This window comes from Gossypium arboreum, chromosome 5 (assembly GCF_025698485.1).
Source record: "Gossypium arboreum isolate Shixiya-1 chromosome 5, ASM2569848v2, whole genome shotgun sequence".
Taxonomy (NCBI): Eukaryota; Viridiplantae; Streptophyta; class Magnoliopsida; order Malvales; family Malvaceae; genus Gossypium; species Gossypium arboreum.
The window spans coordinates 40,405,738-40,477,826 of record NC_069074.1 but is presented as its reverse complement, the minus strand read 5'-3'; the positions used below and the strand labels follow the sequence as shown (position 1 = coordinate 40,477,826).

The 72,089-nt window shown below is 32.9% G+C and overlaps 3 protein-coding genes and 1 non-coding gene across 4 annotated transcripts; 2 read left to right on the top strand and 2 right to left on the bottom strand.

The window, feature by feature from the left end:
• Window positions 1-7,661: 7,661 nt before the first annotated feature.
• On the top strand, window positions 7,662-11,067 carry LOC108452674 (inositol transporter 4-like). Its single transcript, XM_017750475.2, has 6 exons — window positions 7,662-8,366; window positions 9,008-9,078; window positions 9,173-9,508; window positions 9,611-9,718; window positions 9,814-10,416; window positions 10,495-11,067. The coding sequence occupies exons 1-6, from the start codon at window positions 8,228-8,230 to the stop codon at window positions 10,843-10,845; spliced, it is 1,608 nt and encodes a 535-aa protein (XP_017605964.1). The 5' UTR covers window positions 7,662-8,227; the 3' UTR covers window positions 10,846-11,067.
• A 26,818-nt stretch (window positions 11,068-37,885) lies between these two features.
• LOC108449917 (uncharacterized) lies at window positions 37,886-39,726 on the top strand. The gene is made up of 2 exons (XM_017747297.2): window positions 37,886-38,679; window positions 39,088-39,726. The coding sequence occupies exons 1-2, from the start codon at window positions 38,294-38,296 to the stop codon at window positions 39,320-39,322; spliced, it is 621 nt and encodes a 206-aa protein (XP_017602786.1). The 5' UTR covers window positions 37,886-38,293; the 3' UTR covers window positions 39,323-39,726.
• Window positions 39,727-40,037: 311 nt separating this feature from the next.
• Window positions 40,038-41,618, bottom strand: LOC108449915 (UDP-glycosyltransferase 76B1-like). The gene is made up of 2 exons (XM_017747296.2): window positions 41,072-41,618; window positions 40,038-40,989 (listed from the first exon to the last, which is right to left on the bottom strand). The coding sequence occupies exons 1-2, from the start codon at window positions 41,556-41,558 to the stop codon at window positions 40,112-40,114; spliced, it is 1,365 nt and encodes a 454-aa protein (XP_017602785.2). The 5' UTR covers window positions 41,559-41,618; the 3' UTR covers window positions 40,038-40,111.
• A 25,903-nt stretch (window positions 41,619-67,521) lies between these two features.
• Window positions 67,522-67,628, bottom strand: LOC128293448 (small nucleolar RNA R71). The gene has a single exon (XR_008283631.1). It is a non-coding gene; the product is annotated as a small nucleolar RNA R71 (small nucleolar RNA).
• Between the last annotated feature and the right edge of the window lie 4,461 nt (window positions 67,629-72,089).

Below are 72,089 nucleotides of genomic sequence, written 5' to 3'. Positions count from 1 at the left end.
CAGTTTAGGAAATAAATTAAGCAGATTTGGAAATAGGGGATATGTGTAAGGTACATGCATGTGCATGTTATCATGACGCAATCCTATTTTAGATTAGATATATGCACACTCACGAGAAATTATAGGGGTATTTGTTTAAATGAAAATTTTGTATTTTAATTAGTTTTTTCTTTTTTTTTAAAGAGAGATAGTGGATACTTTTTGATAATAGTGTTTTGGATACTTTTTGATAATAGTGTTTTTAAGAAAGCAATGATTTTAAAAGAATTGTACATGGAAGAGATAAATTTTCAAAGAGTGATGGTTTTTAAAAGGAGTGGAATCTTTTAATCTATTTGTTAAATGATATAATTATTTTTTAAAGTAAATTTAATAAAAGTATTTTAAAGGTAAATTTATTAGTTTATTTATTAAATAAAATCATGCAATTTAGAAAAAAAAATAGTAAACACTCGTGCTAGATAGTGAAAGACAAACTCTATCAACAGAACAAAGACTTTAGCCTTAACATCAATAAAATATTATGACATGTTGACAATTGGATTTGTTACAACTTAAGCACGACGTATCTGGAGTGTTTACAAACACTTAATACGATAAGAAAATCAGCTCTGGATCGTCTAAAGCAGTAAGTAAAAATTGACAAAAGAATAAGCATTTACCAAACTAGAAAGGACAATAACAAAATCATCCCTAAAATCACTTGTAAAACTAATATTACAAGCATAAGCAAGACTAAAAAACGTATTACAAGAATAGACAAAAATTTCTAAAAAAATGGAAAAAGAAACAAAAAAATATAAAACTTAAGACAGCACAAGTCTAAATCGACACGTGAAATTATTTATTATTCTAAAATACTATCAAAATAAAAATAAATTAAGAAGTTGATAAAGAACTACCCACTTTCCAAGAAAAACTATTAGTGGCCGGTGGAATTTTAGTGAACGACAGGCACCGTCATCTATCCATAACAACTTGTGAAGACAACAAAAATACCCACAAAATAGATTTGCAAACTAAAAGAAGAGAAAACATGTGTAGCGAATGAGAAAAAAAAAATGAAAAGATTAATAGGAGAGGAACAAGGTGAACATTAGCTAACCTAGGGGTTAGTACTACCACTAAGCGAAACAAAAGATAAAAAAAGAAAGAGAAATTTATTTAGTGTTTTTAACTGAATTCAATAAATGAATTGGGATGAAATTCAATTAAAAAAATTGGAGATATTGGTATATACATTTGTGTATATTTTATATACCCATGTCATATGGGAAGTAAATTGTTTTGATATGGAGTACATGGCAATGTGATGTCTAAATTTAAGGGTTTTGGGGCCAGCGGAGCTTGGAAGGATTCCCAGTACTGGTCCATCCTTATTTTAAACCACAAATTAATTTGCATCACAGTCCAACTTCAAACTGTCTTTTTCTTTATATGAAGCCACCGAGTTCAATCTTAAGTTATGCATACCTACACACCATAATAAATATATAGGACTGAGATTTTTATATTATATGGATTAAATCTCAAATTTTATTCACCATATATATTATTTTTTATAAATTAATTAATTTTTAATGTTGCATAGGTAAATTTTAATATAATTCAACTTTTAAGGTTAAAAACATTTTTTTCTCCATGTGGTTCAAAAACCCTAGCTGGAAAATTGAAAAAGCAAGAGGCCTTGTGGCCTCGAAATGCAACGGATTAGAGTTTAAACAAATCTGGGCTTCAAAATAATTTGTGCTTTGAACAACTAAATTGGGCTTAAAAATGAATTTGGGCCTGTTAACATTTATTTGGGTTTTAAAATTAAATCAAATCCCACTTTTAACACCAAATCAATTTGTTCCCAATAGATTTGGGATTTTTACTTTTGACTTTCTTAAAAACAACTTTTTTTGACTTAATTCTTATTTTCTAAAAAACAAACATAAATGCATATGAATCGGAAGAGATTGTTTTTTTATAAAACTCATATAAATTAAAACATAATATTAATAGTTGATAAACCAATGTATTTGATTAAATGTAAGATTATTGCAACATTATCAAAACAATAACAATATACTTATTTTATACTTGTCTACTGTGTTAAAACCGTTGATTTATCTTCTTAGTTTCAATATTATTAAAATATCATTCTCAACATTATGTAATCAAATAACCATTCATCTACTCATCTCCAATTCTATTACTTAAATGATTTTTCATAATTTTCATTGCAATAAATCTTCTTTCTACACTTGTTATAACAACTAACAAAATCAACAGAAGACAACATTTATAAAAAAATATAAATCTAAGAATTTCTGTTAGAAAATACTCTACTTGACTAGTAGACCTTCTTTTATTTTATTTTTCATTCTTGTTAAATAGTTAGAACAAAAAATCTAAGCATTAAACACAAAGGTTTTCACGAAGCCAACATACAATTAATAATTTTCTTTTACAAAAATAAAAATCACTAAGTGCTTTTTGGTATCATGAGAATGCAATATGTTAATTTTCAAGCATAAGATTCATATTAATCATACAAGCAAGCAACAACAATTTTAAATAAAATGTTAAATTTCTAACCAATGTTCATGAAATTGAGATTATAAATACAATCAATCTCGATTTCTTCAATAATTTTTATTAACCTCTAAAAATTATTACCCAATGAAAATGTTAAGAATCTCATAAAAAAATCTCAAACTCATTCAATAAATAAATATATAATTAAAATTTGCATAAAATTTAAATCTATCACAAGAAAAGTCACAATCTTAATTTTCATTAATAAAGCTTGAAAAAAAGTTGCTGCTAAATTAGGCTGATCATATATCTTTTTAAAATTTTAGAGAAGAGAGATTTGAAAGAAAAACGATGAGTGTAAAAGGAAAATAAAAGAAATAGGTTTCGAAATTCATTTTCAAAAATTTTGATGGGTCATTTTTAAAATTTTTTAGAATAATTTTTAAATTTTTTATCGGATGAATTTTAAAAAACTAAAAAAATATAAGTAATTATTTTTCAGTTTTATCTTTATGGGGTCCCACAATCCTTTGAGCGGCTTTGCCCAACCCAAGGCATTACCTTGCATTCATAGAGAGACCAATAATAGAGGTCATCAGTTTTATCCACAAATCTTCTTTCACTCAATCTAGTAGCATAGCATCCATCCTATTTTATATTTTGACTTGCATTCATTTAGTTTAATTCAAATTCTTAAAAAATTCATCACATGAAAATATTAAATCCAACATCGAATAAATCTTGAATCGATTCAAATACCTTAAACTTAGAAATTAACCCTCCTCATGATGTAAGATTTGTATTCCTCTACTTTGAAATTCATCTTTGGATAATTTTACACACACACACACAAAAAAAAAAGAAGGTTCATTTTCTTCCCACAAATTGTTTACTATTTCAAAAATTTAAACCCTATGCTGAGATACTAATCCATGGTATAATTTTACATCCAAAATCTTAATATACCTGACAATAACATGTTTTTGATTAATTATGCATGCTATCATTTGATAATAATATAGATCCTTTTATGTATTGAATCCATGACTTATTATGTTGATTGTTGGAAAAATGAAAGTGTGTGCAATTATTATGTAAATTATAATGATTTATTGTATTTGGCTATGTACATGACATTTTCAACTACATGGCTAACTTGAGATTTTTGCAAATTTTCAATTTTGATTTAAATAAAGAATATATTTTTCCTTTTCTATTAGCATTTGCCTAAGGACTATGCCAGGGGGAAAATTCCATTAAAGTTTCTAAATTTATAAGTTAGTCTAGGATGATAATTTTAAATTTAATTCTTTTAAAATTATAAAATAATATGCATATGTAAAGATAAAATTGTATTTTAATTTGTTTAAAATTTTATAATTTAATTTTGATCTTTTAAAATAAACTTTTGACTTCGTCCCTACATTTTCTCTTATCACATTAAGGTAAATCCTAATCCAATTGAGTTTTCGCTTAGTTGGAATCATTGTTATAATAAGAGAATGGGGATTATAATGCGCTTAAAAATATATTATTCTCCTATTTAAAAGTTTAAAGAGCTATGAGTAATAATAAAAAATAAAATAAAATATTTGTATTAAAGTAATTTAATATTACAGTTGGACGGGTATGATGTAAAGTCAACGACAACTCCAAAATTTTGGATTTACTGTGGACTCAATTTTCCAAAAGAAAAACGTAAATTTTTTCTTAGAAATTTATTAGAGTTGATATTTGAAATAAACTCCTAATTTCTAGGTGTCTAACTTTCGACTACCCTTGACTTGGAGATGTCCATACTACCCAACCTCTTTTATGGTTAAAAGACAACAATTAAAAACCAACAACTCTAATAATTGTCACAAGCATCAGTAGATGCAAATTATGCGCAAACATGTTACGAATGCAAAACCCTAAAGCTACCTTACATGAACTAACTATAACTAGGGAAAAAAATTGAATTAATTGAGTTGACGAATTTTATTTTATTATCCTAATTCGATTTGAATTTTTCTCAAATCGAGTCGAGTAAGATAGAATTCGAATTGAATATATTTGTTCGAGTTAAATTTTAAAAAATAACTTTGGGTCTTTAAAATCACTGTTACTCATCTTAATCAAATTTATTTGCCGTAATCAATTTTGTTATTAACTTTAATCAACTCATAATTTATTTATTAATCTTTTATACATAGGTTAGCTTCTTTGCTTAGTTGCTTCAATTATCTTCCAAGTTCGAGGAAAAGGGCGTATGTGAAGGGAATCACAAGGAAGATACAGATGAGTATGGCAATGGCAACGGCAATAATAGTGGTAATGGGAAACCACGAGTTGGGAAGAAGAAACCCAAGAGGAAAAGGGACAAGTTGAAATGCTTTCTCTGCGACGGTCCACATATATTGAAGAAATGTCCGATGAAATACGCGCTCAGGAAGAAGCCGGTGGGTAAGGCCTTGGGACTTGGTTCGAGCGCAAGGGGTGTCGAAGCCAAGGAGGCCGAAAGCGAGAAGAAGCTAGTTGAGTGCTTCTTATGTCATGGTCCGCATAGGTTGCGGAAGTGTCCGAGGAAGTTTGTTATCGATGGGAATGATCGAGCAGATACGGAGCCCAGGAAGCTTGGTTCGAGCAAGGGAAAAGCCGAAGCCAAGAGGGCAAAGAGGAGCAAGTCTGTCATCGAAGGGAACGATAAAGCAGACAAGGAGCCCAAGAAGCTTGGTTCGAGCAAGGGTAAAGTCGAAGCCAAGAGGGCAAAGAGGAGCAAAAAGAAGCGAGTAAAGTGCTTCTTGTGCCGTGGTCCGCATGAGTTGCGGAACTGTCCAAAGCAAGTCGTAGTCAAAGGAAAGGCAACGTCCGAGCATGGTGAGTCGTCGGAGGGGCTTTCTGATTCTTATCACTATATATTTTGAAATTAAAAACATATTAAATGTAAAAATATGATTTTTTTTAATAAAAGTTGTTATTTTAAAGATAAAAATGTGAAATTGATATGAACATAAAATTTTAACATAAATATTTTATGGCATCATTAATAATTCAATTTTAATATAAAGATTCAATATGATTAAACAATTTAATAATATAAATAGTAAAAAATGTGAAATTTAATTTAATTATATAAATAGTAAGTATAAGTAAAATTATTATTATTTAGGTTTAGATTTTTTTTTAGATGATTTTGATTTTTGATTTGGGGTAAAAGTTGAGAAGTAAAAGTTTATGAGAGAAATAAAAAGTCTTGGGGTAGATAGGGGTAGGATGGGAGGGGAGTAAAAATTTTGGGAAAAATGAGAGGGATTAAAAGTTTTGAAGAAAAATAAAAAGTTTTGACTGTTTTTAAGAAGTAAAATTTTGAGAGAAAGTAAATTGGAAAGTAGAATTTTGGAGGTAAAATATTCAAAAAAAAAATCGGGGGGAAATGGGTTTAGGGTAAATAGAGGAGTAAATGTTTTGGGGAAAGTGAAAAAGAGTAAAAGTTAAATAAAAAGATTTCGAGTAAAAATGTAAAATATTATAGTTTAATATTCAATTTATTCGAATTATTCAAGTTATTCAAATTCGAATTTGAAAACTCAACTCAATTCGAACTCAAAATTAAAAAAAATTGAGTTGACTCGAATAATTCGATTTATTTAACCCGAAATTCAAAATTTTTTTCAAAATTTTCAAGTCAAATCAAATTTTGTTCATTCCTAACTATTACATGTATGGACAACATGTAGAACAACTTTTTGTTCACTTTGCTCCCGTTTTTTTACCTCATTTTTGGAATAATATTTTACTTAAATGCTTTCTGAACAAATTAAGACTAATTTTGGATTCATCTAAAACCAAAAATTGCTCAAAATAGTCTGAATAAAAGGAAAAGAAAAAGTTATTTTTAGTGCATGTGGTGTGGTGTTTACAATATTATTCAACTCTAAATTGAGTACTACTTTTTTTCTAAATAAATTAATAAAATAACAACTTATAACTAATTAATTTGTATAGATAACAATCATAACTACACAATATCGTATCCAACCTTATATGTCAATTTTAGTTAAAAAATTTCTCAGGTGAGACTTTGATACCAATATTACTTCTGAAACTTAAAATTTCCATATCTACAAGATATAAAAAAATTTGAAGAAATTTACACATTAAACAAGTCCTCATACAATTTTTTTTTTCTTTGTAAATGCTCAATTTATTGTATGATAGCTGATGATACAAATGAGGTTTAAGAAACTTTATTTATAATTGATTTGGCCTCACATAAACGATAGAGATCAATATACACTAATGACTAAAATTCTAAGTATAATAAACTCTATACCTTATGAATGTTAGAAAATTTGACATATCTCGAAAGCATAAAATCCCACCTTCTTAAAGAAACAACTTGAAATCATTATATTTTATTAAAGTAATAAAAATCAAGTTGTGAGGGTGAACTCATGTATTGGAATCAAAAGGTTAACCTAATCTACATTTGAACTCTTTTGTTTTTAAAATTATTTTTTATTAATTTTTTAGAGTCAAAGAAAAGTGAACATATGCACTTATAACACTTAAATCTAACCAAGCTAAAAATAGCTTAACTAATAGAAGCTACTTTTAGTTAAGTCCAAATTTATTGAACCATTTTCAAACTATTTTTAATTAATCTAATCCAAACATTACATTTGGGCATTTTAGTCGATAGAACTCCTATATACATCTTTTTGATTTTGCTGAGTATTTTCTGTTACAATCTATTGTTAGATTATTATTTCTCATTTTATAAAGAAAGAGCTTGTCAAATCTTAGGGAATACATTATACAATAAAATATCCTTACAAACAATGCCAAACATACCTTAAACTATTCAACTATTATTCTTGATTCATTAAATTGATTAACACTTACAGCAATGAATTGTAAACCATATTTTTATACCAATATATATATTTAAAAATCAATCATATAATAATAAAAAACTTAAAACCAAAATTATCCACATAATAAAAATATAAAAAATCCAACGAATTAAACAAACCCTAATGTGATAATCTTTAAGTGAGAAACTTACTTAGAAAAGCATCCAATAAAAAATCTTAATAATTAAAATAATAAGGTTATCCCTTAAAAGCATCCTTTTGTGATGAACAGAATAAAAAAGAAGGATTATTCAGTAGCCATAGCGCCAAACTTTTCGCCCCATAGTTGAGCATCGGGCCCGATAGATTTGCATATATCTGCATTTCACTTTGAAAGGAGGATCCAATCAAAGCGAAGTCGTAAAGGAACCATGGAACCAAACACTAGAATTTTCAGGGTTTCGTTTTGCTCCACTACCTAAAGCTGCTATTCGGGAAAATAATTATGCTCCCTAATACTATAATTGTATTTTTTACTAATGCTTTTTCATTGTAGTCCATAATTTTCAGCACCAAAATAAATGCTTCAATCATATGATTAATCTAAGTTTTACTCAAATGAAATGAATATTTAGCTTTAGTATTGCAATACCATATATAAATCACTGAGTTGAAAGAAATATATATTAATAGGAAAAACATTCATCCTCCATATACAATTTATGCTGCTGATATTTTGGCAACTAATAAGAACATCCAACTTTTTTTTTTTGTTGTTGTTGTTTCTCTGCAGGTGCTTCTTTTGAACATATCATCAACTTTCACAGCAGAGGAACTTTCCGGTTTGCAGAAATTGTGAAAAAAAAATGGTGGAAGGTGGTAATATATCAAAACCAGACAAGACAGAGTTCACTGAGTGTTGGAAAACAACATGGAAAACTCCATACATTATGAGGCTTGCATTGTCAGCTGGTATTGGAGGCCTCTTATTTGGTTATGACACAGGTAAGATGAGGTCTTCTTCTATATGATGAATGATAAATGCGTTCGAAGTTTTATGTATTTCAAAAAATTATGCAAGTCACACACATTCTTCACATAAACCTATCAAGATGATGTTTATATATTATTGTTTTACTTTGGATTTTAAAAAGCTAAAATAGGAGGATGAGTATGGGCGCACGAGCCTGAACCCGAAAGCTCAGTTTAGTTCAAACGGATCGATTCTTTTCCCTGCGCGTGATGATAAGTGCGGTTCGGTTTTACTTCTCTCAAAAGCTTGTCTTTCAGATACTCTTCGGTTTCTCAAAAGCTTCTCTTTTAAACGCTCTCTGTTTTTTCAAAAAGCTTTTCTTTCAAATGCTCTTCTTTGGTTTCTCAAATACTTCTTTTTCTAACGTTCTTTGATTTTTCAAACGTTTCTTTCTATGATTTTAGTTGAGTATTTAACTGGATTGTTCTTTTTTGTTTCCTGTTTTTCTATCGGCTAACAAAAAAGTTTGTTTAATCCTAAGAGATACGCTATATGGCAAAATATACACTGTTTAATACACACAAGCTATTCAAGTCGTGTTCTTGGTCGGTTAAATTGATGAATATTTTTCAACAAAATGTCAGTTTAATTTGTAAATGTTGTTGAATTACAGGAGTGATTTCGGGTGCGCTGCTTTATATCCGTGAGGACTTCGAACAAGTCGACCGAAAAACATGGTTACAGGTTACATACTCTTCATTGCTTCACTTACCTGAAAAAACAAAAGGATTGCTGGTTTACTTGCTGATTAACTGTTCTATTATGTGCTGATTATCAGGAGCTCATAGTGAGTATGGCTGTAGCTGGTGTTATCGGTGGCGCAGCAATTGGAGGATGGATAAGCGACAGGTTTGGTCGGAAAAGATCAAATTTGCTTACCGATGTACTATTTTCTGTGGGCGCCTTAGTTATGGCATTTGCTCCAGCACCAGTAATGATTATTCTTGGAAGGATTTTAGTGGGTTTAGGGGTCGGAATGACTTCAATGACCGCACCTCTTTATATTTTCGAAGCTTCTCCTGCTCGTATTCGAGGCACATTGGTTAGTACTAACGGTTTGCTCATTACAGGAGGACAGTTTCTGTCTTACCTTATCAATCTGGCCTTCACTAAGGTAAATGTTACAATCACTAAAATTAGAAAATTATATGTCCTTGTCAATTGAAGTTCAGGTACATTGGAAGGTTTGATGAGCAATATGCAATCTTTGTTCCAGACAAGTTGGACCTGGCGTTGGATGCTCGGGATCGCAGCGGTTCCAGCACTCTTTCAATTGATCTTGATGCTGTCACTTCCCAAGTCCCCCAGATGGCTTTACAGACAAGTTACAACATTGCTTTTATATGCTATCTTAAAACTTATGTTGTATGCATTGTTGGTATGTTTCGATTCACATTATAACATTTTGTTGTTGTTCAGAACAAGGAGGAAGAGGCCAGATCCATCTTAGAGAAAATATTTCCAGCTAACGAAGTTGATGATGAGATGAATGCCTTGAAACTCTCCGTCGAAACGGAAAAAGCCGATGAGCATGCCATTGGTGACAACCTGATACAGAAGCTGAAGAGTGCTTCGAGCAATGTTGTAGTCCGAAGAGGACTCTATGCTGGTATAACGGTTCAAGTGGCTCAGCAGTTCTCAGGAATCAATACAGTTATGTATTACAGCCCAAAAATTGTTCAATTTGCAGGATTTGCTTCAAACGAGACAGCATTGGCACTTTCGTTGATCACCTCCGGTCTTAATGCCATTGGCTCAATCGTCAGTATGGTTTTCGTTGACAGATATGGTAGGAGAAGGTTGATGCTTGTTTCCATGGTTGGTATCATTCTTTGCCTCGTGTCGTTATCGATAATATTCCTCGAAGCCGCCAGTTATGCTCTGAAAGTCAACCAGTTTGACACTAATTCCATACCCAACAGTACATGTCGTAGCTATATATCAACCCCGAAATATTCATCATGGAACTGCATGTATTGCTTGAAAGCCGGTTGCGGATTCTGCTCGAATACAGCAAACGAGGCAATCATAGATTCCATTTTCAGCCATTGACATGATCCATTTTACATCAGTGATTGATTTATTCATTTCATTGCGCAGTACTCGCTTGGAACATGCCTGGAACTCAACACGGAACAAAGAGACTGGTGCCGTGGGACATGGTTCAAAAACGGTTGTCCAAGCGAATTCGGGTTCCTGGCAGTTGTTTTCCTAGGATTTTACATCCTTTCTTACTCACCAGGAATGGGAACTGTTCCATGGATTGTAAACTCGGAGATATATCCATTGAGGTACAGAGGCATTGGTGGGGGTTTGGCGGCTGTTTCTAACTGGATATCCAATCTCATAATTAGTTTGACATTCTTAAGCCTCACCAAAGCTCTTGGTTCGGCTGGCACATTCTTCTTATTTGGTGGGGTTTGCGTGATTGGGTTTAGTTTCATTTATTAGCTTGTGCCTGAAACCAAAGGATTGCCGATTGAGGAGGTGGAGAAGATACTAGAGAGTGGTTATAAGCCGAAGCTCTTGAGGGCCAAGTCTAAGGATAAAACCCAATTTGCCTAAGCCCATCTATTTTGTCCAAAATAATATCTTTTTCGGCCCTTTCTTTATTTCTACATACATAACATAATGGATTGGAATATTACATTTGGTAAGGTGGTTTAAATCTAATTATATATATTTCTGATTTTCCAAATAAAATATATAAAATGACGAAAATGCTCTCAAAATAATTCAATTTATTTTGTAAAGTGAGGTTATTTTTATTATAAAATAAAGAGAGATGGGGAGAATAAATAACAAATAAAATATGAAAACAATAGAGAATGTACTTTATTGATAAAAAAGGGTGATTACAATGCTTCTCAGAGTCTCTACTTATAAGCATAAGAAGTATAAAAAAAGTAGAGATCTAGTTCTAATAACTATTAGAATTTAAAGTACATCAAAACTTTATTTTGGTCATGATGGACATCTACTTAATAAGATATTCATAACACTCCCCTTTGGATGTCCATTAGTAGATAGTGTGTCTCTTTAAAACCTTATTAGGAAAAACTCTGTGAGATAAAAACCTAATGAAGGAAAAAGAGTACACAATCTATAATACGCATAATATGCTGCCTCATTAAAAACATTACCAGGAAAACCCAATGGGACAAAACCTGGGTTAAGGGAAAAAGAGTACAACGCGTATTTACTCTCCCTCATGAAAACATTACATATTTTATCATATTCTACGTATTCAATCTTGAATACTAGTTTTGTAAATGACTATTTGAATATATTTGTTAAGCATTTATATTACCATTCTTTTAAAAGTCATGAGTGGGGGAAATTTGGGGAAATATATTTTGATCTCTTTAGGAGATTCAACAATAATCATAACAAACTTTAATCATGATTCTTATATAAAAACACAAATAGGTATTTTGGATCATTTTATAATCCTCCTTCAACTACTCAAATTTACCACATATGTTCAAATTATTTCAATTCATATAAATGAACAATTTTTCGAGAATTTTAATATGCTTCTAGCATCCTAAATCCTTCAAGGATTTTAATATAAACTTTACTATATAATGATTCATAAAAGGTTGTAACAATAACCATTAGATGCAAGTTAAATTTTTATGAATTGTCAATTTAATAATATATATAAAAGTTATTGATCCACCACAAAAGAATATTATATCTTTTCATAATCAATACTAGTACTTAGCGAAAAACTTTATATTTTTATTCGCTTTTGTAAAACTACTTCATTTGCACCCTTATTGTCTTTATACCTTTAGATATTTGAACTACTAGTCCAAAAATTCCACGAATTTAATTGTAACTAAGTTGCGTCTTTCTATTTTGATCAATTTATTCCATATCTATGTTTCTCAATAGATTTATTCAAGGTCCTCATTTTATTTCATTATTTCAATAATAATATTGCATGCAAAATCATTGTCGGCCACTTTTATTATTCGGTTCCACATTTTCTCTAATTGACATAACTTATCGAGATCTCTTATTTTCATTATTTTGAAATTCAGTTTCAGGTACCTGAATCTCTTCTGAACTTTTACTTATTAGTTATGTCTTGGGTCTCTTCTGGAGCACTCGCCTCCATTATATGACCATCTAGAATAATTTTCATCTTTGGAACCGATCAATCTATTATTTATTCTAACTGATTGTCCTACTGGGACTTTGATTCAAATTAAAATATTAGATGGTATGTAACACTTGGCTATTCTCATTAAGGTTGTAAATACATCTAACAGTTAACTTTTAATGAGTTGTCCTTATTGAACTTCTGGTTCAATTACTCTCTCCCTAACTCATTACAAGTTATTGTTTCTCTTGCCTTAATGTCAGGAAAACTATCGAATCAAAATTGTAATCACAAATAATGTCATAATTGAATCTCCAATGCATTCAAAACATCTAACAATACAAAGAAACTTGTAATTAATATTTATTCCCAACTTTCTTTGAGGATTCACTCATCTTTGTGCGTTGTGGTGGAGCAATTGGAACATATACACACAAATAAAAATTCAAAGATTAGAAATATTTAGCTCTTGATTAAAAACCAATTATAATAGGAGTATTTATAACTTATTGGCTTGATGCTACAACATATAAACCAACATAATCTCATGCTGAAATAGAAAGTTTAGTTCTCATAAGTAATGATTTAACTATTAGTTGGAGGCATTTGATAAACAATTCAGCTAAATCATTTTGTGTGTGAACATGAGCTATAGGATGTTCAACTTTTATCCCAATTGACATGCAATAATCATTGAAAACTTGGGATGTAAACTCACCAACATTAGCAAGATGTATTGTTTTAATTGCATAATCTGAAATTAATCATTTAAACAAGCAATCTCGCAAATGACAAGTTGCGAGTTGATAAAACATGTGGTTATTTTGTAGATGCATCTACCAAAATCATATAATATCAAAACCATCCACATGGTGGATGAATGGGCCCATATTCATTTCAGAAATGCAAGACATTAAATCTCAACTTTAGCTAGTGAGTTTCTAAGAACCAATTTTTATTGAGAACAAGCAACAAATGAGAATTCTTTAAATTAAAGAATCTTCTGGTTCTTTAATGGATATCCATATGAATTTTCAATTAATTTTTGCATCATATACAATCTAGGATAGTCTAACTGGTCACACCAAGTAGTAAAAGCATTTGTATTAGTAAACTTCTTGTTTACTTTAACATGTGTTTTAATTGTACTAAATTGTAATAAACTGATAATTTTATTGTCATTCTTTTTATTTCGTATCTACATTAAATACTATTGTGAAATTTACTACTGGAAATCTCTAAAACACTGGGAATTCTATAATGTCACTAAGTTAATAAATATAATTTCCAAATAATTATATGTAGTATTCGCTTCAGGGAATATGTCAAAATCTTCAAATGCCCAAAAATCTATTAATAACAAACTTTGAGAGTGGATCTTATTTTCCATGTGTATAACAGGTACATAACTAATAACTTTTCATACATAAGTTTTCTCTCTTGCAAATTCTCATTAGTAATATTTTACCACATAATTTTAATTGAGAACTTATTCTAAATACTGTAGAGTTATACTCATAGTTTTTAAAAAATACTTACAACTTTAGATGCATCCAACCATAATAAGTTTTAGATAGAATTATCATATTCTATTACTCATGAGTAGATCTTTCACAATCAAACATTTTGCTTTCAACCCTTTAATGGGAATGATAACAAAATAATATCATTGTGAAAATAAAATAGAATAAAAAATAAAATAAAGAACACACAAATTTTACGTGGAAACCCTTTCGGGAAAAAAATCACGGGCAGAGGAGAAGAAAATTCACAATGTAAAATTCGAATAATTACAAGAGGAATAGACTATGTCTATTTATAGGCTTGTAAAGCCATATTCTAGTAAGACTGAAACACCTTATTCTAATCAATATCAAATAGATAGAATTTAATAAGGTTTAAAAAACCTTATTCTAAAATAAAATAAAAGAAGTGTAATTCTATATGGATTCTTCTTTTATTTTATTTTACCACTATATTTTATTTAAATAAGGATTCGAGTCACTTAATTCTAACAATCTCCACCTTGACACGAATTCTCAATGAACAAGTTCTTCATTGCGAACTCTCAACGAACAAGTTCTCCACCTCTTCCATAAAACCCCTTAAGGGTTTAACTTCAATAATGAACACCAACCAAGTCTAAGTAATGCTCAAACTTGGTTATAGAAAGTGACTTAGTCATCATATCTGCAGGATTTTCATGATTACTAATTCTACTCACAACAATATCACCACGAGCAATAATATCACGAACAAAAATGATATCGAACATCAATGTGTTTTGTTCTCTCGTGAAACATTTGATCTTTTGCAAGGAAGATGGCACTCTGACTGTCACAAAATACTGTGCTGATTTGAAGGGCTTCATTGAGTTCACTAAAGAGCCCCTTCAACCAAATAGCTTCTTTGCAAGCCTCAGTAATCGCTATGTACTCAGCTTCAGTGGTAGACAAAGCGACTGTAGTTTGCAAAGTGGCTTTCCAACTGATTGCACAACCTCCGATTGTAAAGACATAACCTGTGAGTGATCTTCTTCTATCAAGGTCTCTAGTAAAATCAGCATCAACATACCCAATGACTCCATCTCTAGTTCTTCCAAACTGTAAGCAAACATCAGTAGTACCTCGTAAGTATCTTAAAATCCACTGAACTGCTTTCCAATGTTCTTTACCGGGATTCACCATATATCGCTAATCGCACTAATCGCATATGATAAACGGACGTGAACAAACCATAGCATACATGACAGATCCCACTGCAGTAGAGTATGGAACATGTGACATATACTTAATCTCATCATCTGATTGTGGGGACAAAACCGATGAAAGTTTGAAATGGGCTGCTAAAGAAGTACTAACAGGCTTAACACTCTGCATATTGAACCTGCAAAGAACTTTCTCAATGTACCCATTCTGACTTAGGTACAATTTACTTGCTTTTCTATCTCTGAAAATCTCTATACCAAGTATCTTTTTTGCTGATCCCAAATCTTTCATCTCAAATTTTTCACTTAGTTGGGCTTTGACCTTTCTTATCTCTCCTTTATCTTTTGCTGCTATCAACATGCCATCAACATAAAGAAGTAGATACACAAAAGAACCATCACTATTTTTCTTAAAGTAAACGTATCTGTCAAAACTACTTCTTTTGAAATAATGAGAAGTCATAAAGGAATCAAACCTCTTGTAACACTGCCTTGGTGACTGTTTCAAACCGTAAAGGGACTTTTTCAGCAACCAAACATAGTCCTCTTTTTTCTGAGACTGTAAAATCCTCTGGTTGTTGCATTTAATATCTTCTTCAAGTTCTCCATGCAAAAATACAGTTTTTAAATCTAACTGCTCAAGCTCCAAATCATGCATAGCCTCAATACCAAGCAAAGCTCGAATCGAACTATGCTTCACAACTGGGGAGAACACATCTGTGATGTAACGCCCCGTACCCAAGACCGTTGTCGGAGTCGAACACAAGGTGTTAACGGACTTAATTCATTAATTAAACAGCTCATACAATTCATTTTAAAATTTCCAGACAAGCTAGCTAACTGCATCACAGTCGCTTTAAAAATCATATCTCGAGTTACGAAACTCGAAATCCAATTCTGTAAATTTTCCTGAAACTAGACTCATATATCTATCTACTAATTTTTTTCTAGAATTTTTGGTTGGGCCAATTAGTACAGTTTATTAGTTAAAGTCTCCCCTATTTCAGGGTTCGACTACTCTGACCTCTGTGTATTACGAATCAGATATCTCCCTTTGCAGAGCTTCAATGACTATGACGTTTGTCTCTAATAAAACTAGACTCAATAATAAATCTTTAAATATAAAGAATGACTTCTAATTATCTTTGTAAAATTTATGGTGAATTTCCAAAGTCAGAACAGGGGATCCAGAAATCGCTCTGGCCCTATTTCACAAAAATTTAAACATCTCATAAAATATAGCTCATATACCTGTTTCGCTTCTTCCATATGAAAATAGACTCATCAAGCTTCGATTCCATAAATAATTCATTATTTAATTCCATTTTTACTATTTTTAGTGATTTTTCAAATTCACGTCACTACTGCTGTCTGAATCTATTTTATGGTAAATTTTACCTATTTCATGGTTTCCATGGATTAGATAGCAATTTGACATACATAACACCAAATATGATCATGATTAGCCATTCCAATGGCTAATCATTACCAAGCATTTCCATACCACTCAATAACCATATCATAAGACCATATATACAAAATGATTATAATGCTATACATGCCATACTCAAAATATACAAGCCATTATGCCAAGATGGTATACGGATAGTGTGAGCGAGCCTCCCACCGCTCCCGATTTCGAGCTGGCTTGTCAAAACTACAAGAAATGAAAAGGAGGAGTAAGCATAAATGCTTAATAAGTTCACATGCAAATAGCAAGTAACATAACCATATAAGCAAACATAAAACATCATTTGCATAATCATCACCAAGACATTCATATCACATTTTCATTTATCATCTTACCATATTGTTGTTATATCGAAGTTTTCAACCCGAGGGTTAAGTACATACCTGTTCAAAGTATCCATTTCACAACACTTACCAATACGTCCCTTTCATCTTGAGTATTCCTCCATTTGAGTAGAACTTTACCCGTTGAACACATCGGAATATAATTCGGATACATGGAAAGTTTGCACATAAGTGCCACATATGTAGCCAAGCTACCATGTAACCCGCCTATAAGTGAACTCGGACTCAACTCAACGAGCTCGAGCGTTCACATCCATGAGTGAACTCGGACTCAACTCAACGAGTTCGGATGCCTAGTTACATCTCACGAACTCGGACTCAACTTAACGAGTTCGGACATTTGCATCCATAAGTGAACTCGGACTCAACTCAACGAGTTCGGATGCTCGACCATCCTAGTGACATGTCACTTGTATCCTAATCTATTCCTAAGGTTCAAACGGGCTTTTTCCCTCGATTTCACATTTTCCGTCTTCCATGGAATATCGGAACCGATACTCGGTAGCAATTCATATTTATCAATTAGTAAACATAATTTGCATATTACTCAATATTAACCACAAAGCATAATATTTCACGATAAAAAAAATCAGCATATCATATAATTAACATCAATAACTTAAAAATAACAATTATGCTACATTATTTACACATGAACTTACCTCGTATGCGAAAATGGCTACTTTTACCATTTCGTCCACAACTTGGTATTTTCCCCATTTTAGCCCGAATTTTAGTTTTCCTTACTCTATCATTTAAAATATAGTCTAATTAGGACTCACATTATTCAAATTGACCCAAAATCATATTTTTGAAAAATTACAATTTTGCCCCTAAACTTTTGCATATTTACACTTTTGCCCTAAAGCTCGTAAATTAAACTTCAGTATATTTTCTTATGTTTTATAACATGCTGATCATTTTCCCCTTCTATGGAAACATCAAATTCTCACTCTAACATGTACTTATGACTATTAGGTATTTTTACCGATTAAGCCCTTTTGCTCGTTTTCACTTAAAACCGAGTAGCACAAGTTGTCTAACATAATTTAAAACCTCATATTCTATCATAAAACACCAAAATACACAAATTTCACCTATGGGTATTTTTCCAAATATAAACCCTAGGTTAAATTATTGCTAGCATAAGCTAATCGAGCTACCGGGACTCCAAAAACGTAAAGAACTTAAAAAACGGGGCTAGAATGGACTTACAATCGAGATTGGAAGCTTGAAAAACCCTAGCCATGGTTTCTCCTTGCTATATTAGGCCATGGGGTTGAAGATGAGTAAAATTGGCTTTTAATTTTGTATTTTAATTCATTTTACCCCTAAATGACCAAAATGCCCTTACTACTAAACTTTCCAAAATTCCATCCATGTCCAATTTTGTCCATAGACTTAAAATTGGTAAAATTCTATTTAAGACCTCCTAATTAATATTTCAAAACAATTTCATACTAGAAACTTCTAGAATGCAAGTTTTGCAAATTATTCGATTTAGTCCCTAATTTCAATTTAAGCACTTTATGCATAAAATTTCTTCAGGAAATTTTCACACAATCATGCAATCATATCATAGACCTCAAAATAATCATAAAATAATTATTTCTATCTCGGATTTTGTGGTCACGAAACCACTATTTTGACTAGGCCCAAAATCAGGATATTACATGTGAAGTCCACTCCTGGAATTTGACAGTAACCCTTTGCAACAATCCTTATTTTATATCTAGGTTCTTCAACTCCTGGACTCCCTTCTTTCTTTTTAAGCACCCATTTACAACGAACAGTCTTCTTACCTTTAGGAAGTTTCATAAGATCTCATGTTTTGTTTTTGTAAAGTGATTCCATCTCCTCTTGCATAGCAAACATCCATTTTTTTGAGTCTTCACAGCTAACCGCATCAGAATAATTAGATGGCTCTTGGTTTGCATCTATATCTTCAGCCACATTTAAAGTATAAGCAACTAAATCAGTTCTGGCATACTTCTTTGGAGGTTTAATTTCTCTTCTAGTTCTATTTTTGGCGATAGAGTATTGTGGTGAAGAAACAACTCTATTTTCAATTTTTGTACTGGCTTGAGGAGTTGACTTTGTATTAATCTAATGCTCCACCTGCTTTTGATTTTCTTTATTGGAAGAGTTTTTAAAAGATAAGTTATGTAGCATAGCAATTTCATCAAAAACAACATCTCTGCTAATCACAACTTTTCTATTTTCAGGACACCATAACTTATACCCTTTTACACTAGCTTTATAACCAAGAAAAACACATTTAATGGATCTCGGTTCCAATTTTCCATTATCAACATGAGCATACGCATGACACCCAAAAATCTTTAAATCAGAATAATTAACAGTATTACCAGACCATACCTCTTGTAGAGTCTTTTTCTCAATGGCAACGGATGAAGATCGATTGATAAAAAAATATGCAGTAGAGGCTGCTTCTACCCAAAACGACTTTGATAAGTTGGCATTTGACAACATACATCGATCATTCTCTATGATCGTTCTGTTCATTCGTTCTACAACGCTACTTTGCTGTGGAGTATGACGAACTGTTAAGTGTCTCATAATCCCTTCTGACTTGCACAATCTATTAAACTCATCAGAACAGAACTCTAAGCCATTGTCTGTGCGGAGGTATTTTATTTGTTTTCCCGTCTATTTTTCAATCAAAATTTTTCAAGACTTAAATACAAAAAACACATCGCTTTTCTGCTTCAAGAAGAACGCCCAAATTTTTCTGGAAAAATCATCAATAAAGGTTAGCATATAATTAGCTCCACCTCTCGAAGGCACTCTAGATGGCCCCCACAGATCAGAACGAATATACTCCAACATTCCTTTCATGTTATGGATTCTTCTTGTGAATCGAACTCTCTTTTTCTTCCCAAAAACACAGTGCTCACAAAAATTCAGTTTGCAAATTCCTTGCCCATCAAGAAGTCCTCTTTTGCTCAATTCTACCATACTATTCTCACTCATATGCCCTAGGTACATATGCCAAAGTTTAGAATATCATCATCTGACAAAGAAGAGGAAGCGACAGTTGCATCACCACTAACAGTAAAACCCTGCAAAACATATAACTTGGCAATCTTTCTCTGACCTTTCATCACAACAAGGGACCCTTTGGAAATCTTTAAAACCCCACTTTCAGTTGTGTATCTGTACCCTTTTGAATCAAGAGTACTCAACGAAATTAAATTTCTTTTCAATTCTGGAACATGTCGTACGTCTCTAAGTGTTCTGACAACTCCATCAAACATCTTAACTTTAATTGTTCCAACACCTATGATTTTACACGAAACATTATTTCTCATCAAAACAACACCTTCAGACACTGTTTCGTAAGTTGTAAACCAATCCCGATTGGGACTCATGTGGAAGGTGCAACCTGAATCAAGTATCCACTCTTTGCTTATTTTAGAATCATTGACAGAAGCAACTAGAAGTTCACCATCGCTGTAGTCTTCTACAACATCAGCTTCACCGAAATTTTCTTGTTGTTTTACCTTTTGATTCGCAACCTCCCTTTTAATCTTTTTTTGTAGCTTATAGCACTCAGATTTAATGTGCCCTTTCTTCTTGCAAAAGTTACAAGTTTTACCTCTGTTTGAAGACTTTAATCTACCCTTAGATTTACCGCGAGAATTGTGTTCCTGTGTCCTTCCACGATCATCATCAGCATTCCGATCTTGTCTCCCACAAACAATAAGAACCTCTCCTTGAGAGTCAGGTTTAACCACAAGATGCTTCATCTTATCATATGAGGTTAAAGAATCATAAACCTCATCAACTGTGAGAGACTCGCGGCTATATAAAATCTTATCTCTAAAGGTTGAATAAGACGGGGGTAATGAACAAAGTAGAATCAACCCTAGATCTTCCTTATCATACTGAACCTCCATGGCCTCTAAGTTTGAGAGAATTTCTTTAAACACTGTTAAGTGCTCGTGTACAGACGCACCTTCCTCCAAACGATGAGCATAAAGATGCTACTTCATATGCAACTTGCTTGTTAGAGTTTTCGATATACATATTTGTTTTAGCCTCTTCCATAATGCAGTGGTAGTTTTCTCTTTCATCACATCTTGCAAAATTTCGTTAGACAAATGCAGATGTAATTGTGTTAACGTCTTTCAATCCTTACGCTTCTTCTCTTCATCTGTTAATGTCAAAGGCATCTTATCTATCCCTAGAAGGGCATCCTCCAGATCCATCTGCACAAGAACTGCTTGCATCTTAATCTGCCACAACGCAAATCTGGTATTGCGATCCAACAGCGGAATTTCATACTTCAAAGATGCCATTACCGTGATCGAGATGAACAACTCGGAAGCTCTAATACCAATTTGTGAAAATAAAATAAAATAAAAAATAAAATAAAGAACACACAAATTTTACGTGGAAACCCTTTCGGAAAAAAAACCACAGGCAGAGGAGAAGAAAATTCACTATGTCGAATTCGAATAATTACAAGAGGAATAGACTATGTCTATTTATAAGCTTGTAAAGCCATATTCTAGTAAGACTGAAACACCTTATTCTAATCAATATCAAATAGATAGAATTTACTAAGGTTTAAAAACCTTATTCTAAAATAAAATAAAAGAAGTGTAATTCTATATGGATTCTTCTTTTATTTTATTTTACCACTGTATTTTATTTAAATAAGGATTCGAGTCACTTAATTCTAACAATCATAAATATTATAAATTAATAATTCAATCCCTTTTTTATTCATATGAAATATAATCTTTTTCTCATTCACAATCTCAATATGAGATCCATTACAAATAAAATTTAAAAGTAATGCATTTACCATCACAAATTTTGTGATTTTTAGATAGTGATATATTAGCTCTTGTAGAGCTTTCAACTAATTTTGTACTATCAAATATTAGAATAATATTTGTTTGTTTCATACCAAATAAAATAAATATTTTCTATCGTAATGATATAATTCATTACTACATTTTTATATTATTCCTCAACTAATATTAATGAAATAAAATATTTGGGCATACGCCACATATGTTGCCAAAATTTTTCATATCACATTAATAACATAAGTCAATAAATTTTCATGTCACATTGATAACATAAGTTATCTTTACCCTTTGAAAAGTTATCTTGAGAACTCTCATTGTTCTCTTATTTATTACTATATTCTCAATTTTAGTGATCCATGAGTATATCTTTTATTTTTTTATATTTACATTCACTTCGGGGAATGCAACAAATCTAGTAGGACGGACTTATAAACATCCCAATAGATTCTTTATTTCATAATTACCATCGCAAACATGCTTGAGATTTCAAATCAAAATCTATCTATGTATGTTGTCATGATTAGTCTCCAATTATAATAAACAATAAATAAAACATAGTAAAATATACCTGAATATCTTTAACATCATCGTCATCACTAAAAGGTATGAGATAGTTCGAAAATATTCTTAATTTTTTATGGATAACGATATCAAATCTTTCACCATCCTTAAGAACAAAAAGTAAAATAAGTTAATCAAAACAATGATAACATATAATGAAAGAAGAATGAAAAATAATAATAAGATATGAAACATTAAATAAAAGAAACTTCCTATAAAAACTTTGCATCTTGCTATCAAAGAAATTGAAAATCATGGAGGATAAATTTGATCGTCGATAAAAGCAATTATCACTTTGAGCAAGATCGTGCCGATAACGTGTTATAAAATAAAGAGAGATGGGGAGAGTAAAGAACAAATAAAATATGAAAGCAATGTAAAATGTACTTTATTGATCAAAAAGGGGTCATTACAATGATTCATCAGAGTCTCTATTTATAGGCATAAGAATTATAAAAGAAGTAGAGATCTAATTCTAATAACTATTAGAATTTAAAGTACATTAAAACTTTATCTTTATTATGATGGACATCCACTTAATAAAATATTCATAACAATTTTCATTTTTTTTCTATTAAGTTGATATTAGATTAACTCATGATATCAATTTAATCAAAAGCTTATAATAAGTATATAGATACACAAAAATATTTGAAAAAATAATGAATAAAAAAGTTAAATAATTCTTTTCAAAAGAAAGTTAAATAATTGTATATTAAGAAAATATTTGATACATTGTCGGTGAAATTTTTAGTCCTTACAGATAGTATCAAGAGATTGATAAGTACAGTAAAATATTAAAAATAAATATTTTAAAAATTTATATGATAAGTTTTAAAGCCACTTGTAGAATAATATATATATATATTGTTAAGTACCAAATACTAATTATTATATATTATGAAATAAAATCAATAATTAATATTTGCTAAAATATACAGTTAAAATTGAATTTGAAGATAAATAAGGTTTTTAAAGTGAAAAATATTTATAATTTATAATTTATAATTTTAAATATTTAATTTTTTCTTAATTGGATTAATTTCATTGAGTCAAATAACATCAAGTTAGTCAAGATGTTATTGAACTAGAATTTGTCACATCGAGGACGTGGGCAAAATTAAAAATAATTATAATTTTAAAAAATTGAAGAATTTTTTAATTATATATAAAATTTTCATCTTAAAACTAATGATATTTAAAATAGTGAAGTAATTTATTGTAGAAGAAAATATAAAGGGATGTAGGGGGAACTGAATCTAAATACTTTCATTTAAAAATAAATAAATATTTTACCTTTTAAATTTTAATTATAAGAATAAGATAAAGAGGTGCGGAGTGAATTTCCAAGAAAGCCATCATTTATTCATATAAAAAAAAAAAAGGAGGAAAGTAACTGCTGTGATTCATTGTGTTGACTTCGTAAGCATTCAAATGGATATTAGATGTCTTGGCTTTTTCCATTCCTGATATGTCTGCACCTCCTTGTCTGCCGCTGCTTTGTCTCCCTTTCTTTTACAACTTTCACCACAAATCAAATAAAAATATCATTTCCTCATAAGAGGGCCCTATATTAGTATAATATTAATTAGTAAACATTTTTAATTTTTAAAATAAGAATTATGATGAATCAGCACTCAACAATGAGTAGATAAATATATTTTAGATTCAAGTTAATATTGATAAAGATTAAGGAAGAAAGTTGTATGAATTTTGATTCACAGATTCGTGGCATTTAAAGTTATTTCATAAAAAAATTCAATTGGTGTAGATGATGCGAGCAGAGAAGACTATACAACATTAATTTTAATAGTCTAATGACTTAAATGAATTTTTTAAATATTTTAATGGTATTTTTGTAATTTTTAAAATTAATGACAAAAACATAAATTTAATAAGAGTTTAATGAACTCGGGTGTAGTGTACCTTACATTAATTTATACTTTGATCTTAATCTTTTTATATTACTTTTAACTGTCAACATTCAAATTTTAACTAAACTGATTTTTAAGAAAAAGTTGATTAAATTGTTAAATTTTAAATAGCACTAACGTAATAACTTGCATGAGAGTTCACACATACTTTATTGTTGACATGATTTTTAAAATGTATGAATTTCTTTTGAATATTTAATATTTTTATGTATTTATACAAAGTTCACATGAACTACTATGTTAATGGTGTTAAAATTTAAATATTTTAATAGTTGAATTAAATTTCTCCATAAAAATACTATTTGACTAAATTTCTCCATAAATTTTGAAGCTTCAAAGGCAAAGTGATCTAAGAAAATAATTAGGACCAAAGTGATATAAAATGGATAAATGTTATAGGTTAAAGTTATAATTATGCCAAAAATAATTAGAAATTTTATATAGGTAAATTACACTAAACTATTACTAAATTTATGTTTTAGTCACTCAGCTTCAGAAAGTTACAAAATGGTAACTTAACTATTTAAAAGTTTGAATTTTTAAAATCGTTATGACATTCTTGTAACAGTCCGTTTTCAATAAAATCGGAACAATAGTTTTGGACCACAAATCTGAAGTTGGAAAATTTTATTTTTATTATTTTATGTTCTACTGTATGATGAAATGCAATATAAAAATTTCGTTAAGAAATTTTACCTTTACCTACCTAATTTGATGAAAAAGACTAAATTGCATTAAGTGCAAAAGTTGAGTTCTAATAGCTAAAGGTATTAAATAGCTATAGAATTTTAAATTGGAGGTCCTTATATAGTAAATAAACCATTAGAATGCTTAGTGGTTATGTAACGCCCCAATTTTCGGGAATTCTGTGAATGTTGGCATAGGTTTAATTATGTTAGTGGGCCTCTAAAAGGCCCCCAAGCTTAAGATAGAACCTGACAATTTTAGTTAATTTTTGTTCCATAAGAAAAAGGGGGTGAAATTATGAAATAGGACCTATGTGAAAATGTTTGAAAATGCTATAGGCTAAATTGAAGTGGCCAAATAAATAGGAATGCAAAATAGGAGGATTTGCATGACAAACCTCCCATTTTACATGAAGTGGCCAGCCATCATGTTGTTGTAGACAATATGAGCACTTGATATCCATAATTCATGGTACAAATTGATAATGGGTTAGGTAAATGTTCCATGATAATGGATTAGGTGAATATTCCATGATAATGGGTTAGGTAAATGTTCCATGATAATTGTTTAGGTAAATGTTCCATGATGGGCATTTCATGTCTTTTGTATTAAAGAATTAAATGGATGAAATATGAAATTTTATTAAAAAAAAGGGGTGAAAAGAACAAAGTTTTGTCCATCTTTGTTTATCATAGCCTAAAGTTAGAGAAGAGAAAGGAGAGGAGAAAGCTCTTGAATGTTCGGTCACTTGGGGAAGAAAATTGAAGGTAAGTTCATGGTAGTTTGCTTCTATCTTGATGTTCATGAGTTCTTCTTGATTCTACCTTAACTCTGGAAGCATATTTTGGTTTTTAGTTGTGTTGTGAGCATTTAGTCATGAATTAAAATGAAGGAAATGGTTGTTGTTTCATGTTCTTTTGATGAAAAATGGAAGATAGGTGAAGTTGAGCCAAACAAATGAGCATGCATGTGCCTTAGATGCTAAGGGGAAAAATCGGCTAACATGTTGTGCTTTAAAATGATGAAATGGAGATTATACTTAAATAAAATCATAGATATGTGATGATTGATTAGTGATATACATGTTTAAATAACAAGCATGCAAGTTAGATGTGAAAGAGTGATTTGGTAATAAATCTGCTTGGGACAACAGCAGTAACGTAACTTTGGAAAATCACCATAAATTGTGGGAGATGATTTACAAGCTGTATAAATTATGTAATTAAAGCTTAATGAGTCTAGTTTCAAATGAAATAAACGAGAACATATTTTGAATTCTGTACAATGAGAAATTTGATTCGTAATGAAGAGTGGTCAAATTAGTTAAACAATGAAACATGGGAAACTTTAAGAAAAATCTGGTATTGATTGGCCAAACCAAAAATTCTGAAAATTTTATGGATAGAAGATATATGAGTCTATTTTCAGGGAAAATTAACGACACTTGATTTGGAGTTTCGTAGCTCCAGTTATAAATGATTTAGTGACTGTTGCTCAGGAAGACAGCTTGCAGTGAAATTATGATTATGTGGTAAACATTGACAAAAATTTGTTAATGAGTTGCTTATTGATTTCTTATAAGCTTACTATGATCTGTAGGTGTGGTTGGCCGAATATTGTAAGGGGTTAATATGTAGTTCGTATTTGAATAGTTAGATTAACGTGTTAGTAATCCAATTGTAGGTAGTTCGTGTGTGGATCTCGTCAGCATATCGTCGCAAACAGGTGTGTAACTAACACCCTTTTTCTTAGTCTGGATCGGCAAAAGTCGAAAAGCCGAAATGCCGAAAACCGGTATTTTGTAGATTTGCGAGTGTGCGAATGCTCGTGAGGTAAATCGATTAATGTTTTTGGTAAGCTACAATGTTTGGATTGCAAAGTGCATGATTTCGTGCCTCGATATTTTTGGGCTTAATGGGCCAAAATTGGAATGATAGCCAACGGCCCAATTCGGTAGGAACTCTCGATGCGTGATTCGTTAGTACGTGAAAGGTAGGAATATGCATGAAAACCCTAGAATAGATAAATTACTGAAATACCTTTAAAAGTGGAAAATTTACGCTTTACCCTAGGAGATAAATTACCAAATACCCCTAGGTTAAATTGACCTAAATGCATGTTTGATCGTTGTTATTTATTGCATGCCATGTTGTTGTTATCGATGCATGGACTGGGATATTGACGGAGGAAGTACTGAAAGTGGCTTGTCCACGATCTTGGAGGCTTTGCCTCAATTTATCGTTAATCGAGCAAAGGTCAGAATCGTGGAATGTTGAAATGGGTGGGTTGAGCTATTCCCTACATGGAGTGTATGGCTGGTACGGTGGAGTGTAGTGGTTGGTGGGTTGAGTAGTCTCCCAAATGGGCTTGCATATGTTTATTGATGTTGCATGTATTTTGAAATGGGCCTATGGGCCATACTGTTATCTGAATAAAGGGCTAAGGCCCGTTTATTGTCTGAAAAGGGCTCGCCCAAGATCATCTGTTACTGAATGGGCTTAGGCCCAATGGGCTTGAGTGACTTGGGCTTTGAATGGGTTTTCCTTACACATGAGTTTCCCAAACTCACCCTTCTTTAACCTTGCGGTGAGCCTTGATGTGGGTGACTTGGAGTGGAGGGATTGAGTGGCCATGGTGAATACTTTTGGGTTTGAAAAAGAGACTGGTTTTCTTAAGTTATTTTTAATTACTATTTAATTTTTGGGTTGTAAAAAGGCCATTTTAACTTTATTTTCTTCTTTGATTTTCTGGGATTATATTATTTTAAATAACTTTAAATTGATGGATACTAATTCAAATGGGCTAGACTTAGGGCGTGATTTTTTTTAAATAACACGACGTCACGAATATTCGATTTACCAAAGATAATCACTCAAAGAAATTTCAACTTGTTATAACCAAGTGTGGCAATGGATGTGGGCATGTCTAGGATTGAATCCAATCAGAGAGCTTGGTACTTAAGCAGCCTTCATGGCTCACCTCCTCTGTTATGGATACCTACCTGGTGCCCAGCTTCTATTCACTTGGTTAGTTTGACAAAAGTCAGCTTTTAAAACACTGAAAAGGGAACACGGGTTTTTTACTTCAATGTGGCACGTCGGATTCGGGCTTAATGTCTAGGCCGGGTTTAGGGTGCTACAGGTTAAGTATAAATAGTCATCATTGGAAATTTCATGAAATATTAAGCTTAATTTTGAAAATTATCAATTAAAGTGATATTAAATAAAATAAAAAAAATTTATTATCATCATCTACCACCAAATAATAATAAAAAAAGAAGAAGAGAGAAAACCTAGCCATGGAAGCTTGAGATATTAGCAAGCTTGTTTTGCTTAATTATGTATGTATTCTTGTCACGTTTTTTTATAATTTTTATGTTTCTGATATCATAGTAGCTTAATCTAACTAGCTCAGGGATTAATTTAAAAAATCGATAAAGTATTAGGGTTTTGCCATTGATGAGTATGCTTAAATTTTGAAGCTTTATGATAAAAAAAAATGAAAAGTTGTTGTTAGATAAACAACTTTTGTAAAGAAAATTTTGATTAAATTATCAATTAGGGATTAAATTGAAAAAGATAACAAATTTATGATAAAATTGTGAAATTGTGAATTATGTGGCTACTATTAATATGTATAAAAATTGACTAGGCTTGAGTAAGGATTAAATTGCATGAAAGTCATTTTCCAAGCCTAGGAACTAAATTGTAATAAATTAAAAGTATAGGGGCAAAATAGTAATTTTACTAAAAAATGTGTTGGACTAAATTGAATATGAATTATATTGAATCGTATAGATCCGGTTAGACCTAGTACGGAGTTAGATTGAGGCAAAGGAAAAATATCAGATTAGTCACCTTCGTATCTACATAAACTCATCGAGGTAAGTTCGTGTAATTAAATTGTACATTAATATGTGTTAAATTGAATTATTGTTTGTGAATTGTACAGTTGCCATGAATAAATACCAATTGTTTATTAAACGATTACCGAGTCCCACCTGAACCTTATGAAATTCGTAGGATACAAATGACAAGTCATTAGGGTTACCGATTTGGTTGGGGTCTTGCATGTGTTGTAGTCACACCACAGCTTGTATGAGCTTCCCGTTATTTAGCTCTCATGAGCTTCCCATTATTCAGCTTAGAGGAGCTTCCTGTTTACAGCTCGTATGAGCATACATGAATATAAATTGATGGATTATAGTTCAGTACACCTCGTGTGTACTACCCGTGTATTCAACGATATTTTAAATGGTTCAACGGGCACAGTTCTGTTATGAAATCATATGAGTTTGATATGAACTATTACTGATATATACATGAAATATGAGTATTTGATGAATTTAACCATGTGTGCTGGATTTTATATGTGGTTTTCATGGCTAATATGTTGGTGATCATGTGTTTAGACTTTTGGCCAAATTGATTGAGATATGCTATGTTTACTTACCTATTTTGTGGAAATATGGTATGTTAAATTATGCATTATACGAATTTCCTAAGCTTAAGTTCTTACTTTGTGTTATTTTCCATATTTTATAGTAATTCGGAAGCTTATTTGGGTTGGAAGCTAGTCGGAGCTATTTCACACTATCCATTGGCTCTTTTGGCACTTTTAGTAAATTAATTTCGGTTGTAATGACATGTATAGGATATTTTGGCCAATGTTGGTATATAAATGTTTTGTTGAGACAAGCCATTTGAATGGCTTGTGTTTGATGTATTTTGATGTGTTTATAGATGTGGCCTTAACATATTTAATGTGTGTTTGATATGGTTGAATGATGGAAAATTTATAGGAATATTGGTGATTGGTTTGAAATGGTATATTTGGTATAATTATGCATATATTCATTTGGTTATCTAGGTAAATACAGATATTTGGTTGACATGTTTTTAATTTGTCATTTGAGATGCCTAAGAGCATATTGGTTGTATATTGTGATAATACATGTTTAAGACTTGCTTTTAGCTTGATTTGAATGCCTTGTTATGGCTTGTTGATATGCAATTTTTTTTGTTTAGGTTGGTACCAAATTGGGTGAGAAATGAGGCTTAAAAATAACCTATTTTTGTCCACATGGACAGAGACAAGGGTGTGTGTCTCAGCCGTGTGTGACACGGGCGTGTGTCCCTTGTATCTTTAAAACTGCGCAAGTCAGTATGCTCAACACGGCCTAGCACACGGGTGTGTGATTTGGCCTTGTGACCCAAGTCAGAGAGTTTCACGGGCACGGACACGGCTGTGAGTCCCTATTTTGAATGCCCACACGGCCAGGCCACACGACCGTGTGTCCCTTGCAACTTTGAAAAATTTCAATGTTTTCTGATTTTTTTTGAGTATTCGATTTAGTCCCGACTTGTTTCTAATGCGTATTTTGGGCCTTGAAGGCTTATATAAGGGACAATATGTTTGTTTTCGGTTGGTTTATGATATGAATATTATATAATATAAAATGTTTGAAACTTCTTTCTATTTGTTCTGTAAACTTCGGTAATGCTCCGTAACCTTATTTCGACAACGGATTCTGGTTAGGGGTGTTACAATTCTCTATTCACATTGTTTACACCAATTGAAAGCTTTGTTTCCTCTTCTCTTCTATAGTTCAATTTCTTTTTTCATGAAACATCTTTGAACGTTATAAATTTGCTAATCAAAATTTAAATAGCTTTCTTCTCCAATCTCTGATACTGACTGTTAGATCGACTTGAATCTAATATATATTCTTCTACTTATCGATAGGTACTGATCTACCTTACTGATCGTCGAATCATTTTTTGGAACTTGTTAGCTAATTTTTTTTAAAAAAAAACTTAACAACTTAATGATTTAAATAAAATTTCTAAATAATTAAATGATTTTAACAAAAAATTTCGAATGGATCAATTATCTTTTTATAACGTATTAAAATTGAATGATAAAAATATTAGTGTGACGTCTACCTCTTACCAAAGTCTTGGACTGTCATGTCTAAATCCATGGCGCAATAACAGTCAAAGAAAAGATAAAATATTTTCTCTCTTATGAAAAGCGGTGACTTATATAATTTATTTTAAATATATTATTTACTATTCAATTTCCATATCATTACCCCACATCTTTCACTCATCCATCTAATCCCCAATATTTTTTTAAAATTAATAAAAATATGGGGAATCAATAAAATATCGGTTCAAACAGTAATATTGAATCGATTGTAAAGGCAAAATTAGGAAATTTATATAGTGGTATATCTTTTAAAAATTAAGATATTTATAAAAATTATGTAAATTTATACATAATATTAATACTTAATAAATTAATGAATATGAATAAACTCAACTTGATACTTTTGATTTTTTTTGTTTTGAATTGGTTTGTATCTCATTTTGGCTATACGCTTTTCTTTTTTTTATTGTTCTCCTCAACTTTACTGGTAGGTTTTATTTTAAATTTCTTTTTCATTCATGTTAAATATTAAAATAAATAAATTTAAACCTTAAATACACGAAGATTTTCATGAAGCTAACATACAAATAGTAATCTTCTTTTAAAAAAGTAAAAATCAATTAAATGTTTTTTGGTGTCGTGGAAATCAATCAATAAAGTTTGAAAAGAAAAGAAAAACCAAATTAGGGAGACATTTGAAGAGAGAGTGAAAGAGATTAAAAAAAATTTGAGAAAAAAGTGTTAAGTATTGAAAGAAAATAAAAGTGTAACACCCTTAACCCATATCAGTCACCGAAACAGAGTTATGGAGTATTACCGAAACATTCAGAACAATTTACAAAAAATTCACATTAATTACTATTCATTTACCGAAATTATTCATTATGTCCCTTAAATGGATTCTCAAGGCCCAAATCGAGTATTAGAATCGAGTCGAGACTTAATCGGAAACTCTAAGAAGTGTTCGCAAAATTTTCTAAAATTTTCCTAGGTGCAGGGCTCACACGCCTGTATGGTCTAGGGACACGCCTGTGTGACCGTAAGACACGCTCATGTTGCAGGTCGTGTTCGACCCCATGTAACTCTCTGACTTGTGCCACACAGCCAGCCACAAGCTCATGTGAGTAGGCCGTGTGATCAATTTAATTTTCAAAAAATTAGGTGTAGGGTTCACATAGCCAAGACACACGCCCGTGTTCTAGGCCGTGTAGCACACACGGCTGAGACATAGGCCCGTGTCTCTGCTCATGTGCTCAATTCTAAGCATTCTGTTTCTCGAATTTAAGATGCAAGAGACACACGGCCTAACTACACGTCCATGTATTGAGCCGTATGTCACACATGATCTAGACACACGGCTGTATGTTTGCCTATGTGGACAAAATAAGATCATTTCTAGCTTCATTTTTCACCCAAAATTTTACCAATATCCTGCACCAAAACTTACATCCAAATACCAACCAATCCAACCATTATATTCAAGCAAATTTTAACATCTAAATATGGTATAACATAACATACACATATGTTTATAATCTTACCTTGGTTTAACCTAGGCATTAACATCATTTGACCACATACACTTAACATAGCATGTTTTTATCATAATAACCTACTTTATAATACCAAAATAAACCATTACTAGCCATTCCAATGGCTAGGTTACAAACATCATTCTCAAGCCACTAATGGCCAAGTATCCTATACATGCCATTATATCAAAATGATTTTTACTATATATACCCAAAATAAGCTAGTGGATAGTGTGATGATGCTCCAACTGATCTCCAACTGTCACGAGCTTCCGAGCACTATAAAACAGGGAAAATAAATCTAAATAAGCATTACATGCTTAGTAAGTTCGTATAACAGGAATTAAAACTTACCAATTTACATTAAATAACATTAAGCAATCAATAACATGCTTTTTCATCAATTAGGCGAATTTACCTATACACATACACTCAATCAAACAAGTTAGTTACATAAATGTTCACATAAGCATCAAGTAAGCATAGATAAGCTCATCATACAATATTCTTTCAAGACATCATTCATTTCGTCTCATAATTCTCATATCATGTAAAGTATTTTATCTTTTGAATCATTGAAATTTCGATGGATATTCAAACAGTACACTTAAGGTGTACAATTTAACAACCTGCACATTCATATTCAGGAGTGCCCATTAAGGGCACTTAATCTTTCGACCCTCATAACATATAACAGGATTACCAGTCCAGGCTAAATCCTTTTTGTAATTTATGCTCAGAAGAGCTTAATTAGGAGTACCAGTCCAGACTAAATCGTAATTGTAACATATGCTCGAGAAGGGTTATATCAAGATTACCAGTTCAGGTTAAATCCCGTTAGCAACAATGCAGGACCTCACTCAGTAAAGAAATTTCGTTTATCCATCGAAATCCAATATTAAAACTGAATTTAACCTTTTTCAAACAATCTCAAGCATGTAACCATTTCTTATGTTATAACATTCAAATTAACTCACATAAATATAAAACACATTCCATACAACACAACATTCAATTTATCATATTTACAAGCTCAATTAAGTTACACAAACTTACGTCGACACTTGTTCGCGTATATAAATCTACTAATCTGAAAATTTCTCTTTTCCTCGATCTAGCTTCGAATTTGTGTTATCCGGATCTATATAAATGAATTTATTCATCAATTAATAACATTTCACATTCAAGTGGACTCAATTTACATACTAGAAAAAATTACCATTTTGCCCCCAACTTTTTCATAAATTCCAATTTTGTCCCTAGGCTCGGGAAATGAAATTTATACAATTTACTCTCTATTCCAAGCCTAACCAATATTTCGCTATAAAATTTACAGCACATAAATTTTATAAAATTCAGAATTTTTCTTCAATTTTCACAACTTTACATTTTAGTCCCTAAATCATGTTTTCATCAAAAATCATTTTGTAAAAGTTGTTTATCTATCAACAACCTTTTATTTTCTATCAATAATTTCAAATTTTCAGCATATTCATCCATGACATAATTTCCATACTTTGATAACTTTTCAAATTGATCTCCCAAATAGATAGATTAAGCTATCCCAGTTTCAAAAATATCAAAATTACTAAAAACGAGACAAGAAAACTTACCCAATTAAGCCAAGAAAGTTTCTTCTCTCTCTCCTAGGGTTTCCATGTATTTTGGGGATGAAGATGGCATAAAATAAAATGATATTTCTTTTATCATCTTTTAATTAATTAAATTAATTCAATTTCTAATTTAGTTCTTACCCTTTTTCTAAATTTCCATGGATGAGTCACCAACAAATATCTACATACTTTTATTTAATGGTCTAATTACCATATAAGGACCTTAATATTAGAATTCCATAGCTATTTAATCCTTCTAGCTATTAGAAGTCAACTTTTTCATTTTATGCGATTTGGTCCTTCCCGTAATTAAACACATAATCAATAAAATTTTCTTATCAGAATTTTCACAGGAAATTTCTAACATAATACGGACCATGTAATAAAATTAAAATAAATTTTTTTCAGCTCAATTTGTAGTTCAAATTAATATTCGATTTCAATTGAAAATTGAATACATACAAAAAGAGTTAATTTTTTTTTTGGTTTTAGTGGGTAAAGAGAGATTCATTTATTTTTATATAATTATTTTTTAAAAAAATTAGTGGATTATTTCAAAATTTTGTAGAATCAATCGTTTTAGCAGGATATTTTCAATTTTTTTGTGAGGTCAATTATATAAATTAATATATACTATATGTGTGTATATAAGTAAAAATTTTCTTTTCTTTTTCTTTGCGAGGTCAATTGACTGCACAATTCTTTCAGTGACTCCGTTATTGACCAGTTGGGTTGAGAACAGATGTGGATCAATTGGACTGAGAGCCAATATGGATTGGTTGGATTGAGAACCGATATGGACCAGTTGAATTGACTAAAAAATATGTTTAACTAGTTCAACCAAGTTTTTATTTTTAATATATATTTTTTAAAATTTAATTATTTTTAAATCGAACTGGTCAAATTGTCGAACTCGTAGTTTGACCAGTACAATCATCAATCTGATTCTAAATTCTTTTATTATAAGGTCATGACTAATTTAATCAATTTCAAAATAAATATATAAATTTAATTATTATATTATTCAATATTGAGCAAATATAGATAATTTAAGACGATGTTAACTATTTTCATTAAAAAATTATGGCATAATGACTTTTTCGATTCTCCAACATTACAAAAAAAGATCATTTTAGTTCTCTATTTAATTTTTCACCTCTTTCAATCATTGAATTTGTATTGTTTGTTAACTTTGCTGATGTGGATTGTCATGTGTATGCCACGTTAGTAATTATTTAATTTTTTAAAATTAAATAATATTATTTTTATTATTTTTTAATAAATTTAATCATTTTTAATTTAAAAAAATTAAAAAATTTTATCCATTTTTGGATGATTGGACAAACAACACAAGTTTAAGGGCTAAAAAGGTTGGGTCTTAGCAATTTAGTCTTTTTTAAAATATACAAATCAGTTTAGTTCTTACTAGATTTTATCACACCCACGATGTAGATAAAAATGTAGGTAACATTTTTTAAAAAAATGATATAATAAAAAATAATTTCAATTGAAAAGGTGAAGTTAAAATATTAAAATCATAATAATAATATTTTGAGTTTGAATGCGAGCATCTATTTTTAAATTAGAATGGAAAGACAAAATTTTCTTGAAAATTATACTTATGGCTTATTAAAATAAGATTTATGATAAATTCTTGATAATTAAGAGTTAAAATAGTTTAGTATTAAGCATATTCATATTGTTAAGTGTTTTTTAAATTATTTGAAAATTTTTAATAATATATTATTTTTTTTACGTTGTGTTGTATCTTATGCTTTTTTCTTAGTTTTAGATATGAAAATTGAAAAGTTCATGTTAAAATATAATATGTAACAATAATTTTAGCAATATGAATTTTAGTAATTACTAATAAAAATTAAATTTATATTAAAATAATTAAATAGTAACATAATTTATATTTGAAAAAATTTAAATATAATATTTTCAAAAATTGTTATGATTATATAAGTTTACAAATTAATTATAGAAGGGTAAACTTAAGTAATTAAACTATTATTTAACCTAAATATTTTAGAATATTTTGATTTATTTATTGATAAACATTTTAATGCGAAATTATTTTTTGTGTAATTATATAATATATGGAAAAGAAATGAAACCAATTACATGTAATTGATTTATATATTTCAATATTATTTTAAAGAGTAACGCACTAATATTTGTATATCAACATTTACTAATTATATAATTATATATAACATATAATAAAAACAACATTATAAATACGATCCATTCAGGGTAGATTAAAATATTATATTATTACGAGGTTTTTTAAAAATATTTTTAACTTAATGCATTATGATTTTTAAATCTTTATCAAAGATTCACTTGATTTTTATATGATTATTTTATTAAAAAATTCATGGATGTGCAATAATTATATATATAAGCATATATTTATACTATTATTTAAATTATTGATTGAGTTTGTATTACTTAATTAATCGGTATTAACTCGGTTAAGTAAATTATTATTAAAGGGTACAATTTTTTATTTTAAAACAAACAATAAAAGTTATACATATGATGAAATTTGAACTCATGCCAATTGCATTAGAAAAACTTTAAATTAAGCACTTAACCAAAGTTTTATTTCAAAATTTTTTGTACATTTTAATTTTATTATGCAAATTTTATTACATCCATTAATTGTATATATTGATAAAATTATTGATTGAGTTGATGTTATAAGTTAACTCGACACCAACTAAAGATTGATAACAACACTAGGATAATCAATTGTAATGCATTTAGTATTCTTAATCTTATGTATATACGTGTTTAAATTTCGTTTTGCTCACAATTTTATCTATTTTTATTTTACTATCAAACATATTTTATGTGTTATTATTAATTAATTTCAAACCGTACATTTTATTATTTATTAAATGTTTTAAGAGTGTAGTTCCCACATGCATGCACGTGTGAAATAATTTTAATATATATAAAGGGTGTGATTGAAAAAAAACCCAAAGTAAAATTACTATAGTAAAAAATGAGTAGGGTTTGAAACTTTTAAATTTTAATAAAGTTTAATACTACTTTTGGCTCATAAACTCAGCAACTAAATTTATTTTGGCATCTGAATTTGACAATGTGATCAATTTTGGGCACTAAACTTGAATTTTGTCAATATTTGATGATCTGACCAATGTTCTTGAAACATGATTGGGCTGTTTGAACTAAGAACTTACCTATATACTAGTTCAAATAAAGGGGTTGAACCATTTGAACTGAAAATTGCTTGAAACGAATAAAAATAAAAAACCGAGGCAAAAACTAATAGTTGAACATGTTGAATTGGCTTAATAATTTTTTTTTATAAATTTTTAATTATTATCGGCTTCGTAGTTGGACCAATCAAACTGATTGAATTAGAAATCAATGGCCTGATCGATTTAACGACTTATTCAGTTATTAGAATATTATATCCGACACTCCAAGATTGTAACCTGTTATTATCTTAAAATTTATATAAATTTAATAATTTTCAAGTGATGATATGATACAATTTCATAATGTCATGTCATCAAATTTTTATATTCTTCAAATTTAATGATAAAATAAATCTAGTTACTAAATTTAAATATTATTGAAATGAATAAAGAAAATAAAAATATTTAAATAAATATAATTGTAAAATTAGCAAAAAATTATTTTATCCTATGTAAAACTACCTCTTATAATAACGACCACCTAAAATACTTTTTCATTTTAATTTAACAGCTTATTTTTGGTGAGATCTTTCTTTGTATTGGGTTGGGCGGGGGGGGGGGGCTGCGAGCTTCTTTCTCTGTGTCGGTAATGTTTCTTTATCTCTCTCTGTTACAAGTCCTGTGCTGAACTGACAAGCAAGACAGGAAGAGGGACAACCGGGACAAGGAGAAATCAACAACCCCACTTAAAAAACTGCAACCATGGATGATGGACCTTCTCTTTCAACTTCTCTACCAAAAGTCGCTTAAATTGTTTTACACCTGGTGTTCTCTTCTACTTGTCCGTTCATTCACTTCAGGTGTGACTTTGAGACAGCTAACTCTGTTATTAACACATTGTTAAAAAAACTCTAAGGTGGGCATTCAGACATTGAAAATCTTTATCTGTAAGAACATTACATGAAGATTCATCATCAAGGTCTTAAACATGGAAGGTTTACCAAAACAATTCCAAGGAGTTGTTATTGACATTGATGGAGAAAAAGAAGAGCAAGCAAACCAAACAGATAACAGAGAACAAGAAGGAAGGTGTTCATCTTCTTGTTCATCAACAGATGAAGAATCTGGGACAACTGAGATCATCAAAGAGAGGGAATCTTCCATGTCTCATGAACTGGATCTGGAGTCTGGGGTGACTGAGACCAAGCTACATTTGGCAAAAATGGAGACAGATTGCAGGATTTGCCATCTCAGCTTGGATCCAAATAATCAAGAATCTGGTGTGCCTATAGAGTTGGGTTGTTCTTGTAAGGATGATTTGGCTGCTGCACATAAACACTGTGCTGAGGCATGGTTCAAGATTAAGGGTAACAGGTAACTAATTTCAGTCCCTTGGGCATTTTGTTTCTTGGATCATTACCCCCACTTTGTTCTTGCAATAGAAGTTTATAGAACATATTTGTTGAAATCTTAGTGATTTGGGGACTGAAATGCCCTGGAAATGCAATGCTTATCTAAACTGTGTACTATTACTATGTAAGATTGTGGAATTGGTCAGCATTCCATGCTGTTCTTTTTATGGCAGAAATGCTGTGATGGTACTTATTTTGGGTGTTGATCTTAGTAATTTAGATGCTTTAGTACACTGACTGTTTTTGTTCTGAAACTAAAGGGTTTTAATATTTACTATATTCTGCATTATACATTGCCAAAATGAAATTTCTGAATCAAGTATGCTTTACCATCCTATTTATGCTTTCTGTTTGTTTCTACTGTTACCAGGACTTGTGAGATTTGCGGATCGATTGCTCGGAATGTTGCTGCCGCAAACGAGACGGATACGGTGGAGCTGTGGAATAAGGCAAATGATTCCACAGCAACAGCGGCTCCAGTCGCAATTCATGCTGCGGAAACTCGAAACTTTTGGCAGGGCCATCGGTTTCTAAATTTCCTGCTAGCCTGTTTGGTCTTTGCCTTTGTAATCTCCTGGCTCTTTCACTTCAATGTACCCTCTTGAAAATATGCTGCAACAAAGCTCGTGGTGATATTTTCCAGTCATGAACCGGACTCAACTAGTGTCCACCTTCCTAGCACCCCTTGCAGTTACAATCTCCGTGCCAACGCAAACTCTCTGGTAGCAACAGATATATGTAGTATGGTGTCTATATTAGTACCATTAAGTTTTGTTATTGTTACAATTGATTCACACAAGAAGAAAAGTTTATCAAACACTTGTAATTCTCATCTGAATTGCAGCTTCTATACTACACTGCATTCTTCTTATGCCCTTATGATTGGTTCCTCTTGACCTCTTCTTGAATGTGGTAAGCAATTTAAGTTGATAGTTTGAGTTTACCGCTTCTATTATTTGGACTCTTTATTTATTTATTTATTTTTTAAAATAAAGTAGTTTGTTTTATATATTTGGATATGGATAGACATCCTTTAAATATGAAATATGCCCCTTTGTCTTTATATACTCATAATTTGACATTTCAAAGATGATCAAAGGATTCATCACATTCATCTACATCTACATCTACATCTACATCTACATCTACAGCTACATCTGCAGTAATGAATTTGGAAGCGCTAACCCTAGTAGATTTGTTACGTTACGTCATTCTCTTTGTTGCTTACCTTTTTCATTTTCCCCCCTAAAACCGACTTATGAGTACCCGTACAATAATTAATTTCATTGAAGTAGACATATTGGACAAAGTAGATAAACCTTTAGTCCATATAACTCTAAAAAATATAAGGGTTTAAATGTTTTATTAAAATATTACATAAGAGACTTAATGGACTACATAGAAAGTATGTAACTAACCAAATTGTCCAAAGATTTGTAAGATGAACCTCCAGGTTTTAGACAAAGATTGATCTTGTCTTTGATTAACTTGATCCTCTCTCTCATTTCCTGTCCCTCAGGTTCCACCATTAATCTCCTGATTGCCCTCTCAATCTCCCCTCTCTCTATCTTGAATTCCAAATGAACCCCAACCCTCCATACATGGCTTACAAATCTTGAGTCTGTCTTCTGGTCACCAAAAGATGGCTGACAGATCATGGGGACCCCTTCACATAAGCTCTCCAGTGTTGAATTCCACCCACAGTGTGTCCAAAATGCTCCCGTTGAAGGGTGAGCTAGAACTTCCTGTTGGGGAGCCCATTTAACTATGTGGGCTCTTTCCCCTACCATTTCTAAGTACCCATTTGGTAAAATTTCAAGCCATTCGGAGCCCTGGACCAACCCCGGTCGAACCACCCACAAAAAGGGCTGCATGCTGTTGGCCAGTCCCCAAGCTACCTCCAAGAAGTCAGCCTCTTCTATAGCCGCTACGCTTCCGAAGCTAACATAAATCACTGAGTTGGGTTGTTGTTTGTCTAGCCATGATATGCAGGTCCTGTCTTGAGGCAGTAAACTACTGGATGAAGCTGGAAAATACTTGTGGAAAGGACCTATGAGAAAAACTGGGATGGGAAATAACAACGAAAGTTTTGATAGAAATTCTTGCTCAAGATCTTCACATGAGTTCAATATAATCCCTGAAGAAGCCTTGGTTTCTTGAACTAGTATCTCAATGAATTGAAGAAAGCTTTCCCTATCACTTGCTTCCAGCATTGCTATGTCTTTGAATCTGAATTGTGGAAGCTCTGGGACTTCCATTTCTGCCACAGAATCTGACAACCAATAAGATGCAGCATTTCAGTAAACCTTTTTATTGCAGAAATGGAGAGTAAACAACAAATGATCTATGCGTACCTTGCAACGGAAGGTAACCCTTTTCGAACAGCAATGACATGGAGGACAAAACAATAAATGACGAGACATTACTGGTCCTTAACACAATCCTAGGAAGCTTAAGGTCATCAGCGACAGCTTGTGTGGAGTACCACAAAGCATCAGTAACCAAGCACGCAGTGGGATCTTCATCTTCCAAACTGGTGGAGATCAACTTAGCCAAGCAAACGCGAAATGGGGTTTGGCAATTGGAGTTGAGGAACTTAACGAAGGCCACAATACGATTAGGATCTGAAGAAATGACATGGTTTTCAGATAATCCATCGGGAATGGGGTAGAATCTGAAAAGAGGGTAGTTTAAAGGGTTAGGAGAATTGAAGCGAGTGTGGATTATGGAAATGGAAAAACCTCTTTCATGGAGGATGTTTGCAAGCTGAAGCATGGGATTTATATGGCCTTGAAACGGCAAAGGAAACAGTATCACTGATCCACGACCCTTCAGTTTCATCTCAAACTATTTCTCTTGATTCCAATCTCTATAATATGTTATACACACACACTATATATATATTGACACATATTGTTTGATGACATATATGATGATGACTATATTGATTTTCCAATAAATGAATTATTTTAATCTGTCTTATCTGTCAAGGACAAATATATGAAGCTAACTAGGAAGCCAAAAGGAATCAAACTTGTTCGTAACGGTTAGTTTGATTTGGTATTAATAAGTAAATTATTATTCAATATACTTATTTTATTAAAAGTTAAATTTAATTTTGTTGTCTCTATTAAAGATGAGAGTAAATTAATTTATACATGTTACGTCAAAGAATAAATTGGTTCTTCTATCTATTTATATTGTTAAAAATTATCGTGGTTGATGGAATAACCAGACAGTGACATGTGACGCACTATATGTGCCTCATATTGAGGTATAAAAATCAATTTTTAATAGTAGAATTAGATGAAATTTTTAAAAGAAAGTTCAATGCTCATTGATCTAACGTACAAGGACTACTTTGCATATTTTTTTAGTGGCTTTTTTTTTAGCTATATAATACAAATTTTTTAATAATGGTATTATATAGAAACTTTTCAGTATTTAATTTTTTTATTTGTATTATATAGGTAAAAAAACCTTTTTTTTAGTAGGGGGCAAAATGCAATCTGACTCTTAGTATAGAAACTTTCATGGTACTTTTACCGTTAATTGTATCATGTTCCATTTCTTTATTTAAAGATAGATAAAGAAAAAATATAATTTAAAGCCATGTTCAGCTTTTAAAAAATTTGACTTTTGTGTGTATCAAATAATTATCTTATAATACATGTTAATATGGAAGTGGTTCCGTATAAATTTTTTTTTGCTCGAAACCAAGTTTTCATGTCGGTAATAGTAATTAATTTCCTCATTGTGGATGCTTAAAAAGAAGTACACAGTTAATCATGAAATGCGTTCTATATAGATTTTGAGTTTATTAGTATTTTTCAAAAGTTTTTATATAGTTATAGCATATTCCAAGTATTTTAATAAGAATGTATTATAAAAATATTTTGTATACAAGTGAATAATTATATTACAATAAAAGGAAGGAGAAAGAGTTTACAAAAGAGAGATGGATTTCTAAATTTTATGCCAATCAATTTGAAACTCACGTTAATTTGTACTACAAAATATGTAAATATGATTTCATTATATAATATAAATGTTAAAATAAAATTTGAATTTTTAAATGTTAAATCAGAAAATAAACATAAAAAAAAGGTTTTAAAGGGTAAACAACTAATGAGAAGTTGAATGCACATATGTGACAGTGAAAAATAATTTAAAGAAGTGAAAGTTAGAAAATGAAATGAAAAGTTGTATCAATTAATAGAAGATCATAATCATACAATTAATGTGTGTGTGGAGGTAGGGCAGAATGATAGGTATGATTCCATCTAAAAAGGTACCATATTAATTAGGATCCCAACTAATTGGATTCAATTGAAAAGCAACTATAGTGACCCTTTAACTTAAATATTATACAAAATAATTTGATAAATTTAATACCAACTTATTATTATTGGCCACTATTTATAATTTTCAAAAAAAAAATTCTATCACCTTAAAATAAAGATTTAGATATAAAAAATTCAAAAATATATTATTTTGATAAATCACAATATTTTACTTTAAAAACATGAAATTCTTAACCAATAATTAATACAGGAAAAGAAATGAAAAGAAAAAGCCTTAAAACATTCGAGGACAACAGTCGAGGATCCTTCAAATCGCTGGGGTTTTTAAAGTTAGGTAGGTGTCTACATCTATCCGACTCACTCTCTTTACTTTTTATTTTTTCTACTTTTTGCGAGCGTGAGTGAATCAATATATACACACGTGGTTAAATTGTATTCAATTATTTTTATATTTCTACCATTTATAAAGTAATAAATAAAAATTAGTTTATTGGCATAATATTTATTTATCTTAAGAATATTCTGGTTCGCATTATAGATGTATAAAAAAGTGTTATACATTTATGCCAGTAAAATTTTGTTATTAGTCTTTGTATTTTAATTTGATTTATTTTATTTCTTGTATTTTTGACTTTTAAAATTTTAATTTAAATTCAAATAATAGTTATTAAATTTATTATGTCAAAGACTGCTAGTGATCTTGTATCATGTGTAAGTTGTGAATTTAGTTTCTTCTCTCCAATTTGATCGTTTCCAGTCCATATACTTTTTAAAATTTAAAATTTCAATCCTGACTCAAATGGTAGTCATTAAGACCCTTACTAAAATGGTGTGGCATTTTTGTTCATATTATGTACAAATAATAATCTGATATGGTATTATACATGTGATAATATGTTAGTCGCATAATATTTTGAAAACAACAAAATTTAACTTAATGAATTTAATGATTCCGATCGAGAGGCCAGGACTGAAATTTTAAAATTTAAAAAACACAAGAACTAACAATGGCCAAATTAAAATCTATAGACTAAACCCACAGTTTACGCATTGTACATACACTAATTTAACATTCATGGATGATTAATAGAAGCTTAGTTTAACATAGGACATGAATTTTAGTTTAACTAGACTCATTCATAGGACATGAATTTTAGTCCAACTAGACTCATTAAAGGAGGAGGTTTGGGCTTTCAGTTTATGTCCTTTTTCAATCAGTTCCTCTAGATAAAACAAGAATTGAGACTAGTCTTGCAAATAGTCTCTCTTTGTTATAGACTTTTATCCGACAAATACTTTCCTCGTTGTAATAACTAGGAGTGTATAAAGAAAGTCTTTGATTCTTATATATGGAAAAGGGCTACACCAATTGTTCAAGAAGGCACTGAATGGCTAAATGAGAATGGATTGAATGTTAAATTTTCGAGGACTTATGGACAAATAAAAGAATTATAAAAGATTGCCACATTAGCATTGTGACGCGAATCACCACGTCAACATCACAATTATAACACCTCATACCCGACTCAATTATCAAGTCTAAATTATAAAGTGTCACATCCATTATCGAAATAACTATAATCAAATCACAACTCAATTTATATCACCATCATCTCAATATAAGTTAAACAAGTATGTAAAATGATTACCTTTTTGCTCTAAAGATTTGGGCGATTTGTGTTCTTGTTTTCCACCTTCGTGTTTTGTGGCTCGATTTGGTGGTGGCTTTGCGTGTGTCCGTCTGAATTTTTTATTAAGGAATACTTAGACGGTGGTGGTCTTTATTTTGCATTGAAAATCGAGTCTTGTTGCAGTGATGCATTATGAAGGAAATGATCGTGTCGGTGGCATTCTGATCCGTTGGCCGTGAAAGGTGTCACGCCATGGCTGTTCTTGGGAGATGCAACATCCAGGCGGTGAAATTTGTCTTTCTTGCATGATTCCTTATGTTTTCTTTAATTACATTAGTGTATGTTTTATGTTTTATAGTTTTTATAGTTAAGACGGTTGTAAAGCAGTTTTTTAGTAATTTTATTGGCTGATTTTTTCGTTCTTGCTTTTATTTTGACTTTATTACACTTTTGTCTTCTTTTTGCTTTAAGTTCTTGTGGTGGTTTCCGGTTTTATTTTCTTTTTGCTAATCGAGCTTGCTGCAACTTTAATCGCTATTTTTCTTCGACTGTTTGGTTTTCGTTGTGAGCGAGTGTTTTGTTGAAATTGAGTTTTATCTCGATCTTGGCTACCTTCTCATTGGGGAGCCTGCTAGGTTGAGGAACTGTGAACGGTGGCAGACTTCAAAGAAGGGGTGCTCTCTGTGACGCTGTTCTTGGAAAGGGACCGACCTCGTGATCCAAGAGGTGGTGGCGTTCTTCATTGGCTTTTCCAGGTGGGCACTTCAGGAGTTCCTCCAACGTGTTCTAGCGTCTTTTCTTGAATCGGTGATTCGACGGCCCTAGACTTTAGTGGTTTCTGTTATCTCTTGATCTTCTTCTTTTTTTCTTTTCTTTTCTTTTGTTTTGTTTTTTACTCTTCTTTATCTTAGATTCTTTCCATGTATTCCTTTAACTTTTTTCATTGCGTTTTTGTAACTTGATGGGACTGTCTTAAGGGACTGTTTTAATGTTTTGTTGTGGTTTTTCTTTCTTTCTCTGTAGGAGTTTTTTCTTTTTAGGTTTTTTATTCATACTGGTTAGTGTTTTTCTTTCTCTGCTTAGGTCTCATCTTGATAGCTGCCTTTGAGTTCTTGATATTGCACTGTTGGTTTTCAATTGACTTCTGCCTTATTGATAATTTGTGAATAAAACTACTTTGTCTTTGTTTTGGCTTCTTATTTTTTGTTGGTTTAATCACTCGTCCTTATTGCTCCTGCATTTTTCATCTTTTACGTTTGTTTTCGTTGGATTTGTGGTGGATTAATTCATCTTGTTATATTGCATTTGAGTTTGGTTACTGTTTTGTTCGTTCTACTTTGTTATAAGTTGTCTGTAGAGTTGTTGACGTTTGGTGGTGAAGGGGCGGTGTTTCTTTGTTTCGCTGTTTCATCATTTTCGTGGGTTCCGATTCCAGCAGCTCTTTTTTGGGTGAGTTTAGATGGGCAGTGCGTTTACCTGTGGTTAGCGGTTAGTGTAAAAACAACGGTAGCGGTGTGATTAGATATTGTAGCGATACTATAGCGTGAGACAAAAAGTAAGCTAAACGCATCGTACCGTACTGCACCGCCGCCCCAAACCCACCCTTGTTCAGCTTGGTTGGGTTTTGTGGTGGAGTTTTCACGATGGAAGAAGATTTGAATGCCTTACTAGCTAAGCTGTCTTTCTCTGAAGCTGAGTCCAAACGGATGGTCTGTAACAGTAGGGCAAATCCGAATATGCAGGGTTTTGAAGCATGGGCTGTAGGTAAATTGATCACTAAGGAGAAATTCAATAGGGAAGCAATGTATCGGGTTCTGAAATCCTTATGGTTCACGAAGGAACCGGTGAGTTTTGTGACTATGGCTGAAGGATTATTTTTGGTCAAATTTGGAACTGTGGAACATAGGACGAGAATCTTCAATTTAGCCCCGTGGTTGTTTGATTAGAGTCTGCTTGCTATGGTGCCATTTATAAAGCGGCAGATTTTGGGACAGTATAACTTTAATATCATTCCTTTTTGGATCCGGGTTTATAACATCCCCTTTGAGCAAACGGATAGGCAAGTGGCTATTGATATTGGTAGCGAGGTAGGGGAGGTTATGGCGATCGATTGGCGAGATAGAGAGGGTTGTTGGATTGGATATATAAGGATCCGGATAAAGATTGACGTTTCTAAACCCCTACGACGCGTTGTGTATTTGGTTGGGGGGATGGAATCGAGGTCATGTGTGCTATTAAGTATGAGAGGCTACCGACTTTTTGTTATTGCTGTGGATGTATTAGTCATAATACCCAAAAATGTTCACAACAAGAAATGATCCCAAGGGGTGAGTGGTTCAAACTATCAATATGGCAATTGGATGAGGGTTAATTGGATTATTGATGGAGAACACAATCCTGATTCTTCCATCTCTCAACCATGGTTCATAGAAACTTTGACAGAATTATTGGCCTGAATGATTCTATGGGTAGATTGGGATGAATAGGAAGGAACTAGAAATCTCTTGTTTTTAGCTACTATTTCAGCTTGTTTACAACTTCATAGTTTTCTTCCACCTTTCATTTTAGTTATCGGGATTTTAATTGGCCGAAGCTCTCTGACCTTTATGTACAATGTCTGTATGTGGGAGTTACTAGTGTGGAGATAGCCTAAGTAGTTTGGTCTTTTAAACCTACTAAAGCCTTTGGACTGGATGGGTTACTACTTTCTTTTTTTATTTCTTTCAACGTTGTTTGCAAGAAGTGAAAACAAAGTTGGTTAATCTTGTCTCGGACGTCTTTTAGCAGTCTACTCTTCTTGAGTCATTGAGTGACACCCTTATCTTCTTTATCCCCAAGACTCGATAAGTAGCTGCTATCACTCAGTATAGACCAATCAATCTTTGCAATACTTCGTATAAGACTATCACGAAGATCCTTGTTATGAGGCTTCACACTATTTTCAGTAAGTTAATCTCCCCATTCTAATGAAGCTTCCTCATGAGATGTCAAACTCTGAATAATGCTGTAATCATCCAAGAAATCCTACATTCTCTTATGTGTATGAAGAGAAGGAAAGATACGATGATTATTAAATTAGATCTAGAAAAAGCATATGAAAAAAATTGAATAAAGCTTTGTTCGGAAAGTCCTCTCCTTTTTCAAGTACTTTTGAATGGATCCAAATTACCCACCTTCAAACCATTGAGAGGCGTTAGGAAAGGTGACCTCCTCTCCCCTTATATTTTTATCCTTTACATAGAATTTCTTAGTTTGATGATTATGAAAGAGGTAGATCAATGTGAGCGGCTCCCCATCTATGCCTCAAGGAGCAGTCCCCTCTTCTCCCATCTACTTTTTGTGAATGATGTTAATCTTTTCACGTTGGAAATTAGAAAATTGTTGTTTCCATAAAACATATCCTACAAATCTTTATGTTGGAATCATGGCAAATGATCAATTTCAGCAAATCTCAAGTACTTTTCTCTCCCAAATGCCCAGTTTTTACCAAGGTTGAAATTGCTAACACTTTGAAATTACCTTGGAAAGTATCTTGGTTTTCCCATACACTCTAAGCGAGTTTCGAAGAGTGGTTACGACTTTATTATTGATAAAATGAGGCATAAATTGAATTCTTGGAAAGCGAACTTCCTTTCTCTCAGCTTGTTAGGCGACTCATTCTCATCCAGTCCACAATGGTCACCATTCCTAATTATTACATGCAATGTTGTATGCTCCCATTTAGTATCCATTATCAGTTGGATTGCATCAACCAAAATTTGTTATGGGGCGACACCAACCAGTCCAATCATGGCCACCTTGTTAAGTGGGAGAGGGTAGCCTGTCCTAAAGTATAGGCGGTATGGGAATCCCTTATGCCAAACCTAAAAACCAAGCTCTCTTGGTTAAGCTTGGTTGGTGTTTAATTTAGGTAAAGGATACGCTTTGGGCTAAAACCTGTTAAATATGACTCCTATTTTCAGTCAAATTTGAGAAATAATCTTTCAGTTAAACTCTGTTTACTTGTTTCAATCAAACACTGATTAGTTTAGATTATTTTATTATTATTTGACCTATGAATTTAGCCTATAGATAGGCTCTTTTACAACCTTAGAAAAATACTCTCATTAGAGATTAGAACCCATAACACATTTAGATAATTTTGTGTTTACATTTTGTGGGTTCTTTGTTTTCGGGTTTTCGGGGTTTAGTTTTTATCTCCATCTTTTGTACTCTTCGTTCTTTTGCCATTATAGTAAAATTATCTTTACCTGTGGTTTTTTATCTTCTTTGGAGGGGTTTTTCCACGTTGAATTTGTGTGTTCATTTTTTCAATTTATCCCGTTATTTTACTTGTTCGCTGCTTAATCGGGTCGAAATCCTAACAAGTGGTATTAGAGCTAGTTCAATATTCATAGATCATCCTGTTAAGAGATGGCAGCAACAAGATTTGAAATTGAGAAGTTCAATGGTAAGACAAATTTCAATCTGTGGCAAGTTCGAATGATGGCAATTCTAGTTCAATCTGGTTTGAAAAAGGTTGTTACTAGGAAAAAGCTTGAGAATCTAAATAAAACAGAATGGGAAGAGCTTGATGATAAGGCTTTATCTGCAATCCAGTTGTGCCTCGCGAATACCATATTGCAGGAGGTATTGATGGAGAAGACCTCATCCGCCTTGTGGAAATGGTTAGAAACTCTTTATGAGACTAAGTCTCTGGCTAATCGTTTAGTGTTGAAACAACGTCTATTTACGTTTCGCATAAACGAAGGTGAGCCTCTTAGAGATCACATCAGTTAATTTATTACTTTTTTAAATGATTTAAAGAATGTTGAGGTTCATATTGACGATGAAGATCAGGCTATGCTATTATTGTGCTCTTTACCCCCTTCATACAAGACTTTCAGGGAGACCTTAATTTATGGCAGAGACAAACTCTCGTTCGAAGATGTGAAGGGTCATTTGTTGAGTAGAGACAAACTCGACAATGAGTTTCATTTGGATAGCAAGATAGATAGACAAGCTTCCGTTTTGGTAGCATCAAAGAAACGAGATAAAAGGTGTCGCTATTGTAAAAAGTTAGGTCACGTCAAAGCATATTATTATAAACTGCGAAATAAAAAAGCTGCTGAGAGTAACGAGGAAGATGTAGCTGGTGCTAATTTGGCTGATGAAAATGGTGATGATTTCTTGTTAGTGTCAACAAGCGATAACACCAAGCTCACGTCCGAGTGGATCCTAGATTCAGGATGTTCTTTCCACATGTGTTCCAATAGAGAATGGTTCTACATATACAGTTCGATTGAAGGTGGAGTTGTGCGCATAGGAAACGATTCATCTAGTAAGGTAATTGGTATTGGTACTGTTTCGTTGAAGAGAGGTTCTCTTTTAGATGCAGGTTTTGAAAAGTTAGGGCACTGTGTTCGTTATCAGACCCGGGTTAATTTTGATTTGGCAGTGTACAAGTCGAAGGCTAGAAGTCTTCCAGTTTCTAAGCACAAATTCGACTTAGTTAATTCCCTGCATAGTTCAAGATAGGCTCGTGGCGGGCTTTGGCAAAGATGGAGTTGTGAAAATATGAGTCAAGGTGGAGATTTGTTAAATATGACTCCTATTTTTAGTCAAATTTGAGAAATAATCTTTCAGTTAAACTCTGTTTACTTGTTTCAATCAAACACTGATTAGTTTAGATTATTTTATTATTATTTGACCTGTGAATTTAGCCTATAAATAGACTCTTTTACATTCTTAGAAAAATACTCTCATTAGAGATTAGAACTCATAACAAATTTAGATAATTTTGTGTTTATGTTTTGTGGGTTCTTTGTTTTTGGGTTTTCGGGGTTTAGTTTTTATCTCCATCTTTTGTACTCTTCGTTCTTTTTCCATTATAGTAAAATTATCTTTGCCCGTAGTTTTTTATCCTTTTTGGAGGGGTTTTTCCACGTTAAATTTGTGTGTTCAATTTCTCAATTTATTCCGCTATTTTACTTGTTCACTGCTTAATCGGGTCGAAATCCTAACAAAACCTTTATTGCAAAATATCTTTATGACCTTAGACACCCTCACAGGCTGAAGAACGTCTCTCCAATTTGGTCCTCCCTAAGAAAAATCAAGTTGATTCTGGAGTGAAGGCTACAATGGGTTATCAATGATGAAAGGTTCGTCAATTTTTAAAATGATAATTGGTTGGGGAGAGGCTTCATTAGGAAAGTTTTGCAAGAACCCTTAATGCCCTTGGAAGAATCTTGGACTTTCTCACATGTTAGAGAACAATGGTCAAACTCTGGCTCGATTCCAATCTCCTATTGCTACCCACTGAAGTGATGGACTTAAGAATGAGTACACATTTCTATCGTAGCTTACTAGGTGCAGATTTCATATGTTGAGGTCCACCGAACTCAAGGTCTTTCTCTTTGGTGAGTGCTTATTCTTTTCTTATTGGCTGGAATGAATCTCCTCAAGTATCAATTGATAGGTTGTGGAAATCGGTGTGAAAATCTAAACTACCTCCCAAGCTTAAGTTCTTCCTTTGGAAATGTGACTTACAAGCCTACCCTACTAGACAATTCATGGCACGTTACTTTATGGACATATCAGATCTCTGACCTCTCTGTTTTATTGATCTGAAATCAATTCAACATCTACTTGGGGACTGCCCCGTAACTAAGCAACTATGGACATCTATCTTTGATCACTTCCAGTACGCACCTCTGACCTTTAGTACTTGAGAAAACTAGATTGATGTACATATTTCCTCCAAAGTCTGGGTGAAGAACTTGCCATTCCCTTGGATAGTTGTCTTCACCTTCACTCTATGGGAGATCTAGTTGTGCCGTAATCGTGAGGATTTTGCCAGCGGAGACCATTATAGAGTTTTATGCATAGTGTCCTATCAAGTGCTGAGAATTTGTAGCATATTTTCCTCCTGTTAAAAGAATTGCTCTTCCTGAATTTATCCAGGTTTCTTGGAAACCTCCTAAACTTGGGTGGTATAAACTTGATACATATGGTTCATCTTTGGGTAGTCCAGGTAAAGCAGGAGTAGGTGCCCTTTTACGTGATCATCTCGGTAATTGGGTTATAGGGGCTTTCAAACATATTCTTAGAACGACTAGTGTCGAAGTAGAACTTTGGGCTCTTTGCGACAGACTTCTCTTAGTTCAACAATCAGTCATTGTGCACATTGAAATTGAAGTAGATGCTAAATTTGCCTTTGCTAATAACTTGTTTTTGTTTCCCTTAATTGATGAATGTAGGATGCTACTCTATTTTATTATGAGTTCTAGCTCTTTGATGCATGCTTTTTGAGAAGAGAACAAATGTACGGATACCTTAGCACGTATAGGAAATAATTTTTAGCCTCCTTCCTCGGATGTTAGTTCTTTTAATGATTTCTTTTGTGTGTTTTCTACACCACCTGTTTGTTTAAATCAGTTGCTACTAGATAATGCCCACTGCCAAGTTATGTATCCCCAACTAGCTGCTTAAAAGTTTGTTCCCTTTTAATAATAATAATTATGAATATGATATTTATCGGTTGTCGCAAGCACCCGATGAGCTTTCACACATCACATGTCCTTACGTGACCATAATGTATTAAATGTCACGTATAAAACTTTATTAATTTCCTAAAAATATTTATTGCGTAAAGTTCAAATTTAACACGTCTCGCTTTTGAGTTTTATCACACATCTAATTCAATCATAAATTCTATGTCAAATTCATTCTACTTTTTAATCTTATATTTTAATTTTTATATATTAAATTCTTATTTCTTTTATTTAAAAATTTGATCCCTCTGTCAGTTTTGTTTTTAGAATTTGTGATATGGCTGTTATAAATTTGGTAAAATAATTTGCGAAGGATCTGTTGATACTTCACATAGGTACCATTTAGTTGGATAGAAAATAGTTTTTTTTATTGGAAATTTAATTTGGTATGTGAAATTTTATTTATTTTCTTGTAATTTAATTTTTATTTGAAATTATTTTTCATTAACATGGCAATGTGGGTACCATGATAAAAGGTGAATAAATTAGGCTTCATTATTTTCGATTTCTTAGAAAATGGAAAACATTAAAGAAAATGTGTTTGGTTGGAATTTTTAAAAATGATTTTTAAAAATGATCCTTGCCAAGAATCTGTAAGTACAATTCAATCTCGATAATTAATCCCAAATTATCGTAGTATTTACATCCTATGCTAATCTTTCATTTAAATTAATGAATGTTTTACGAAACTTACAGAAATTCTTGATAATCTTGATAAATCTTGAAAACAAACGTTAACCCGTGTAAAAATGTCATTTGAAGGACTTGATTTAGGTACCTCAGATCAAATTTGAACCTGAGGAACATCATTCAGGCCACCAGTAAAAGGTGTGTGTTCTTTTACAAGTGAAACGGGGCAAAACTGTGCCTAGAATAAGGCCACACAGTCTGCCACATGGATGTGTGGACCACATGACCCTATACACGGCCATGTACCTCTGAAACCCTAGGATAGTTTGAATCTTACATGGTTAAGAACCCTCTACAAGACCATGCCTCCCTTGTAGCTTGATTTTGCAATTTCCACATGACCATAATCTATTACATGACCTAGCTACATGGTCGTGTAACCCCTCCACACGGTCTATAGCATCCCACACGGTCTGGCCACATGACCATGTCTTCTCTATTTTTTGAATTTTATAGTTTTTATCCAGAATTTTAAGATTTGTTCAGTTTAGTTCCTGAATGGTTTTCAAATTTTTTTTTGAGTTTAAGCTATTCAATTACATCCCTAATAACACAAATAATGTTAGAGTGCATGGTCAAATTGGCCGAATTAATGTTATATATATTTTCATGAATTGTGAATGATATATATTGTATATGTAGTTGTGATTGGACGTACAACCTACCTTATGTTACCGTTAAACTGAACACATGATAAGCTTTCCTTTGGCTACTGTATCGAACTGTTATAAGCATAATATTTGTAACTGTATCACACTGTTAAATAACCTATTAAATGCTATTGTATTTATTTGTTCTAAGCATGCCATATTGCATTGCATGGGGTGGGACGTCATGAACGGAGGAAGTATTGGCAATTTATCTGTATTATTTTACTGTGTTCCCATAGCCATAGGCAGATTCCATCTGCGACAGTCTTGCTGTATACCTACAACCATAGGTAGATTCCATCTATGACTTTTTTCCTGTGCATCCACAATCAATGACAAATTTTACCTGCATTATTTTGTTGTGTATCGATAGCCATAGGTAGATTCCATCTACGGGGTTTTGTTATCTGTCCACAACCATTGGCAGTTAATCTACAAACCATTGGTGGTTAAACTACAATCTAATATGTTGGTGGTTGGAGTTCAAGGGAACTCCCATTGTGGTGTGTAACAATAAGGTAGGATCTTTTCTATTAAATCCGAAACTGTTTGACATCCACAAAAACATATGCATACGAAGTTGAAATATCTGGCATGGAAAAAATATATATGTGTATGTATTTTTAAATGATATAAAAACATATATATTCTGATAATGGCATTGTAAATTGTTTCTGTGTGACATATTTTCGTATGCTTAATCATTTGCAATGATTATCTTGTGATTGAACTCACACTGAGCGTCATAGCTCACTCTTCTGTTTATTTCTATCCTTATAGATAACCCACCAGGTTAGGATGCAGATGCAACATTCAAAGGGTCTCGGCTCGGATTTTAGTTAATGAAATATTTTAAAATTATTATTTGATCTTTTAATTATTTAGAGACTGTATTATTTTATTTTGAGCTGTGGCGTGGGACTTAGGATTTTTTTTCTTTTAACGTGCATAAATTTAGTTTGATTTTAAGATATCAAAATATGAATATTAATCAGCCATGCATGAACTACGATTTTTATTAAAAATACAACCAATTATCACTTTTCCGCTGCTAAATTATAATTAAGAATTTTGAGTAGTAAATAAACTAAGTAATTAACTAAGTTTTCTTCCAAAAATAAACGGATGTTTTAAAATGACTATTTTCAAATCTTCGATAGCTAACCGGGCTATTTTGGTGGCTAATGTAGTCTTTTGAATTTTGGTTTAATGTCCAGGTCGAGTTGAGAATGTTACATTTGGTGATATCACAGCCTAGGTTTTCTAAACTTGGATCGTGAAAATTTGTATATGTTTACATGTATGCATTTAAGGGGTTTTTGGAAAAATCCATGCCACATGTTTTTGAAAAATTAAATTTCTACAAGAAATTAAAATCGAGAACTCCAATGGTAGTCCTACTTTAGCTACCGTTACTTTAGAATAGATTGTAAATTTTGGAATGTGAACACTTAGGGAAAATCCTTGATGCTTGAATTTTTTTTTTGAATACAGTAGATATACTTTAGATTTTAAAACTCCAAAAGAAACACTATGAACACTCAAGGTAGATGTGGTAGGGGTAGGCCGTGTAGCGCTGTACTTGTAGAGACACCCACTGTTTAGGGAGAGAACCTAATCCTTGAGGAGAATTATATGAAGAACTCCATCGCCAATGTTGGCGGAGGCTATGAGAATGGTGATGATGCTGTGATACAGACAATATTGAGAGTGTTACAAAGGGTTGCTAGAGCCTAAAATAGGGCTGCACCTGTAGAGTCGCCCACTGTCCAGGGAGGGGATCAAATCCCTGAGGAAAATTATATGGAGAACTTCACTGCCAATGATAGTAGAGGCTATGAGAACAATGATGACACTGTAACATATGCAATGTTGAGAATGTTACAAAGGGTTGCTAGAGCCCAAACTGGATCAAGGAGTTGTGGATCCGTTGCGAAGAGATTCCAATTGAATAGGGCTGAAATGTTTAAAGGTGTTGCTGGAATGACTCCCATTGTGGCTGAATATTGGATGGAGTCGATGGAAAGGATTTTGGAGGATTTAGACTTGGAGTTGATGGAAAGGATTCTGGAGGATTTAAAATTACTCTAAAACAAAAGATGATGGGCATTGTGTCTTTGCTTAGAGATGAGGCCTATCTTTTGTGGCAGTCTGTTGTAAGGGGTACACAAACTGAGCGCATAAACTTGGAATACTTTTAAGAGGCCTTTCGAAAGAAATATGTGGGCACTAGATGTATAAAGGCTCGTAGACTCAATTTGAAGTAAGAGGATAAGGCCGTGGCAGAATATAAGGTTAAATTCCTGAGGCCCATCCACTATGCTCAAGGTATAGTCACCACGGATTAGGATAAATGCGTAAGGTCTGAAAATAGGCTGCATTTCGATCTCAAAATTCAAGTTTCTCTACACCGAGATCGGGTGTTTGAGACCTAGTGGAGAAAGCCAAAATAGTGGAAGAAATTAAACATGTGGAATGCGATATAAAAGGAGAAGAGTAAATTCCCGGTTAAGAGAGATTCTGATTTTACTGGTTCAAATACTTGTCCTATAAAACGAGTTAGAGAGGGTAGACGCAACAAAGGGGCACAATAATTGACTCTAAGGATGAGGTCTACCAATATGAACATTGTGAGGAGCACCACTCGGGCAAGTGTTGGAAGAAAATGGGTGCTTTTTTGAAATGTTGGTCAATGAAGCATTTGCTGAAAGATTGTCCTTGTCCTAATAAAAAGGTACAAGCTCCGGCCCAAAATTAGACCCAGATTCAGAGAGCGAGTCAATTACCTCCGAGGGGCTAAGGGTAGAATAGGATTGTAAATACCATAGCTATTGGTGCGAATTGGATCGAGACTAGACAACTTGCCCTTTTTTATGTCATTAGGGGGTCGTGAATAGAAGGATGCATTTGATGTTATCACAGGTATTTTTACCATCCATTAAGTACCATATTCAGCCCCAATAGACACAAGATCCACCCATTCATATGTTCCATGTAATATCCTTGATAAATTGGATGTTAGGGTAGAGGAAACCACTATTGATGTTATTGTAGTAAGTCTCTTAGGACAATCAGTTAAAATCTATAGGAGATGTCCATTAGAGGTTTAAAGGGTAGTGTTTCCAACGAATCTTATAGAGTTACTTTTTGGGGAGTTTAATTTAATTCTAGGTATAGATTGGTTAGTAGAACACCAAGTTAACCTAGACTGTGTCTTTAAAAGAGTAACTTTGAAAATGACTGAGGGTAGAGAAATTGTTATGGTTGGGGAGCAACGAGATTATTTATCCAATGTAATTTTTGCTATAGTTGTCGAAAAGTTATTTCTGAAAGGGTGCAAAGCTTATTTAGCTTATGTAATTGATAAGAATGCTAACAAATCTGCCTTAGATGGCATTCGAACCGTTAGGGAATTTCCAGATGTATTTCTCAAGGAGTTGTCAGGGTTTCCTCCAGATCGAGAGGTAGAATTTGGAATCGAATTATTACCAAGAAGGACTTCAATGTCCAATGCTCCCTACCATATGGTATCAAAAGAGCTACAAGTTTTAAAAATCCAACTTCAGAAGCTTTTAGATCACGAGTTTACTAGACCCAATGTTTCTCTGTGGAGAGCTCCGGTCCTTTTTGTCAAGATGAAAGATGGCTCCCTCAGGCTTTGCATTGATTATCGCTAGTTCAATAAACTAACTGCAAAAGCAAATATCATCTGCCTAGGATCAACGATCTGTTCGACCAATTTAGAGGTGCAACTATGTTTTCCAAAATAGATTTAAGATCGGGGTATTATCAACTTAAGGTAAAGGAGATGGATGTGCCCAAAATTGCATTTAGAACCCGATATGACCACTTGAATTCCTTGCAGTGCCTTTCGATTTAACCAGCGCTCCTACCACCTTCATGGACCTAATGAATCGAGTGTTCCAACTTTTTATCAGTTCATCATTGTGTTTATTCACAATATCTTAGTCTACTCCAAATCGAACCTAAACATGATGAAAACCTTAGGAAGTTTCTACAAATCCTCCGAGAAAAGAAGTTGTATGCCAAACTGAGTAAATATGAATTCTGGATTAAGAAGGTTATGTTTTTAGGACATGTGGTATTAGTAGAGGTTATTCAGGTATATCCAACAAAGATAAAGGCTATCCTAGAATGGAAACAACCCAAAAATGTTTTCAAAATCCGAAGTTTCCTTGGTTTAACCGGGTATTATCATAGATTTGTTAAAGGATTTTCCTTAATAGCCATACTCTGTAAATGAAAAAATATATAGGATTTTTCCTATGTCATTTATCACCTTTTACTTAAATTGTTGTTAAAACTAAGTAATTGTTTAATAAATTAATGAAATATGTGAAAATATGAAATTAGGACATAGAAATTATTAAAATGTGATTTTATGCTTTATTATATAGTTTTCATGCAATAAATGACTTATTTTATATTAATTTGAATATATTATATTTTTAAGACATAAAGTGGGCCATGTATGATTAAATTAAATAATAAAATATAAAATTATATTTAATAATTAATTTTAAAATATTTCATTAATAATTTGGGTTTTAAATTAATTAATTAAATTGAATAAATTTAATTCTTTAGTCCTCTAACTTGTTGATTTATTCTAGACAGGTCTGATAGCTTTGTTGGATTACAAAATCGTCCAAATTGGGGACCAAGTCAACCCAAAATTTGGCTGCATATCGCTGTCCATAAACCACTTTTTGGTTTAATTGCACAAGGTCCTTGAAAAGTTGAAGAAATTAGAGATTTACTTGAAGATTTGCACTTGACCAAGTGTCAGTCCTGAGTTGTTGTGGCACTCAAATTGACCAAAAATCAAGCAAAAATTAGCTCAACTTCCTCAATTTATGGCCGGCCACCCATGGAAGATGCTTCAAAAGATGAAAAATCCTATTTTTAGTAAACTATCCCCCTTTCCTCACCTATATATAAGACCTTATTCTCACATTTCTACTCATCCCTCATCCCTCATCATTCATCATTCTCTCCTCTCTAAGTTCTCTCAGCATTCTTCTTTTCTCCCTACGCCTATCATTATCTTTTCATAAAGATTTTAGCATTTGAGCCTCTTAAAGAACCCTTGGTTAGCGACCTTGGAGAGCCATCAGCAAAGGAGCGAAGCAAAGGAACGAAAGAGCCTCATCAGTCAGAGTCTTGGGTGACAGCCACTTTGAATTGGGTTTAATCTTTCTTTTCTTTAATTTAATTTAAAGATGTTTTCTATGTGTTCTTTGTTCTTGTTTACAACAATGTTAGCTTAATTTTATTTAAGCTAGGATGATTGCTTTGATTAAATAATATTTATTAGATTCATGCTTATAATGTTTGTGCCTCAATCGATCATGTTTTCAATTAAAATCAAGTCTGTATTTCATTCATACGTGATTGGAATGCACCTAAATTAGCTAAGAAATCCTAACCAGATGACGGCTAGTGGATGATAATTGAAATGTGCATGCTCAATTTAGATCCTAACTCGATTAAATTGTAGGTTACATAACAACCCTAACTAGGTTACCTCGCACGAATACTAAGAAACCCTTAGTCAATAAGGATCCGTAAAATGCGTATTTACTAAGTAAAAGATTCTGAAAGGACCTAATGTGGTTTCCAAACTCATGAAAGATTGAGTTGCCATGAAATGTTTTTCCGAATATTATTAAGCACGTTGATAATAAATTGAGTTTAATTAAAGTAATTGTCCTAGTTTATTTATGTTATAATTGTTGCAAATTGTGTTTAATTTTGCTAAAATCTATTTCATTCATGTAGTTTGCATATTTAGGTTAATTTGCATTAGGGATCATTGCATTTTGTCTAATATATTTTAATCATCACTTCTCAACTAAATTGTGTTTTTTATTTACCAAATTGTTAATATAATTTTACAAATTAAGTGACTTAGCACAAAAACAATCCCTGTGGAGATGATAACTCGATACTTACTTATTACTTGATAACGATTATGTACACTTGCACAAACCCCAGCGTTACACACCCCTAACCAAGTTGTTGAGGAAGGATATCCCATTTAGGTCGATGGATGATGCTTTGTAAAGCTAACAGTTGTGCTAACCCAAGCTTCTGTGTTGATTCGACCCTAATCTTGGAAAGAGTATGTGGTGTATAGTGATGCATCTTACATTGACCTTGGATGTGTGTTGATGCAAGGCGTTAAAGTAGTTGCCTATGTGTCGAGGAAATTTAAGTAGCATGAGTGCAACTACCCGACTCATGACTTAGACTTGGCTGTAGTTTTGACATTGAAAATTTGGAGGCACTACTTGTATGGAAAGAAGTGCTACATTTATACCAGTCATAAGAGTCTTAAGCATCTTCTCACCTAAAAGGAATTGAACCTAAGACAATGAATGTGGATGAAAATGTTAAAAGATTATGATTGTGTAGTTGAATACCACCCCAGAAAAGCCAAAGTAGTAGCAGACGATCTAAGTATAAAACATATAACCAATTTAAGATTAATGTTTGTTAGGCTAAGTCTAGTTGATGATGGAGGCTTGTTAGCTGAACTGTAAATGAAACCCATTTTAGCCAATGAGATCAAAGCTAAACAACCTAAGATGTATCCTTGTTTTTGTTGATCAAGAAGGTGGAAGAGGGCAAAATTGAGGATTGTGGGTTTAATGATGAAGGTCTTTTGTGCTTCTATGGAAGGTATTATGTCCCAAAAATCCAACTTCTCGGAGCCAGAACTCATATTTGCTAAACTTAGCGAACAAATATTTTTTGCGTAAAGTTTGCAAAACAAATCTTAAATGCTAGGCATGCTTTGTCTCATCTCGGTAATAGATCAGAATGTCATCAATGAACACAACAAAAAAATCTAGGTGTAACAGCCCGTTTTTAGGTCAAATTGGAACAGTAGTTTTGGGACCACAAATCTAAAGTCAAAATATTTATTTTATTATTTTAATAAGGTTTATAGCATGATAGATTAATTATGTGAAAGTTTCGTATAGAAATTTTACTGTTTAAATGCTTAATTCGGTAAAAAGGACTAAATCGCATAAAGCGTAAAATATGAGTTCTATAAGTTAAAGGAACCAAATAGCTATAGAAATGAATTAAATAAGCTTGCATGGTAATTATACCATTATTAGAATGGATGGACATATTTAGATATTGTTTAAATGATTTTTATATGTTTTATTTAAGGTTAGTTTTGTAAATTAGTAAATTATGTTATATTAAATAAAAAAAATAAAAATTATGGTTCTATTTATCATCTTGACCGAAATTAAAGAGGAGAAATCAGCCATATTTAGGTTTTACATTCGGCCAAGCCTAAATCCTTGATTAATGTACGGGTTTGACTCGGTTTTTAATTATTTCTACGTTTTTAAGCTTGTTGCAGCTTAATCTAGCTAGCCTGTGCTTTCGTCTTTGAAACTGTTATAGATTTTAAATGATACCATTGTTGAATGCTTGAGTATTTAAATGTTTAATGATAGATATACAAGTTTTACAAAGTGATTTTTGACAAAAATGCGAAATAGGGATTAAATTGTGAAATTGTAAAATTATGTGGTTAAAAGTATGAAATAATGAAAGATATGGGCTGGTAAGAGCCCCTATGAAATTCGGCTAGGCATGGGTTGCTACTAAATTGCATGAATTTGCAATTTTATGTGATAAGGACTAAATTGTAAAAATTGAAAAGTATAGGGGCAAATGTGTAAATTTTCCAAAATATGAATTATGGATTAAATTGAATAGATATGCTGAATGTATTGAATTTGATAATATATAGATCAAGAGAAGTCGAGATCGAGTTTAGATCGGGGAAAAGGAAAGATTGACGAATAACCGATCGTTTTTAACCGAGCAAATCGAGGTAAGTTCGTATAATTAGAATCAAAATTTTATATACTTGTAATTATTGAAATGAATATGTATAATGGAAATAACTGAAGTATAAATGCCTTATTGATATAATGTATTTGTTATTGAGCCTCGTTTGAACTGTATAGATTCATCAGATACAAGTGACATGTTACTGGGTTTACCGTTTTGGTTGAGCTCCTGCATTTGTTGCGGACTTACCACAGCTCGTATGAGCTTACCGATATATCAGCTCGAAAGAGCTTACTGTTCAGCTTAATAGAGCTTACCGTTTCAACTCGTATGAGCTTACTGTTCAACTGAAAAAAGCTTACCATTTCAGCTCGTTAGAGCTAACTGTTCATCAGCTCAGGAGGAGCTTACCGATCATGGCTTGAAAGAGCATATATGATAATGAATTGACGGATTACTGATGATGTTCACTCGAGTATCCTTTGAAGTTCTAATAAGTTCAACGGGCCTAAATAATGTTATACGGATGAGTTACAGTTTATAAATGTTATTAATGTTATACATGATATATGAAATTGTAATGAAGATAAGCATTGTGTTAATGAATGATTTCATGTATGTTTACAATGACTAACATTTGATGAATACTTGTGATTAGGTGTTGGTTAATTGAATTGGTTGCATATTTGTATTGTTTTGATTATATATAAATGGGAAGTTTAATTCTGTATTATACGGACTTACTAAGCTTGAAAGCTTACTCCGTTTTTTTTTATGTTTTATAGAGGTTCGTTAGCTCGCTTGTTTTCAGACAAGTCGGAGTTGCACATCACACTATCCAAATTTCGATTGGTACTTTTGAACTTGTGAATTTGTAAAAATGGCCTGTATAGGCTAGTTTGAAAAATATTAGTTATGCTACTTGATAATAGGATTTTGTTATGTATCGTGTATAAATTAAGCCATGTGATTTGGCTTATTTTGGTATTTTGTTTTGATTGAATTAAGTGCTCCATTATGGTAAGTTTTGGTAAGGTAATATTTGAATGAAAATATGCAAGTGAAGTGTTGATATGTTGATGTTAAATGAATGGATTATTTATGTTGTTAAATAGGTATTTGAATATTAAAATTGGTAGGTTTGATATGACTTATATTATGTATTGAAATGGTTATTTTGGTTGCCAATTGGGTTGCATAAATGAGGTCAATTATGCTTGTAAATGTTTGTGTTTTTAGGGTGGCAAAATGTCTTTGCAAATGGCCTATTTTTGTCCATACGGGCATGTGTCTTAGCCGTGTGTGACACACGGTGATGTTACACGATCGTGCGTCCCCTGGGGTACCCTACGAAATAAGTCAGTATACCCTACAAGTTTGACACGGCTTAGGACACGAGTGTATCTATTGGCCGTGTGTGTCACACGGGCTCACACACGGGCGTGTGTCTGATTGTGTGACATAAGTCAGTAACCCCTTAAATGGCACATGGCCTAGGATACAGGCAAGTGTGGCCATTTCGAAGGGCACACGAGCATGTGGTTGGTCTGTGACCCAAGTCAATATTCTCTCTAGTTTTCACACGGCCTGACACACGAGCATGTCCTCGGCCCTGTGACACAAGTCAGTATGTATGACCTGCTTTCACACGGTCTAAGATACGGACGTGTCTACTAGCCGTGTGAGGCACACGGCCTGTTCACATGGGTGTGTGACACTTGAAATGTTGACATTTTTCTAAGTATTTGAAAATTTTAATATGTTACAATTTAGTCCCGAATGTATGATTAAAGCTTGTTATGCCTGTTTTAAGTACATAGTGAATGTGAAGGAATGATATTGACTGAGAATAGACGTTATCGGATAAATAATTGTTCTGAACTGAGTTACGAGTCTGGTAATGGCTCTTAACTTATTCCGGCGACGGTTACGGGTTAGGGGTGTTACACTAAGTACGGTCTGAATATTCTATTCATCAAGTCCATAAACACAATAGGTGTATTGGTCAAACCAAATGGCATAATAAGAAATTCATAATGTCCGTACCCAGTTCTGAAAGTTGTTTTAGCACATCTGCGTCTTTAACCTGTAGCTGATAATATCCAGAATGGAGGTCGATCTTTGAAAACACTATCACACCTTTTAACTGATCAAACAAATCATCGATTTGTAGCAAGGGATATTTGTTCTTGATTGTAACTTTATTGAGCTGTTGGTAGTCAATACTCAATTGCATATACCCATCCTTTTTCTTGACAAACAACATAGAAGCACCCCAAGGAGAAAAGCTAGGCTGAGCAAAGCCCTTATCTGTCAACTCTTGCAACTGTGCTTTCAACTCTTTCAATTTTGTAGGTGTCATCTTATACAGAGCTATTGATGTTGGAGACGTTCCCGGCACTAGTTCAGTAGCAAACTCAACCTTTCTAATCAGTGGTAACCCTAGTAATTCTTCTGGGAATACATATGTGAACTCACATACAATCAAAACTGATGCTAACTTCAATTCTGAAACCCTAGAATCAAATATATAAGTGAGATATGTTCACAACCCTTTCTAACATGTTTCTGTGCCGTCATAGCTGAGATTACATTAGAGATACCATCTAATCTATCTGAACCGATACAGATCCTTTCACCATTCTGACATTTTAACACATGCTTTCATCTACAGTTCACAACAGAATCATGCAGATTTACCATTCTATACCTCAAATCACGTCAAACTCATCAGAAAGTAACAACATCAAATCATCTGGAAAATTGCAACCCTGAATCATCAAAGGGCAGTTTTTATAGACTTTTTCAACTAATACATACTAACCTAGAGGTTTCATTATTTTAACCACAAGTTATGTAGACTCTAAAGGTATTTTCTTATTTGACACTAAAGTTGTGTATACATATGAGTGCGTTGACCTCGGGTAAATCAAAGCATGTACATTAGTGTCAAAGAAACAAAATGTACTAGTGATCACATCAGATTCTAAAGCTTCCTCTTGAGCACGAATCGTATAAGCTCTAGCTGGTGCCCATGCCTCAGATCTAACAGTAGAATCTTTTGTTCCACTTCGAATTTTACCTGCATTCCTAGTGTTTCGGGGGTGGTCTCCCTCTCGTAGTTGTATTACTCGAACAAGTATTCTGAGCCTTTTCTTTATTAGACCTTTCTGGGAAATCTCTGAGGAAATGATCATATGAACCACATTTGAAACGCGACCCATCTTTCAGCCTGCATTCTCCAAAGTGTCATCTACTTCATTGTTGACATTTAAGTTTGTTGTTCTTGACACTACCAACGCTTGCTACAAGCGTAGCATGAGGTTTCGAGCTCGAATGCTGCTTTCCTCTATCTCTCCTAGAATAACTTTTTGAAACTAATAAATGATTGTGGAATTTTTTTAATTTCTTTTATGGAGACGAGAATGATTTTCCCATAGGTCATTTCCCATATCACGAGCCTTTGAATCTACTTTTCTTTTAGCCTTGCTAAGTTCATCGGCCTTGTGTGCTCTATCGACTAAAACCAAAAATTCTTTCAACTCAAGAATCTAGACTAACAGCTTAATATCTTCATTTAAACCATCTTCAAGCTGTGTGCACATGACAACCTCTGATGGTATGCATTCCCGAACATATTTGCTGAGTCACACAAACTCCTGTTCCTACTCAGCCACAGTCATACGATCCTATTTGAATTTTAGAAACTATTTGTGTTTCTTGTCAATAAACCTCTGTTTTACATATTTCTTTCTAAACTCTGTCTGGAATAATTCCAAATCCACATGGTCTTTAGACACTATTACAATCGATATATTCCACCATTGATATGTCGAGTCTTTTAGTAACGATACAACACACTTCAGACATTCAACCGGTGTAGAAGATAATTCATCGAAAACTCTAATTATATTTTCCAACCAGAATTTGACCTTATCTGGATCGTCTTCGATTGTACCATGAAACTTTTCAGCCCCATATTTTCAAAATTTATCAACTGGAGACTTGTTTGCATGAATTTGTTCCAAACCCTGAAGAACTACGGGGACTGATAAACCATAATTTATACATATTTTTTCCCCATGTTTAACGCATTTTATGGATGATTTTCCATTAGAATTGGTGAATTCGATTCTCCTAATGCTTTAATTTCATGTTTAACACTTAGGAGAGCATAGGAGAGCGAAAGGAACGAGAAACGGGCCAAAAATGTAGAAAATGGGCCAAAGTACGAAATCAACATGGCCTGGACCTCCTCACACGGGCAGACCACACGGCCGTGTCAATCTGGTAGAATTGGAGCACGACTCAACGGGCATAGCATATGCCCGTGACATTCTAACAGGCTCAAACACGGCCTGAAGTAATCGCACACGGGCGTGTCACACGGGCATGTCCCTACCGAGCCCAAGTTAAGTCCAATTCAGAAAAGGCCACTTTTGAGGGCTTCTAGGCATTCCAAAGCCTATAAATACACCCTAGAAGAGGAGAAAAAGGAAGACAAAGAATAGGGGGTAAGAAATTACCCCAAGGAAGCCGAGTGATCCATCTCAGAAGCCGGATTCATCATCAAGACTGAAGATTTCTCCTCAATTTCCCTTGAGGAGTTTTGGGTTTTCTTTATGTTTTGTATTCTTTATTCTTCTGAGATATTTTCTTATTTAGCTATGAACTAAATCCCCTAAATACCTAAGGGGAATGAAACCTAAGATGAATCTTGTTATTATTTTCTAAATCGTATGATAAATATTTAACTTGTTCTTAATTATGTATTCTTAATTCTTGTTTTGATATCCCAGGATACTGATTCAAGACATGCTTTTATTCAGAGGAGGAATAGACCCTGTTTAAGACTACTTTTGTCATAATTAAGCGGAGTTGTTTGCGCGCCTAGAAATAGGGTGACAGGATTTTGCCAGATTAGGGTGAAACCTAATAAGGGGATTCATAGATTGAGTTAATGCAACCCTAGAGTGTTAAGTAGAGAAAAGTCTCGGTTATTCAATCTAGGGATTAGACGTTATTAGTCTTGAATAGAGATAATAACATAACTTAGGGATCTCTACGGAACAAGTTGAATGAATAAATCATCTGATTCGGAGCCAGAATAACAAGTAAAGTCTAGGTGGATTTTTCCTTAGGTATTGTCTCAAGTCAATCGATTTTCCCAAAAGCAATTCCCCAATTCTTTTCTCTATGCGTTCTTAGTTTAGATAATTAGTTAATTAAAACAAACCTTTTTATTCTTAGGCTACATAATAAAAAGACAGTCATTACTAGTACTTTTAGTTCATTTGGGTTCGACAATCCGGTCTTGCTAAAACTATACTACTGTTCGATAGGTACACTTGCCTACATCGCGATAATAGTTAGTCTAGGTTTGATCTTCATTATAAATATTTATTACTTGTTACGAAACCTCGCGATCAAGTTTTTGGCGTCGTTGTTGGGGAACTAAGATATTAGGAACGCTCAATTTTTATTACTTTAGCCATTTGTTTTTCTTGCAATTTAATTTAATTTAATTATTATTATTTATTAATTTACTTATTCTTTCTCTTGGCAGGTTTTTATAGTTTATGACTAGAAGAAACCCGTCAGGACCATTACTTTTTGACGAAGAAATCGATCGTACAGTTCGTAGAAACCAAAGAGAAATAAAGCGCAGCTTAAGATACACAGAGAACGAGCAAGAAGACGATACTCAAACCCCAACTGAAGAGATGGCTGAAAACCAAGGCAATCAGCTACCTCCTGCAATTGCGGCTAATCAAAATCCTGCTCCACGTACTATGTATGACTATGCTAAACCTTCTCTAACAGGAACTGAATCTAGCATAGTTAGACCGACTGTAGCTGCAAATTCTTTTGAACTGAAACCTAACACAATTCAAATGATACAGCAGTTTGTTCAGTTTGATGGTTTGCAGGATGAAGATCCCAACGCTCACTTAGCAAACTTTCTGGAATTTTACGATACATTTAAAATCAATGGCGTTTCTGATGATGTCATTCATCTTCGGTTATTTCATTTTTCATTGAGGAACAAAGCTAAACAGTGGTTGAACTCATTACCACGAGGGTCAATTACTACTTGGGAACAAATTACCGAAATTTTTTTACTAAAATACTTTTCGCCAGCTAAAACGGCTAAATTACGTAATGATATCTCTTCTTTTATGCAGATGGATTTAGAAACACTTTACGATGCATGGGAGAGATACAAGGACTTACTGAAAAGGTGCCTTCACCATGGGTTATCGCTTTGGCTTCATGTACAAACATTCCAAAATGGTCTGAATCCCTTGACTCGGCAAATGGTTGACGCAGTTGCTGGAGGAACCATCAACAACAAAACACCTGAAGAGGCTTATGAATTCATTGAAGAAATGTCACTAAATAATTATCAGTGGCAAGTCATGAGGACTAAGCCAACAAAAACAGTTGGCATTTATAACGCCGACTCAGTTACTATGCTGTCAAATCAGGTAGAACTTTTCAATAAAAAGATTGATGGTTTACTTGGTTCTACGTAGGTACATCCAGTAATGAGGTGTGACTCAAGTGGAGGAGGTGTGCATACAGAGTATCAATTCTTCAATCCCACAACCGAAGAGGAATAAGTCAACTATATGGGTAACAATAACTTTAGATCTCAAAATAACCCATACAGTAATACTTATAATGCAGGTTGGAGGAACCACCCAAATTTCTCCTAGGGAGGTCAAGGGAATCAAAAGCCACAAAATCCTCAGGGTTTTCAACAGCCATTTACCAACAAGAGAAGAAACTGAACCTTGAGGAGATGCTCTCAAAATTCATATCAATGTCAGAAATCTGTTTCCAAAATACCGAGACAATACTTAAAAATCAACAAGCATCGATCCAAGGACTCGAAACTCAGATAGGCCAGCTATCCAAACTAATCTCCGAACGACCACAAGGTAGCTTACCAAGTAATATTGAACCTAACCTAAGGGAACACCTCAATGCAATTAGTACTCAAGATAAGGAAAGATTCATTGTGCCTGAGCCAGAATTGATGCAAGAAACTGTGGTGAGTAAAGGTGAAAGTGAGATGCCAAATACAATGAAATTTTTAAAAGAGCTTTTAGTAAATAAGCGGAAGTTGGACGAAGCGTCGCATGTGGAGCTAAATGCAGTCTGCTCAGCTATTCTACAGAATAAGCTACCCTACAAATTGAAAGATCCAGGGAGTTTTACAATTCCTTGTTTAATTGGTAGTTTAGATATAAGTCATGCATTAGCTGATTTAGGGGCTAGTATTAACGTCATGCCTTACAAAATGTTTAAGCAACTAGGTCTTGGGAAACCTAAACAAAATAGGATGAGCATTCAATTGGCAGATAAAACTATAAGATTCCCTAGGGGTATTATTGAAGATGTACTCGTGAAAGTAGATAAATTCATATTTCCCGTTGATTTCGTTGTTCTAGACATAGAGGAGGATAATAACACCCCTTTGATTTTAGGAAGGCCCTTTTTAGCAACTGCTAAAACAATTGTTGATGTTGGCACAAGTGAGCTTACACTTTGTGTGGGAGACGAAACGATCACCCTTCAAGCTCGTAATTCTGGCATCACATCGAACATTGAAGGTAATAGTCGACACCAATCTACTAAAACTGATAATATGACTTTGCAGAAATTAAGCTTCAAAGAAGTTCACGAGCCATGTTCCAGAAATGATAGAGGACACATTCATGAAGAACGAAGGCTACGGATAGAGGACCTAGACGAATGGCGAGCACACAAATCGAGAACACATGATAAACTGAAACTATGCTAAAACAAGCCCGATACCTCTCCTAATCAACTTACGGTTGGCGATAAAGTCTTACTAGATGCCGCAGATCCCCACATTGTCTCTACCACACCGAATGAGGAAATCCCTCTTACGGTACTCAGTATTTTTCTATTCGGTATGGTGGAGGTGAGTCACCCCAAGTTCTACACTTTTAAGGTAAACAACACCCGATTAAAACCCTATTTTGATGAGATTGATAGCAGGAATAAGGAGTATAAACTCCTCGAACCGCCTTGACCATTCACTAGAGAGGTAAGTCAAGCTTAGACTATAAATAAGCGCTTCTCGGGAGGCAACCCGAGCACTAACATATTTTAATTTCTTTATTTTTAATTTCTAACACTTTAAATCATTAAATTTATCTTTGAATTGCAACTTTATCTTTGAATTGCAAAGTTTTCCAGCACACACGGCCAGGCACACGGGCGTGCCTAAAGTCGTGGCCAAACAGGGAAAGAGACATGACCGTGTGATACGGCCGTGTGGAAGCAGGACATGATTTCCCCAAAATACGGGATACGATAAATCCCCATGGCCATGCGACATGGTCGTGGGTGAACTTGATAGGTGAACACATGTGTGGGAATAGAAAAACACGGCCATGCCAGGGGTAAGGCTCGATTCTGTTTCTTCGACACGGGCGTGAGACACGCCCGTGCAGTTAAGCCGTGGACAACAATACACGGGCGTGGTACCCTAACACACGGGTGTGGGAGAAGCGAACAAAACTAGGCATGACCGTGCGACATGGCCGTGTCCACACACGCCCCAGACACGCGGGTGTGAGATAGTAGCCCGGCACGACCTAAATTGCAAAATTCAAAAAGCACGGGCTCACCCTCAGAGTACACGGGCATGGCCCTAGGCCGTGTGGCCTTCCCCTATATAAGCAAACCACTGTTCATCTTCTTCCTCCTTTCAAAACCCTAGCTGAAATCTCCCCTTGTCCACTCCCTAATCCCTATCCCGGCCACCATTCCCCAGCTTCTCATTTCCCCAACCCCCAAACCATCCTAAAATCCACTTCCCCTGCATTAATCCTCACTTCTCCATCTTTTTTCTCTCTCCTACAGTTTTCACGAGGGCCTCAAGAAGAGCTTTTCCAAATACTTCGGGCCCGACCTTTAGTAGCAAGCCGCTGCATCGATTGGGCAGATGTCTCCACAAGGCATCTCGAGCATGCTTAGCATAAGGATGATCGAGAGGCACCGAGGAACCTCCCCTCCCCAGTATCGTCTCGTCCAATCTACCTAGGAGGAGGCCTACGAGGACAATCCTGATGATGACCCCTCACAGCACGAGGACCCACCGACTCAACCACCACCACTCTCTCGTCCAGTTCATGCGCTAGCTTCATATGCTGACATCTCTGAGTGCCTCACCCTATTCGAGCGTCAGTGTTTTCAATGATTTGACAACATTGATGCTACTCTATAGCAGATTTGTCAACATCTCCACATCTCATCGCCAGTACCTCGCGAACCATTCAGTGATGAAGATGTTTAGAAATATTTATTTTATTATTTTATGTTTTTAATTTTTATTCAAACTACTTTTTATTTTATTTTTATTTTTTATTTTATTTAGCAGATTTAGAATTTTATTATAAATTTTGGTTATTTCTTTTTGAGTACTTATTCTTCCCAATATCCCCTAAAAAGTTCCTGATTTTATCATAGTTATATAGAGCTCTTAAGCTCATTATCACAGAGGAACTAAAACTCCACCGGGAAAGGTTCTCCACGACTGCCATGTCCTGCTCGACCACGACCATAGCTACCACTAGATATAATATTCTTTTGGTGCAAGACTTATGGCCTAATGAATCTTTACGACCGCCGAAGTATCCTCCTCCACTCTCGAACCGATTACTCTAAAAAACTCTAGTTCGAGGCATTCATCATACAGGAAGTTTCACTTCTCTCCCTATCTTATTTTTATTTTATAATACCCATCTTTGTACATTGAGGGTAATATATATCTTGAGTGTGGGGAAGTATTTATTAATGATTGCCTTGTTCTCTTGAAAAGCTCTCATATCATATTTAGGATAAATTTTGATTAGTTTATTATTTTGATTGATATATCTTGAATTAAAACATAGGGATTTATGCATTGACTATTTAAACTTTAAGACATTAGAGAATCAAGCATGATGAGTTGATTTTTAAATTCAAAATCTTAGGCTGTTTCCTCAAGTCTAGGTATTACTTTGAACTGGAATTCTCGAGTCTAAACATCAAAAAAACATAATTTTTGTGAGATTTTTGAGCCTTTTGAGCATCTATTCATCCTTTCATGCTCACTTTTATTATTGCTTTGAGTGCGTCGGTATTGAACTGTTATTCTAGAACTTGCTTGATTATGCATGTCGAGACCACACCATTTGATTTGATATATCAAAATGATTAAGGCACTTAGGATTAACCCACTCATGCCATGAAAAGCTTACGTCCATGATTAACCCCTAGTAAACCCTTTTGAGCCTAACAAACCATTTCTTGTATTACCCTTATTATTAATCTTTAACCCATTATTGTTGAAATCCCCTAAATTAATCCTTATTTTTGTCGAGATTTGAGTTGAATGGTTTGCCTAGCTATGTTTTGTTCTTGATATTTACTCTATATTATTTAACTTGTTCTTAAAAAAAAAGAAAACTATGTATACATATCTGTAGTTCCATATTCTGAGAGAAGCTCTGTTGTACTCAAGTGAAGATTAACTCTTTTTCTAGTTAAGGCAACTTTTCAAGTTAATCTCGATTCTAACCTTTTCTTTTAGCTTGTGACCACACCCCCTAACCAAGCATCATTACAACCCTCTAAAGACCTTTTGATTGATGTATCATATTAAATTATAGTGGTGGAGATTTGATTTTCATGCAAGCCT

Coding starts and splice junctions, on each gene's coding strand:
- LOC108452674 (XM_017750475.2), top strand. CDS start 8,228: ATGGTGGAAGGTGGTAATATATCAAAACCAGACAAGACAGAGTTCACT. Junction 9,509..9,610: donor TCAATCTGGCCTTCACTAAG/GTAAATGTTACA, acceptor TCTTTGTTCCAG/ACAAGTTGGACCTGGCGTTG. Junction 10,417..10,494: donor GCTCGAATACAGCAAACGAG/GCAATCATAGAT, acceptor TTCATTGCGCAG/TACTCGCTTGGAACATGCCT.
- LOC108449917 (XM_017747297.2), top strand. CDS start 38,294: ATGGAAGGTTTACCAAAACAATTCCAAGGAGTTGTTATTGACATTGAT. Junction 38,680..39,087: donor TTCAAGATTAAGGGTAACAG/GTAACTAATTTC, acceptor TACTGTTACCAG/GACTTGTGAGATTTGCGGAT.
- LOC108449915 (XM_017747296.2), bottom strand. CDS start 41,558: ATGAAACTGAAGGGTCGTGGATCAGTGATACTGTTTCCTTTGCCGTTT. Junction 40,990..41,071: donor GGGTTACCTTCCGTTGCAAG/GTACGCATAGAT, acceptor ATTGGTTGTCAG/ATTCTGTGGCAGAAATGGAA.